At 52.6% G+C, this 69,058-nt stretch overlaps 3 protein-coding genes across 6 annotated transcripts; 1 reads left to right on the top strand and 2 right to left on the bottom strand.

Moving 5' to 3' along the window:
- Positions 1-9,011: 9,011 nt before the first annotated feature.
- On the top strand, positions 9,012-52,507 carry STX3 (syntaxin 3). 4 transcript variants are annotated; one of them, XM_069553255.1, is made up of 11 exons: positions 9,012-9,239; positions 27,072-27,155; positions 38,613-38,712; positions 39,440-39,514; positions 40,582-40,649; positions 43,438-43,546; positions 44,576-44,649; positions 44,752-44,886; positions 46,556-46,666; positions 48,119-48,220; positions 50,757-52,507. In XM_069553255.1, exons 1-10 carry the CDS (start codon positions 9,210-9,212, stop codon positions 48,200-48,202), a joined length of 870 nt encoding a protein of 289 aa, XP_069409356.1. In that variant the 5' UTR covers positions 9,012-9,209; the 3' UTR covers positions 48,203-48,220; positions 50,757-52,507. The 4 variants fall into 4 exon arrangements, with proteins under 4 accessions (XP_069409356.1, XP_069409355.1, XP_069409359.1 ...); XM_069553254.1 differs by lacking the exon at positions 9,012-9,239 and adding an exon at positions 11,185-11,241; XM_069553258.1 differs by lacking the exon at positions 9,012-9,239 and adding an exon at positions 14,004-14,190.
- Positions 52,508-55,251: 2,744 nt separating this feature from the next.
- Positions 55,252-60,076, bottom strand: MRPL16 (mitochondrial ribosomal protein L16). The gene is made up of 4 exons (XM_069553259.1): positions 59,718-60,076; positions 59,332-59,397; positions 57,418-57,566; positions 55,252-56,376 (listed from the first exon to the last, which is right to left on the bottom strand). The coding sequence occupies exons 1-4, from the start codon at positions 59,770-59,772 to the stop codon at positions 55,891-55,893; spliced, it is 756 nt and encodes a 251-aa protein (XP_069409360.1). The 5' UTR covers positions 59,773-60,076; the 3' UTR covers positions 55,252-55,890.
- A 6,511-nt stretch (positions 60,077-66,587) lies between these two features.
- LOC138420444 (thymosin beta-4) lies at positions 66,588-66,812 on the bottom strand. The gene has a single exon (XM_069553660.1). It carries the CDS (start codon positions 66,755-66,757, stop codon positions 66,623-66,625), a length of 135 nt encoding a protein of 44 aa, XP_069409761.1. The 5' UTR covers positions 66,758-66,812; the 3' UTR covers positions 66,588-66,622.
- Positions 66,813-69,058: the final 2,246 nt, after the last annotated feature.

Below are 69,058 nucleotides of genomic sequence, written 5' to 3' on the forward strand. Positions count from 1 at the left end.
AGCCATGGGTACACATATATCCTCTCCCTTTTGAACCTCCCTCCCATCTCCCTCGCCATCCCACCCCTCTAGGTAGATACAGAGCCCCGTCTGAGTTTCCTGAGCCGTACAGCAAATCCCCGTTGGCTGTCTATTTCACACGTGGTAATGCAAGTTTCCTTGGTGCTCTTTCCGTCCCTCTCACCCTCTCCTCCCCTCCCTTTTCCTTCAGTCTGTTCTCTTTGTCTGCTTCTCCACTGCTGCCCTGCAGCTAAATCTACCCTTCTAGATTCCCCATACATGCATTAGTATACAATATCTACCCTTCCCTTTCTGACTCACTTCACTCCGTATAATAGGTTCCAGATTCGTCCGCCTCATCAGAACTGACTCAAACGCCTTCCTTCTGATGGTCGGGTAACACTCCACTGCATATCTGTACCGCAGCTTCTCTCTCCCTTCATCTGTCGATGGACGTCTAGGCTGCGTCCAAGCTCTAGCTGTTGTAAACGGTGCTGCAATGAACAATGGGGCACACGTGTCTTTTTCAATTTGGTTTCCTCAGGGTATATGCCTAGGAATGGGATTGCTGGGTCATATGGTGGTTTTATTCCTAATTTTTAAAGGAATCTCCACACTGTCTTCCATAGTGGCTGTATCAGTTTACATTCCCACCAACAGTGCAAGAGCGTTCCCTTTTCTCCACACCCTCTCCAGCATGTATCGTTTCTAAACTCTTTGATGATGGCCATTCTGACCGGTGTGAGGTGATATCTCACTGTAGTTCTCATTTTTATTTCTCTAGTAATGAGTGATGTTGAGCATCTTTGCAGGTGTTTGTTAGCCATCTGTATGTCTTCTCTGGAGAAATGTCTGTTTAGGTCTTTTCCCCACCTTTTGATTGGGTTGTTGTTTTTCTGGTATTGAGTTATATGAGCCGCTTGTATATTTTGGAAATCAATCCTTTGTCAGTTTTTTCATTTGCTATTATTTTCTCCCATTCTGAGGGTTGTGTTTTTAGCCTTGATGATAGTTTCCTTTGCTGGCAAAATCTAAGTTTAGTCAGGTCCTGCTTGTTTACTCTTGTTTTTATTTCCACTACTCTGGGAGGTGGGACTCACTTTTAATCAATGGAATGCAGCTAAAGCGACGTCACAGTGAGGTTAGGTTCTAAACACGTTTTGGTTTCTCTCTCTCCCTCTCACCTGCTTGACCTGATGGGCTTGAGCTGCCCTAGGAAGGGGCCCATGGGTTAGGAACAGCCCTGATGAACTGGATCCTGCCAGCAACCATGTGAGTGACTTCAGAAGCAGGTTCTTTCCCTGAGATAAGGCACGGCCCCCAGGCAACACCTTGACTGCAGTCTTGAGGCAGAGGCACCCAGCTAAACTGCACCTGGACTCCTGACTCACAGAAACCATGGAGATAATGCTGTTTCACTCTGTTTTAGGGCAACTCGTTACGCGGCAATAGATAACTCGTGCAAAGGGTAAGGAGGTGAAAAGCACGACTCAGGAAGCGTATTCTCCACCCTCCCTGCGGTGGGGAAGAGCTGCCATGAGGGAGCAGAGAGGATCTTCCCCTTCAGTTCTCTGCTTCCCGTGTCTCCTCTGACCGCACGACACAGCCCGGCCGGCTGCCTCCAGGTCCCAGGGTCACAGCAGCCCTGAGGGCTAGGACGGGCTGCGCCTCAGGTCTTTCCTCCTGTGGGGAAGAGAGAGGGGAGCGGAGACCCAGGCCCCAGGGTCCTCTTCTTGGTTTGTTTGCAAAAATGAAATTAACTATTGGTCATCTACAGCCAAAATGAAACACTTCAATTAATCTTATTACACTCGTCTGTCACCCGAGTCACAAACTGGACTATAGCCCGCCAGGCTTCTCAGGTCATGGGATTTCCCAAGCAAGAATACTGGAGTGATCACAACTTCCTCCTCCATCCCTGACCCAGGGATCGAACCCGCATCTCCCGCATACCACGGCACCACCTGGGAAGACCTACTGGGTGAAGTGAGTGAATGAGCGTCAGTCGCTCAGTCGTGTCCGGCTCTCTGCGACCCCACAGAGTAAAGAGCCTCTTGATGAAAGTGAAAGAAGAGAGCGAAAAAGTTGGTTTAAAGCTCAGCATTCAGAAAACTAAGATCATGGCATCCGGTCCCATCACTTCATGGCAAGTAGATGGGGAGACAGTGGAAACCATGGCTGACTTTATTTTTCTAGGCTCCAAAATCACTGCAGATGGTGATTGCCGCCATGAAATTAAAAGATGCTTACTCCTTGGAAGCAAAGTTATGACCAACCTAGACAGCATATTTAAAAGCAGAGACATTACTTTGCCAACAAAGGTCCGTCTAGTCAAGGCTATAGTTTTTCTAGTAGTCATATATGGATGTGAGAGTTGGGCTATAAAGAAGCTGAGCGCTGAAGAATTGATGCTTTTGAATTGTGGTACTGGAGAAGACTCTTGAGAGTCCCTTGGACTGCAAGGAGATCCAACCAGTCCATCCTAAAGGAAATCAGTCCTGGGTGTTCGTTGGAAGTACTGATGTTGAAACTGAAACTCCAGTCCTTTGGCCACCTGATGGGAAGAACTGACTCATTTGAAAAGACTGTGATGCTGGGAAAGATTGAGGGCAGGAGGAGAAGGGGACGACAGAGGATGAGATGGCTGGATGACATCAACAACTCGATGGACATGTGTTTGGGTAAACTCCGGGAGTTGGTGATGGACAGGGAGGCCTGGTGTGCTGTGGTCCATGGGGTCACAAAGAGTTGGACATGACTCGGCAGTTGAACTGAACTGAACTGAGAGTGTAGCCTGCCAGGCTCCTCTGTCTGTGGGATTCTCCAGGCTAGAATATTGGAGTGGATTGCCATTCCCTTCTCCAGGGGATCTTCTCAGCCCAGGGATTGAACCCAGGTGTCCCGCATTGCAGGCAGATTCTTTACCATCTGAGCCACCAGGGAAACCAGACAGTGAATGAGCCACACTCAGTGTTTTGAGGAGGGCATGGCAACCCACTCCAGTATTCTTGCTGGGAGGATCCCAGGGACAGAGGAGCCTGGTGGGCTGTGGACCATGGGGTCTCAAAGAGTCGGACATGCTGAGGTGAAACTGAACACTGCTTCTTTAGTGCGGAAGCAGCCACGCGCTAGACACGGCGGGAAACCCAGCGCCAGGGCAGAGCAGGAAAATGAAATGCATCAGCCAGAAGGGGCGCCTGCAAAGCCTCAAGCCAAGGCGCTCTGCATCTGCCCGGAGACGCTGCAGCCCACTGGGCTGTGCTAGAGTCTTCCTCACCGGCCTTTGCACTCCCCTCGCCTGGGTCCCGTGTCCCTCGGTAACTTGCCTTTCTTCAGCTTATTTTACACAACTAGCTTCTGGAAGTCAGACTTCCGCCTGTCATGGAAGAGCAAATATTAATAGAAGATGAACAAAATTGGGTTCACACCTAACAGGCGCTTTAAGAAAGGCTTGAAGTCTGTACTAGCGACCTTTAAATAGAATGTCATAAGATCTCTGATGATGCTTTCCTTCATGGGTTCCTGGACTCCCAAGTGCAGTTAAGAAGGCTTTAAAAAACTGTAATAAAAATTTTTAATAATTTTTTTGTTTGTTTTGGCCATGCTGTGCACCACATAGTCCCCAAACCAGGGATCGATTCTGTGCCCTGAATTGGGGGTGTGGAGTCTTAACCACCAGTCCACCAGGGAAGTCTGAAGGGGGCACTTTATTCTGGCTTTCATGTGTTAAAAGTTTAAAGAAAATCAAATAGTCATTTCTGTTATGGCCTCATAGGATAACCAAAAGGTCATTTCATTTTTCTTCACAGAAATATCCTTCCACAGGAAACCCGATTCCTTTCTGTTTCCTAGTTCTATTGAAATACAGGTGACACATGCGTTGCGCTAGTTTAAGGGGAACCACATGAGTTTAAAGAAAATCCCTGGCGTGCAGTTGATTTACAATGTTGTGTTAGTTTCAGGCGTAAAGTGATTCAGTTATCCGCATACTCATTCTTCTCCAGATTCTTTTCTCATATGGGCTATTACACAAATCTGAGTAGAGTTCCCTACGCTATTCTTGTTGGTTATCTATTTTATATACAGTAGGGTGTGTATGCTAATCCCAAATTCCTAATTTCTCTGTCCCTGCCATTTTGCCCCTTTGGTAACTATAAATTTGTTTTCAAAACCTGTTAGTGTTTCTTTTTTGTAAATAAGTTCATTTACATCAAATGACTGGATAAATGCATATTCTGCAAGATGATTGCCACAAAATATCCATCACCTCACACAGTTACAATCTGATTTTTATTATGATGAGAACTTTCAAGGTCTATTCTCTTGGCAACTCTAAACGCATAACACAGCATTGTTAACTACATGCATGCTGTGCATTACGTCCCCCAGGGCTTACGCACTTTATAACTGTACTTTTCGGCCCACTTCACCCATTTTGCTCCCCAGCACCCACTCCTGGCAGTCATCTGTTCTCTGTATCTATGAGTTTGCAGAAATCAAATGTCTGATTATCCAGTAAGTGTATTTTCTAAGTGTTATAGAATCATTCAAGCACAATAGCCACAAATAAAAATAAACAATGTGTGGTGTGCTGCATCTTTGACTTAGTAAGAATAGAATGCTAGATTTCTAATTTAAAAAAAAAAAGATATGCAACAAACAGCAGAGGTTTACTGTAGAGCGCAGGGAACTATAGTCAATATAATAACCTGCAATGGAAAATCATCTGAAAAAACAATATACGTTCAACCAAATCATGCCGCTGTGCACCTGAACTATTGTAAGTCAACTATACCTAAATAAAGTATATACATTAAGAAAAAAAAAACTTAAAAAAAGAGAAAAGGTTGAGAAGCACCAGTTTTGATCAACTCCTTGTCTCACAGATAACAACACAGGTTGTGTGATGTCAGGTGACAGCTGTTTTGTGGCGGAAACTGTCTAGAATGCAGGCCTCCCGGCCCTGTGTCAGCAATTGCTCCGTGGCCCCAGAGCTGCCCTCCCCGCGTGGAAAAGCCATCTGGTGACAGGAAAACTTCCTTAACTATTCAGACAAAGGTAAGGAGTAAGAAAGAGTGGTGGAAGTTATAGGGAGGGAAATTTTTTGTTCTGCATAACAAGAAACTGTTAAACATCAGGTGGAATTGTTCAACCAGATAAAGTGTTTGGGAGTGTTTGGAATAATAGTTAAAAAAAAAATTACAGTACGTTGAGGCAGAGGCTGAATGGCTACCCTTGATCATCTCCTAGGTCCTTTTCAGACTTCTAATGTAGAGAGCTGCTCACGTGTCCGCGTCCTCAGAAGACTGTTCGAGAGCGTTGAGCTAAGCCGTCAAAGTTAACAAACGTGTGTTAAGGAGAGAAGCTGGAACGCGATTTCTGACTTGTTCGCCTTTCCCATTGCTGACCACCTGGGGGCGCACGAGCCTTCCTCGGACCCGAGACGGGACGGCGACCCCGGATCGCCGGGTGCAGGGACGCGGACCGAGGCGAAGACCGGGGCGGGGCGAGCGTGCAAACCGTCCTCCCGCCGCAGACCGCCTCCATGGGAGGCCAGCACGCGGGCATGGATGGCGCATCGAGATCGCACCGGAGGCCGAATTCTGCTAGGGTTATGGAAAAAACCAATTTTTAAAATATGGATAATTTTAAAAGTCTCTACTGAACTTGTTATAATACTGTTCCTGTTTCATGATTTGGTCGCTCGGTTCCTGAGCAGGGATGGAACCCACACTGCACGCCCCCAACCCCGTGCAAAGGGGAAGTCTTAACCACGGGAGGGAAACCACAGAGCCAGGGAAATATTCACAGCATTTAATCTGCATGGATAGCGCAGATTCTTTCCCTGAAGCGAGGACTGACCCTTCGCCACCGCCGGTCCCAGTTTTTGAGCGCCACTCCTTATCTGCGGGACATGGCGTTTGTTCCCGAGCAGGAAGACGGACAGGGAAGAGGAAACAAAGCGGAGGTGCGGGGGCGCGGGGGTGGGGGTGGGGAGCCGGAGGGGCAGGGGGAAAACGCGCCCAGCTCTCGGAAGGGAGCCCGGCCGGCAAGACTGATGGCAGGGGCAGCCGGGGGCGGCGGGGGACGAGACGGCTGGACGGCATCACCGAGGCGGTGCCACGAGTTTGAGCAAGCTCTGGGAGTTGGTGATGGTTAGGGACGCCTGGCGTGCTGCAGTCCATGGGGTCCAAAGAGTCGGACACGACTGAGCGACTGAACTGAACTGGCCCACCTGGAGAAATCAGATAGGAAATAACAGCTTAAGGTTTCCAATACAAACATCTTCCTTTTACACCTCTGCCCCGCAGGAGACGAATCAGCCGCTCCTCCTCTGGCAACAGGCCTCGAAGCAAACGGGGAAGCTGTACTATCTCTGATTCACCCCCTAGAGAAGCAGTAACTTTGCAAAGGCGTCCACACGGTGAGTGGCAGCTGTTCTGACTGCATCACTGAACTGCGTACATTTCTCTGACGGATGCCCATGGCCGACATCATAAAATCCAAATTCTTCGTCCCAGCCCACCCCACCCTGCCTCACCTCCAGTAATTTTCACGAAGTAGAGTTTTTCAGCTCCAACCCGCAGTTCCCAGACCTTACACATTCCTTTACTTGGAAGGCCCTTCCTCCAGGCAGAATTAGTAGCTCTCTCTCCCATCTAGTGGGAGGCTTCCCAGTTGGCGCTAGTGGTAAAGAACCTGCTTGCCGATGCAGAAAGAAGACGCAAGAGACGCAGGTTCAATCGCTGTGTCGGGAAGGTCTCCCAGAGGAGGGCATGGCAACCCACACCAGTATTCTTGCCTGGAGAATGCCAAGAACAGACGAGCCTGGTGGGCTACAGTCCATGGGGTCGCAAAGGATTGGAAGAGGGGTGTTTGCTATGACCAGTGGGTTCTCTTGGCAAAACTCTGTTAGCCTTTGCCCTACTTCATTCTGTACTCCAAGGGCAAATTTGCCTGTTACCGCAGGTATTTCTTGATTTCCTATTTTTGCATTCCAGTCCCCTATAATGAAAAGGACATCTTTTGGGGGTGTTAGCCCTAGAAGGCCTTGTAGGTCTTCATAGAATCATTCAACTTCAGCTTCTCCAGCGTTACTGGTTTCGGCATAGGCTTGGATTACTGTGATATTGAATGGCTTGCCTTGGAGATGAACAGAGATCATTCTGTCGTTTTTCAGATTGCATCCAAGTACTGCATTTTGGACTCTTTTGTGGACTGTGATGGCTACTCCATTTCTTCTAAGGGATTCTTGCCCGCAGTAGTAGATATAATGGTCATCTGAGTTAAATTCACCCATTCCAGTCCACTTTAGTTCTCTGATTCCTGAAATGTCAATGTTCACTCTTGCCATCACCTGTTTGACCACTTCCAATTTGCCTTGATTCATGGACCTGACATTCCAGGTTCCTATGCAGTATTGGTTTTTACAGCATCGGAATTTACTTCCTTCACCAGTCACATCCACAACTGGGTGTTGTTTTTGCTTTGGCTCTGTCTCTTCATTCTTTCTGGAGTTATTTCTCCGCTGATATGAACAAAGCTAGTGGACATAATGGAATTCCAGTTAAGCTATTTAAAATCCTAAAAGATGATGCCGTGAAAGTGCTGCACTCAATATGCCAGCAAACTTGGAAAACTCAGCAGTGGCCATAGGATTGGATAAGGTCACTTTTCATTCCAATCCCAAAGAAAGGCAATGCCAAAGAATGCTCAAACTACCACACAATTGCACTCATCTCACATGCTAGCAAAGAAATGCTCAAAATTCTCCGAGCCAGGCTTCAGCAGTATGCGAACGGTGAACTTCCAGATGTTCAAATTGGAGGAACCAGAAATCAAATTGCCAACATCCGTTGGATCACTGAGAAAGCAAGAGAGTTCCAGAGAAACATCTACTTCTGCTTTATTGATAATGCCAAAGCCTTTCACTCTGTGTATCACAACAAAATGTGGAAAATTCTGGAAGAGATGGGAATACCAGACCACCTGACCTGTCTGACCTGACCTGACCTGTCTCTTGAGAAATCTGTATGCAGGTCAGGAAGCAACAGTTAGAACTGGACATGGAACAACAGGCTGGTTCCAAATTGGGAAAGGAGTAAGTCAAGGCTGTATATTGTCACCCTGCTTATTTAACTTATATGCAGAGTACATCATGAGAAACGCTGGGCTGGATGAAGCACAAGCTGGAATCAGGGTTGCCAGGAGAAATATCAATCACCTCAGATATGTAGATGACACCACCCTTATGGCAAAAAGTGAAGAGGAACTAAAAAGCCTGTTGATGAAAGTGAAAGAGGAGAGTGAAAAAATTGGCTTGAAACTCAACATTCAGAAAACGAAGATCATGGCATCTGGTCACATCACTTTATGGCAAAGAGGGGAAAACAACGGAAACAGTGAGAGACTTTATTTTTTGGGGCTCCCAAATCCCTGCAGATGGTGACTGCAGCCATGAAATTAAAAGGCGCTTACTCCTTGGAAGGAAAGTTATGACCAACCTAGACAGTATATTACAAAGCAGAGATTTTACTTTGCCAACAAAGGTCCGTCTAGTCAAGGCTATGGTTTTTCCAGTGGTCATGTATGGATGTGAGAGTTGGACTGTGAAGAAAGCTGAGCACTGAAGGACTGATGCTTTTGAACTGTGGTGTTGGAGAAGACTCTAGAGAGTCCCTTGGACTGCAAGGAGATCCAACCAGTCCATCCTAAAGGAAATCAGTCTTGAATATTCATTGGAAGGATGATGTTGAAGCTGAAATTCCGTACTTTGGTCACGAAGAGCTGACTCATTTGAAAAGACCCTGCTGCTGGGAAGGATTGAAGCCGGGAGGCGAAGGGGCCAGCAGAGGTTGAGATGGCTGGATGGCATCACCGACTTAACGGACATGAGTTTGAACAAGCTCTGGGAGTTGGTGACGGACAGGGATGGCGTGCTGCAGTCCTGGGGTCGCAGAGACTCGCACACGGCCGAGCGCCCGCACCCAGGCGGGACCGCCCCTCGGCCCGGGCGCGGGCCCTTTAAGGGCGGGGCGCGGGCCCTTTAAGGGCGGGGCGCGGCCCAGGTGAGGGCGGGCCGCCGCCGGAGCCGCGCCCCCGGAGCCGCGCCGGGAGCGCGGGCGGGCCTCGCGGGGCCGCGGACGCTGCTTCTCGCCCGGCCGCCGCCTCTTCCGGCCGCGCACCTGGGCCCCGGCCCCGGCGCCAGGATGAAGGACCGGCTGGAGCAGCTGAAGGCCGTGAGTGCGGGGGCGGGCGGCGGCTTCCTCCGGCGCCGGGCGCAGGCCTGCTCTCCCCGGGCCGGGCGCGCGCGGCGCCCGCCCTGGACGCCCGCGCCCCGCCCGGCTGGACGGCGTCTGTCGGGGGCTGGGGTCCGCGGGGGCGTCGGGAGGGGCTCCCCGTGAAGGTCGGGGGCGCCGCGCCCGGCCCCGCCGCCGCCGGGCGCCCCGGGTCCCTCTCCCCTTGGGGGGCGCTGAGCCCGCTGCCCTCGCCCCCGCGAGAGCCGCTCCCGTGCGCGACCGCCTGACCGTGAGCTGATCTGGGCCAGCGGGTGTTCAGCGCCCCGGCACCCCCAGCTGTCTGTAATTATTAATCCCCCCGCCTGCGACCCGCATCCGAGGGACGGCTGTGATCAGAGCCAAGGGTCTGAAGGGAGTCGGCTTCCAGCCCTGCTGCGTAAAAGCGGTGAAACCTTAGGCAGCCTACTCTTTTGAACTTGTTTCCTTGTCTGTCGAAGGAAGGTTAATGGTACCCTAGAGATTTGTGTTGAGATCGGATGATGTAATCGGGCTTAGTATAGAGAGAGGGTAAAGCATGGGTTTTTACGCGCAATATTCATTGACTCGTTGAAAAAGTAATTACTGAGTGTTCTCTATGGGCAAACCCAGTGCTAAGCCCTGGGGATTGGGTGACTCAGGCTCTATCTTAGGGGAATTTAAGATCTAGCCTTTGATGCAATGTCGTCCCATCTACTTGGGAGCTTGTGGGAGGCGCGGCCGCTTAGGCCTGCCTCCACAGTGAGGGAATCAGAATCTGATTATCCATAAATCTCTCCAGGTAATCATGCGCACACTGAACGAAGTCTGAGCAACAGGGGTCTGGATAGAGGGGTTGCCTCCCCGCTCCACTGCCTACCAGCTCTGCCCGTGACCTTGGAGCCTAAGTTTTGTCATCTGTGAAATGGGTATTCCTGAGGACTAAAACCGAGAGAGCTCGCACAGCCTTTTACGGTGCGTGGGGCACCCAGGACTAAGCACTGGTGAACCTCACGCCGGTCACTGAAAATCTCGGAAAAGTGGAGCCTTGAGCAAGCGTGAGGGAGTGCTGGGCTGAGGTCCCAGCTGTTTCCTTTCCCTGCCCTCGCCCGAGCTGAGACCTTCCTGACCCTTTCACCTCTCGTAGTAGGACTGCGTTGGAGGCAGGGGAGAGGGGATGGTCACTGGTGGTGGGTGTCAGCCGCCGTGCCGCCTCCTTGCCCTTTGTCGTCTGAGTCTCGCGACGTCCCTGAAATGACAGAGCAGCAGTGGCTGCCTCTGTGTGTAAAGAGTGGAAGACTAGAGCTCGGCCTGGGGAGGACGGGTCACAGGGCGGACGGGAGCCCGATCCAGGGAGGAGCCAGGCTCCTGACCTCTCCCCGAGCCTTTGCCCCAGAGGCAGAGAGCAAAGCAGAGCGTGGCGTTGAAGCTCACCGGTCCAGCGCAATCTGCAGTCACGGGGTGGTGCAGAGCTGGTCGGCGGGAGAGGCAGTGCCCTTCCTTAAGTGAGGAAGTCCATTTCCAGGGCAAGATGCCCTTTCAACAGACAGCAGAGAGCCTCAGTGAGCTCTGAGTCCCAAGTATAAATTCAGCTTGTTGGGAGGAACCCAAGCAAGTCCCTTTTTTTCTCCGAGCCTCAGTGTTACCGTCTGTAAAATGGCGGCAATGCTGCGTCTCTCCCTTTTCCTCCCGGGAGCGCGGCGGGAGTGAGATTGTAGACTGTAGACGGAGCTGTGAGGCTGGCGGTGCGGCCTCGTGGAGCAGGGGGATGGATGACGGCGCCGTGCAAAGAGGACGGGGCTCGCACGGGGCTCGGGTTCAGGAGATTCTGACCGTGGCTTTGCCGCCGAGCGCCTGCTCCTCGCTGCCGCTGCGCCTCACTGCTGCTCTCACGCCACTTTGTAACACAGGTGGAGTTCGGTGGATCTCCGAGGCCCTTCCAGCAATGTTAACGTTTTCCTTGAAGACTGATAATGTTAAGGTTTCGGTGGGTTTTGGCTTCTAGCTCACCTCCCCTAGCCAGCCCCTCCTTACTCCCGGGGAGAGCGTGCGCCCCTTCACGGCAACACCGTTGCCATCTTCCCTCTCTGATTCCTTTTGTCAGGGTTTGCTAACCTGCTCAAAGCCAGTTTCACCCTGAGCGGCAGTGCGATCTCTGTGAGCCGGGATCTTTCTAAACCCTGGGGCCCGCGGAGAGTGACCTGCCCCGATAGCTGAAGAGCCGCCCTGTGCGGGGCGTCAGTGCTGCTCCACGTGGATAGGAGGAGAATAGTGAAGCCAGGAGGCTGATGACTCTAGAAAGCATTTTTTTATTTTTTAGTTGCTTATTTACTGACTGTGCTGGGCCTTTGTTGCTGCCCGAGCTCTCCTGGAGCTGCCGTGAGCGGCGGCCCCTCTCCCGCTGTGGTGCGCCGGCTTCTCTCCGCAGCGGCTTCTTTCTTGCAGACCGTGGGCTCCAGTATCTGAAGCGTGTGCGTTCAGTATCGCGACTCCGCGGCTTCTGGAGCACAGGCTCAGTAGATGCAGCGCCCGGGCCTCGTTGCTCCGAGGCCTGTGGGATCTTCCTGGGCCAGGGATCGAACCTGTGTCTCCTGCATTGGCAGGTGGATTCTTTACCCCGGAGCCACCCAGGGAAGCCCTGGCGGAGGCGTTTGTGATACTCAGAGCTGCCCAAGGCGGGGCCAGGCTGGTGGGACCTGGGAGGCTTGGTGGGATGTTGACTATTGTAGGAATCTGCGCCTTCTTGGAAAGGGGGGCAGCCCGTGAGGAGGTTCAAAGTCTCCATCAACCCTGAGGGTGTGTGTTTCTAAAAGGGCTTCACTGGGAGCCTGTTCCAAGGCTCAGAGGATCACCGCACCCTCCCCTCAGGTCACTGAGGGTGAAATGAGATAATCCCTGATAATCACCCAGGGCAGGCAACTCAAGTTCCCCAGACGGACGGGCTGGGAGCAGCACCTTCCCCGAAGGGTGCCCCTTCCTGCCGCAGTCACAGGCTGCGACTTACCCGGCTCTTGCCCTTCTCCTCCTGGCGGGCCGGCCCAGAAGCCTGCGCTTGGTGACGTCAGGCTGGCCGGGAGCTGTGGTGCCCACGCCCAGCCTGTCTCAGCAGGCAGTTCCTGCCGAGGTCTCAGCCGCTGAACTTTGGATCCGCTGAGTCCAGACCCTTCCGGTCCCGGAGCCTCTTGCCCGGCCCTGGTTTCATTCAGCCAGTGTTCAGCCAGCACCTTCTATGTCCCTGCCCTCCCAGAGGCTCCCGAGTGAGGGTGGGAATTGATGCTGAGGGACACAAGTCGCTGGGCCTTGGGGATCACAGTCAGCGATGGAGGCATATGAGGAACAGACCTATGATCCCATCCTTGAGATGGAAATAGCTCCTTGAAGACCCCGTGGGCTGGTCCCTGGCGCTGGGGCTTTAGGGCCCGAGGGCTCTTCCCAGCAGTGGTGCTTCCGCTTGAGTCCTTGTTGAGACTGAAATCTACTCTGTTCAGAGGCTGGAGAGGCTCCTTAAAAGAAGCACAAAGATCCTGGAACTTCTCACCCATTCTCCCTTTGGGCTTCACGGAGACACCACTGTTGGTGCTTTTTAACCTCTGCCTGCCTCTGCTGGGCATCTTGATATGTAGTTTTTTTATTTTTGGCAATTCTACAAGGCGTGTGGAATCTTATTAATAATAGTTCCCCAACCAGGGATTGAACCCAGGTCACAGCAGTGAAAGAGCCAGTTCTTAACCCCTGGACCACCAGGGAATTCTAGGCAGAGTGCTTATACAAAGCCCTGGTCTGAAAGAACACATGGTTGTATAGGGAAAACAAAGGGATATGGTCCATAAAAGCAGACCCCCAGCATCAAATGGAAACAGTGTCAGACTTTATTTTCTTGGCTCCAGAATCACCATGGACAGTGACTGCAGCCATGAAATTAAAAGACGTTTACTCCTTGGAAGAAAAGTTATGACCAAACTAGACAGCATATTAAACAGCAGGCATCACTTTGCCGACAAAGGTTTTTTTAGTCGAAGCTATGGTTTTTCCAGTAGTCATGTGTGGATGTGAGGCTTAGACCATATGGAAGGCTGAGCACCGAAGAACTGATGCTTTCGAACTGTGGTGTTGTAGAAGACTCTTGAGAGCCCCTAGGACTGCAAGGAGATCAAACCTGTCAATCCTAAAGGAAATCAACCCTGAATATTCATTGGAAGGACTGACGCTGAAGCTGAAACTCTAGTACTTTGGCCACCTGCTGTGAGGAGCTGACTCATTGGAAAAGCCCCTGATGCTGGGAAAGATTGAAGGCAGGAGAAGGGGATGACAGGGGATGAGATGGTTGGATGGCATCACCGACTGGATGGACATGAGTTTGGGTAAACTTCGGGAGTTGGTGATGGACAGGGAGGCCTGGCGTGCTGCAGTCCACAGGGTCACAAAGAGTTGGACACGACTGAGCCACTGAACAACAGCAACTTCAAGGTTGATCCTGCTCACAGAGTGGCAGCAATGTGTGGAATGGAGGTCATGGACTTGGGATGCGTGTCCAGAGAGCTGGAAACATCTCGGGGTTACCGGGTCCTCCACAGAGAGCCGATCAGGACGCGTGAATGACATCGCCACCTGAGGCACTGAAGACCAGACTGACTTTTCGCTCTCTGTTCGGTCTTGTGTCCTGCAGGGCTTGTCCGTGGCCTCCTTCCCATTTTGAAGTTCCCCATATGAGTGCCCCAGGAGCACGGTCACATCGGTCGTACAACCGTCAGAGCAGGGGCCGTGCTTCCCCTTTGAAGGCTTCTGGGCCTTCCTGCCTCCCCTGTCTCCCCGGCCGGATTCGCTCCCTGGGAGAGCTGCCCCGGGGCTGGGAGAGCTGCCTCGGGTGAGCAGACGGCGGTGCAGCTGAGACGGGAGTGACAGGGATTGCGAGGGATTACAGACCCAGCAGCCAGAGGTCAGAGAGAGAATGTGGGGCTGGGGGAAGGCGATTAGTTCTATTTTTACTCCCGTGGTTGCGGGGGGAGGGGGGAGACATGCTCGAGCGTGCTGTCTTCCCTCCCTTTAGGGTCCCTTCCCCGTTTGGCAAAATTCCTGCCCGTCTTCCCAGGCTTGCTCCTTGCAGGTAACACTCCTGAAACACAGCCTGGGACCTGCCCCCTGCCTGCCAGCAGCCCTGGTGGGTTGCACGTTGCTTCAGAGCAGAATATTTCTCTTCTATTGTCAGTGGGTTTTTTCTTTTCTTTTTCTTACCGCGGTGTGGGCTTGAAAGCACCTTCCGTCCGTCTTTTATGAGTTGGACTCTAGTCCCCTAAGACCTGTTATCTCTCAGACCCATGGGTCTAAGACTGGTTGGAGTCACCTCACCACATCAACTCTGGTAACGATGGTCATTGATTGAGCTGCCGCTTCCTGTTGGAAAGGGTGTGTGCGTGTCTAATCCTCTCCGCCCTGCAAGGCACGGTGGTGTTGTAGTATCCCCATCTCACAGGTGAGGGAACTGAGGCCCAGATGGGCCCGAGGTTCGAGTGGTGAGATCAGGAGCTCAGCGAGCCCCTCTTGCTCATCTGTTGCTGTCGCTGGCTGCCTCCCCGGCTGCCCGGTGTGCCCCTTGGCGTGGTGGCAGACGGGACCCGCGCCCTTCCGCGTGGCAAACTGCCTGTCGACTGATCACTAACGTCTTGGCCCTTACTCACCTTATTCTTCACCGGGACTTACCCTTCTGGGTCCATCCCCTCTGGGTTAGTGAAACTTGACCCGCTTGAAGTGCAGCATTTACTCTGGAACCCGTAGACTTGCTAATGAAGCCAGAGGTCGCTGGTTCCACCTCCTTAAGGATGAGGATGGGTGAGTTCCAGGGCTCCTCCCTGTACCTGAACTTCCAGCCCTCCTCCTCGTGGATGGTTGTCCCCTTTCAGGAAGACCGCAAAGGAGACCGTGTGGGTATCACGGTGAGAACCCAGCCACCTCGGCGCTCCCCTGGAAGATCTCATGCATCACGGTGAGAACCCAGCCACCTCGGCGCTCCCCTGGAAGATCTCACGCATCACGGTGAGAACCCAGCCACCTCGGCGCTCCCCTGGAAGATCTCACGCATCACGGTGAGAACCCAGCCACCTCGGCGCTCCCCTGGAAGGTCTCACGCATCACGGTGAGAACCCAGCCACCTCGGCGCTCCCCTGGAAGATCTCACGCATCACGGTGAGAACCCAGCCACCTCGGCGCTCCCCTGGAAGGTCTCACGCGTCCCTGAAGGCTCGCTACCAGTGTCACCGCTGCAGGGAAGGTTCCCGATCTGAGCTGACGGCGTTCAGCAGGCCTTCCCGGAGCCTCCACAAACTCCGTATTTTTGTTGATATGTAGAAGCAGCCACGTACTGTTACGGTTTTAGAAGCCGCCTGCCAGTGAAGCCCTCTGTGAGAGTCCAGACCACACTCCCACAGCCCAGGAAGCTGTAAGCCTATGGCCTTTCCAGTGGTCATGTACGAATATGAGAGTTAGACCACAAGGAAGGCTGAGCATCGAAGAATTGATGCTTTCAAACTGTTCTGCTGGATGAGACTCTTGAGAGTCCCTTGGACTGCAAGGAGATCCAACCAGTCCATCCTAAAGGAAATCAACCCTGAATATTCACTGGAAGGACTGATGTTGAAGCTGAAACTCTGATACTTTGGCCACCTGATGCGAAGAGCTGACTCATTGGAAAAGCTCCTGATGCTGGGAAAGACTGAAGGCGGGAGGAGAAGGGGACGACAGAGGATGAGATGGTTGGATGGCATCACTGACTCGATGGACACGAGTTTGAGTAAACTGCGAGAGTCAGTGGTGGACAGGGAGGCCTGGCGTGTGCTGCAGTCCATGGGGTCGCAGAGTCAGACACGATTGAGCAGCTGAGCTGCAACAGCAGATGGACTTGCTGGGAGGTTCAGCAGTCCCGAGGGGGCCTTATCTCCAGCGTTTTATGTCAGGCCTCTCTGCAACTTCCTCCCCTCTCTGCTGTTGGGTCAGCCTGTTTCCTGGCTGGGCCATTTCCATGGCAACGCTCCCCTGTCTGCATGTGGAAATGAGAGAGGCTCACCCCCACCTAAAGAGATCAGTGCAGCGTATGCTGTCTGGGTTTGTTTGGCTGCTTGGGTCAGGGAACCCGCAGGAAGGCAGCGAGCTTGCTTTTTGTAGGAATATGTGTTTTATGCTGGACTAATTTTAGACTGGCAGAAGGGTTAGAAGATAGTACAGAGAGTTCCTGCCTACAGGTTTCTCCCATTGTCAACGTCCCACGCTGTGATGGGACGCGTGTCTAAACTGGGAAACTGACCTCGGTGCGTTGCTCACCGCTCAACTCCAGGCTTTTTGTGGGTTCCACTCGTTTTCCCACGGATGGTCCTCCCTCTGGCCTGCGGTCCCACCCAGGGCACCACACTGCGTTGAGTCGTCCTGTTCCCTCAGCGTCCTCTGAGCTGGGATGGTCTCAGTCTTCTCATCACGACCTCTTTGGCACAGCCTCTGTGTGTTAGCGCTTTGGACGTGTATTTCTGGGGGACCAGGGCTGTGGTTGGGTGGCGGCAGTTGCTGTTAAGACACATCTCTCCAGGGTGATGGACCTCAGGGATCTGTGTCCAGTGGCCCACCCTCCTCCCGGCTCTGGTGCTCAGTCTTCAGGATCTGGGGAGGTTGCTTGGCGCCTTTATGCTTTGGTTTTCTCAGCTGTAAGGTGGGGAGGGTCCCCAGAAGATTCTTGCAGAGATTAAATGCCTTGGTAAATTTGAGACCCATGTCTTAGGCTCTGGTCTCATCTTTAGTTATTTCTTAACCACACGCTGGCATGCGGGATCTTACTTCCCTGACCAGGGATCAAATCTGAAGCCCCTGGGCTGGAACTGCGGAGTCTTATCTACTGGACCGCTAGGGAAGTCCCAGGCCCGTGTCTTAGAGTCCTCCTCGCAGGTGGGCTGCTCAGTGACTGCCAGCACTCCTGGGCCTCCCTGGTGGCTCAGCCGGTAAAGAATCTGCCTGCAGTGTGGGGGACCTGGATTTGGTCCCTGGGTGGGGGAGACCCCCTGGAGAAGCGATAGGCTGTGCACTCCAGCATTCTGGCCTGGAGAATTCTGTGGGCTGTATAGTCCATGGGGTCTCAAAGAGTCGGATGTAACTGAGGGACTTTCACTTTTACAACCATTGGTGTGCAGTGCTCTCGGAGCCTCCTGGGGGGGTGGTGGGGCTTGGGGGACAGAGGCTGAGAGCAGGTTGGGGAGGAGGCTGCAGCTGAGGGAGGCAGACAGCGCAGGTCCCTTCCTCTTTCCTGGGTCCTTGGCAGCGGGATGCTGAGGGGTGTGGGGTGTTGATGGGGTTGGGGGAGGGGAGGAAGCCAGGGAAGTGTGGAGAAACCTAGGAGGGGAGAGGAAGCGAAGGGCCCACCTTTGAATCTCCCTGAACGCTCCTGGGGTGAGAGGGACAGCAGGGAGGAGGTGTGGCCTTCCTTCCCCAGATGCCTTCCTGCAGGCATCCTCTGCCGTTTCCCCAGGAGTCACCTCGCCATCCGTTCTCTGATGCCCCGTCCTCGCCTGGGCGTTGGCCCCTGGGACTGAGGGCGGTCATCTCCCTCCACATGGTGACGGAGTGGCCTGAGTGCCTCGCATCTGAGACCGTGAGGCTGCGGGGAGAGCAGGGTGCCCAGTCCGGTCTGTGCTATTGGAGACGAGAGACGATGTGTCAGTGCCGCTGGCTGAGCGAGTGGACAGACGGGTCTGTGACTCTGGATGGGACCTTGTGAACGAGAAGAACATTGTGGGCGAGGCCCTTGGTTTTGAGACCCCAGCTCTTTGTCTGAAATAACCCACTGTGACCCAGGGGTTGGGCCGCACAGGGGCCCATTTGTTCCTTATTGGCCGCGTGGTTCTGGGTGAATTAACTTCCCTGATCACAGATTGCTCGTCAGTGTGGATGGCGTCTCCCCGCTCGGTGCTTCTGCCTTTTCCTCCTTCCTCTCTTTAGATGACCTTCCATCTCTCTTCACCACTCCTTCCCTGGATCTTGCTCAAGGCCTGGCGGACAAAAGCAGCAGAGTGAACGCGGCACGCGGGGGTGCGGCTTCGGTGAGCTCTGTGTCCAGCAAAGGGCGTGCAGGATCTTCGCAGGCTTCACAGACGATTAACGCATTCTGACCGTGGGCTAACACAGAGATGAAACGCTGAATTCCACAGAATATAAGTCACATAGGACTTGTTCCCTGATGACGATGTAGTAAAGTTAGAAATTAACTGTACAGTAATAGCTCTCCTTAGGTCTACCCACTTTGAAGATTTTAATTCTTAATGTGTTTAGAAAGAACTGACTCATTGGAAAAGACCCTGATGCTGGGAAAGATTGAAGGTGGGAGGAGAAAGGGACAACAGAGGATGAGATGGTTGGATGGCATCACCGACTCGATGGACGTGAGTTTGGGTAGATTCCGGGAGTCGGTGGTGGACAGGGAGGCCTGGCGTGCTGTGGTCCACGGGGCTGCAGAATCGGCCGTGATTGAGTAACTGAACTGAACTGATTTAGAGAGTTTGCCTACTTTTCTAAATAACTCGTGGGCTCAGAAGAAACCAAAACGGAAACGACAAACTGTTTAGAAATGAATGATGAGGAGTAAAGGTCTACATTTTTGAGAATTGGCAGAAGCAAAGGTTACAGAGAGCCCTGTTTCTATAAATGCATGTGTAGAGAGATGGCTTCATTCACATAAACGAGCCACATGTCAGTCCGTTCTAGGGGACCTGCTGTCACCCAAGAACTGGCATCAGAGTTGCGTCTTTAACAGAAACTCATTTTCGTGAAGGCCGGTAGCATGGCACGGTCTTGGGAGTTCACTCTGCACCTGCGTTGCTCGAAACGCTTCACACACATTCACTCATTCGACCCGCACGACAGCTCCAGGGGCAGCTACTCAGGCTGCACGTAGGGCGCTGAGTCTCAGAGAGGCCGAGCCACTCGCTTAAGGTCGCACGGCTGGGGCTCCAACGCAGGCAGTCATGGGTGTCTCTGCAAACCCGCACATCTGTGAGCTTATGCGCACCGGTATGTTTCTTTAAAAGGTTAGAAACACTACTTATTCGGCTGCCCCAGGCCCTAGCTGTGGCAGGTGGGATCTTTTAACATGGTGTGCGAATTCTTAGTTGCAGCTTGTGGGGTCTGGCTCCCTGGCCAGGGATCGAACCCAAGCCCTTGCACTGAGAGTTCAGAGCCTTAGCCACTGGACCACCAGGAAAGTCCCTGCACAGGAATCTCTTTCAGTCCTGCACGTAGACGAGTCCAGTTCAGTTTCACCGACATTGCAGCCTCCCTGAAATAAGTGTGGGTGTGTTTCTGAGCCGGGCTGGGGAGGGCGTCTGCAGACAGTGTGTGGAGGGTAGGAGCTGGGAGGCCCGGCTCCCGCAGCCCTGCATTTGAGCCCTGACACTGCTCCTCATTAGCGGGGTCACCCGGGGTGAGCCATCTAACCGAATGGAGTGGGAGTCTCCGCTGTGAGTGGGGTGTCACACGTGTCCCTCCTGGGGTTGCCATAAGAAGCAAAGGTGACTTTTGAAACCACAAGAGTACCTGCAACAAAGTACCCTCACTATCGTCGTGACAGTGGAAGGCCTGGGGCTCCGTCAGCTGGGACTTTGGCTCTTGCCCAGTTGTCCAGGGACTCGGTGGCCTTGGGCTTATTTGGTAATGAGTTTGTTCCTCAGCGTCTTTATTTCAGATGGGGCCAGCTCTTGCCTCAGATTGTTCAGCCAGAAGCAGTCTTGAAGGTGAGCGCCTGCGGCTCACCGAGGAAGCCGCTCTCGCGTGGTTGTTTCCTCTTGGTTCAGCGGGAGGGTGTTAGGAAGAGGCAGAAAGGGGAACGTCTGCCCCAGGAGGGTTTCGGTTTAGGAGGGCAAAGGGGCGTTGACGGAGGTCCCTTGGACCCTGAGATGGGGAACAGAGAGCCCTGAGTGCCTGCTGCGTGCTGACACTCACTCAGACTTTCTGGCTCTCTTCATTGGAGGAGAGAGACTGGAGGAGCCAGACGCTGGGCCCAGGCAGGGGTGTGTGTGTGTTTGGAGTCCTTGGATGTGCTGGTATTTGTCCTTGGGAATCCACAACCCCTCATCCTGGAAGGGAGGCTCGGGGGGTGGGGGAGGTAGGCCGTAGGGACGGGGAGAATCACACGTCCTTGTCTCTCTGAACCAGATTTAGTGGGTGAGGATCTGGGTCTGTGAACAGGAGTCTCCCAAGCACAGAGCTCTTTCCATGTGGGAGGAGGAAGCAATTGGAGGGCCGACGGGATCAGACGCGCCTCCCCAGGCCGGACTGCTGGTCCCCCCTTTCTGTTATCATCTCCTTCACCCCGAAACTTTCCCGAGCACTCCTGAGTCTCCCTCTCTCTGTCACCCACTGTGGGAGGGGCATCAGAGAGCCCGTAAACAGAGACCTCCGCATTTGGGGCGGCCTTTTCCTCTGTCCGTTTCTTTGTCCCTCCCACCTGGACGCTGATCGGAAGGATCCTTCAGGAGTTGCTGGTGACTCGGGTGAACGCCGCAGCCATGCCTGACCTTGGAAAGGAGGGAGGGGACTCCATCTTCTTTCCCTTTTCTTTAGAAAGCGCCATTCGTGTGCTCTGGTGGGGTTCCTGCTGGCTAAGCGTGTCTCTTTCTTTCTCTCGTTCTCTCTCTCTCTTCTTCCTTTTTCTCTCTTGGCAAGAGGCCTGGTTCTGAAAGTGAAATCGTGGTTTCAGCCTCAGTGTAAGAAGCAGATGAAGGTGGAGCTCTGCAGGTGGGAGGGGTGCAGGCTTGACTCCCCCACCAAATTCCCGGGGGGGTGGTTTCTGAGGCTTCCCCGAGGTCTCCTGAGGGTCCACAGAGTCGCGTTGGAAAGCTAAGCTACTTACTTGGTGAGAAAACCAAGGCTTAGTGGGGACCAGTGCCGGCCCGAGGCCCCCACAGCCCCTGTCTCAGCCCCGCTTTCAGCCAGAGGGTGGTGGCCACCTAGCACCTCCCCGGGGCTCCTCAGGCGGCAGACCCGCCAAGCAGGAGACGAGGGTTCGATCCCTGCATCGGGAAGAGCCCCGAAGAAGGCCACAGCAAACCTCTCCAGTATCCTTGCCTGAGAACCCTGTGGACAGAGGAGCCCGGCGGGCTGCGGTCCAGTCCACGGCGGGGGCAGGGACGGACACGCCCGAGCAACTGAAACGGCAAGGGCCCTGCGGGCGGCAGAGGTTCCTCTGAAAGGAGCCCACGAAGGGGGCCCACAGGCTGAGCCGACAGAGGAGGGCCGGGGCGCGGCCAGGCTGGGTGGCGGGGTCGCGGGTGGCGCCGAGCCCTGGGTCTGCATCCTCCTCCCGCCGTTTCCAGAGAGGGGCCCGGGCCGGGAGGGGGCGGAGGGGTGGGGGACAGAGGTGAGCTCAGTGCGGCCGAGTCACGGCCGTGCCTCCTGGCAGGCGAGGAGCAGGGGTCAGGGAGGAGGAAGCGGGTGGCGGGCGCGTGGCGTGGCAGGCGTTTTCAGCTGCGGCCGCTGGTGCGGCTGCTGCAACGTTCCTGTTGCCACACGCCTCGATAAAGATGCCCCAGCGCCCTTCCAGGCGGTGCGAAGTCCCGCCGGCCCGAGATAAGGCGCCTCACGTGCTTTGCTGGCCCTGGGGCTCCCGAGGCCCCCTGGCCCCTGTGAGAGCATGGATGTGTCTGGAGAGAAGGACCGCCGCCCAGCACCTGGTGGGTCTGTTCCCAGGGAAACCCTGGCCCGGTGTCATGTGGCTCAGACGACCTGGGCTGACGGCCGCTTCCTGGAATTGTCTCATCTGGACTGCTCTTTGTTGCTGTAGCTGTCATTTCTGGGGGCAGCTCGCTGCAGTGGGAAAAACTGTAGGAAGAGCTTCCCATCCTGGGAAGATGGGAGTCAAGGAACCTGGGTTCTGTTCCCGGCTCTTCCGATAACTCGTGATTCGGTCTTGGGCTGTGGTGAGAGAATCTCTTAAGTAAGAGAATTTGCCGATAGAATCTGCAGGGTTACTTTCGGCTCTAACGTTCTGTATCTTGTTTTGGTTCTTTCCTGTTTAAGAGCACTTAGACCCAGATAAAAGCTGTAGAGACGACTTTGCTGGATCTTGCGTGTGGTGGTTTTATTGAGATGTTACCACGTGCCAGTATTTTGGTCATCGGAGGCAGACAGCTGACTCATTGGAAAAGTCCCCGATGTTGGAAAAGATTGAGGGCAGGAGGAGAAGAGGGCATCAGAGGTTGAGATGGCTGGATGGCATCACCGATGCAAGGGACATGAACCTGGCAAACTTCGGGAGATGGTGAGGGACAGGGAGGCCTGGCGTGCTGCAGTCCACGGGGTCGCAAAGAGCCAGACACGACTGAGCGACTTAACAACAGCCACAGCCGTGTGCTGTTCATCGTGTAAGGAACTTAAAGTGATTATCTCATTTAATCCTCACGAAAGCCCTGGTGGACACTGTTGCTCCTGTTTTGTGGGTAAGGAAATTGAGGCTCAGAGATGTTGAGCCAAGTAAATAAAGAGGCATTGAGCCTCAGTGACTAGCATGAAGCGGGGTTTCCTAGGTGGCTCAGTGGTGAAGATTCCAACCCTGCCAGTGTGGGAGATGCGGGTTTGATCCCTGGGTTGGAAGGATCCCTTGGAGAAGAGCGTGCAGCCCACTCCAGTATTCTTGCCTGGGAAGTTGCATGGACAGAGGAGCCTGGAGGGCTACAGTCCACGGGCTTGCCAGGTCAGACATGACTGAGCGCGCAGGCACGGTGAACATGCGGGGAGTCACTGACCGAGCTCTGGTGGTCCTGCTGCTGCGGAATTGACCGTGACGAAGCCTTTATGTGAGCACTTCTGTGCGTTTAGACTGCACGTCCTTACAGTTAGGTGGTGGGGAAAGAGACACTTACTAGGCACTCCTGTGTGCTGTGCGAAGCTTCCCACCGGTGAGCCTCTTAGGAGTCCCAGGGTCTGTGGTGTTGTGGCCACTTAGCAGCAGAAACCTGCAGGGCAGTCAGAACTTGTTGCAGGCCTCACAGCAGGCAAGTGATAACGACAGGCCTTGAGCCGCAGCTCCGGGTGACCCAAGGCTGCTTTTTCCCCAGTTTGGGCACCCTCTCACTGGAGGTGCCTGCTCAAAGCCGGCAGGTGGGGAGTCCCTGTCTGAAGGCCAGGGCTCTCGTGCGTATCATGATGGAGGGCTCAGCCTGCCTCCCGTGCTCCGGGACACAGTCGTTCCCAGCTTCCAGAAACGTCTCTGAGTCCACCCCACGGTGCAGCCTCATCTCACTTCCTTAGCACATTTGCCCGTTTGAATGAAACTGAGTGGGCACACCCGTGTGTCTTGTGTATGAGTTACGTGTGTATCACAAGCCTGAGGTGTTTCCCCTCAGCGGGGGTCTCCATCAGACGCTCATCAGGGCTGTGCCGAGTCACGTTCCTGCGGGAAGGTCGGGCTCCTGTTTTCTAGCGAGGGCCTTGGAGATCCTTCTTGGGAGACGGAGCCCTCTGGAGTCCACTGAGATGCCCAGGTATTGATGATAGTTGGTAAAAGCAGCATTTTATCTCAAACTTTAGAGACTGCTAGGTGGATCCAGGCCGCTGGTCTCAGTGGTAGTTAGTTATTAAACTAAGTTGATTCAGTTTTCGTTACATCTACAGCGTATGGTACGCGCTCGGTATACATTCAGAATAGGTTAATTAATGACAAGTACAAGTAATTTCAGGGCCTCCCTGGTGGCTCAGCAGTAAAGAACCTGCCTGCAACCTGGGAGCCAAGGGCTCGATCCCAGGGTTGGGCAGATCCCCTGGAGAAGGAAATGGCAACCGGCTCCAGTATCCTTGCCTGGAGAATCCCATGGACAGAGGAGCCTGGCGGGCCACAGTCCATGGGATTGCCAGAGTTGGACACAACTTAGCGATTAAACCACTGCCACAATTGACTTCATTTCATACTTTTTTTCCTTTGGCCTTGCCATGTGGCCTGCGAGATCTCTGACTGAACGCATGCCCGCCGTGCTGGGAGCGTAGAGTCTTACCCACTGGGCCACCAGGGAGGTCCAAGCAGGAGCAACTTTAATTGGAAGTGACAGAAGCTTCTGGCTGAACAAGTGAGAAGCAGTATTGCAAGAACACTGTTGAAAGAGGACTGGGAGCTCTGTGGAGCTTGCTCTGAGCCCAGGAGTGGCTTTGGAGGGTGGAGATGAGGGTAGTGTCTCTGTTGGGTGTTGCTAGAGGGCGATTTGGTTCTGTTCATTTCACGATTCACAATCCTCAGGGAGCCTGGGTGGGCACCGGTAACTTTCCCAGAATCATGTGGGGAAGGTAGACGAGGTTAGGTACCTTCCCGAAGGAAGGTGTTCTGGGCAGGCACACACTCCAAGTCTCCCGGCGAAGCCCAAAGCAGCCCCGGGCCTCCGGGAGTTCAGGTCGGTGGGGAAGGGTCGATAGGTGAAGGGGTGATTAATATGGGCGGGGTGGGACTGAAGAGGGTTTGCACAGAATGCATTGGGAGCTCAGGGAGGTTTTAAATGTTGCAGGGGGTTGGGGTGGGGGAGTGTCAGATCAGGGGGACAGAAGTTTGTTCGAGATTGAATTTTAAAGGCTCAGTGAAATTTTGCCAGCTGGACACATGCGTTTCAGGAAGAAGTCCTCCTCCGACGGTCCGGCAAGATGAGAGCATGGCGTGTCCAGAAACGTGTTAGGGGCTCCAAGCGCCTGCCCAGAGACGCACCACAGAGAAGACAGCATGTACGCCTGTGGCTGGTGGATGCAGAGGGCTCCCAGAAAACAACACGATTCTGTAAAACAGTCGCCCTTCAATTAAACAAACAAAAGAGTTGTGAGTGGGAGCCAGATCTTAGGGGGCCCGTGAGCTCTGTTAGGCTTCGGGACTTTTTTTTTTCCCCCTTAGACCATTTTGGGGGCATTTCCCCCTCTTTTATTTTCCTTTTCTTGAACACAAAATCTTAAAGACTACTGAAGGAGGTGACAGTACCTGATCAAACAATATCTAAGTACCTAACAGTACTTAACTGAATTCTTAAGGAGTGAATTTGGTTTCAGGAAAGGGCCTGGGATTTTCTAGGTAGGAAACATCCTACCTGGGCACAGGGCCACTAGGCTTTGGGACTTTTAATCCTGGGAAACGGCAGGAAGGCGCTCGCGGGGCCGGAGCGGCGTTCTCGACGTCCAAGTCCTTGCACGAGACTGTGACCCTCGGGTTGTTGAGGGCTGCAGACACGCCAGAGAACGAGGTGGAGGGCGCTCAGTTCTCACCTGTGTCCGCCTCTCTGCGACCCCAGGGACTGCAGCCCACCAGGCTCCTCTGTCCACGGGGTTTTTCAGGCAGGAATACTGGAGTGGGTTGCTGTTTCCTTTTCCAGGGGAATCTTCCCCACCCAGGAATCGAACCCAGGTCTCTTTCATTGCAGGCAGATTCTTTACCCACCGAGCTCGGGGAAACCCGAGATGAAGGGGGCGGCAGTCAAAGGCGGCTCCTCAGGGCTGAGAGCCCCACCTCTCGGGGAGTTCCAGGAGCTCCATCAGGCGTAGACCATCCCGGGTTGGTGGCCGGGGAGGGAACGGGGGCCTGGTGGCCTCGCTTGCTCCTGGAGTCCTGTGTTGAGAGTGGCGCGTCTTGGCTTAGGAGGCCACGGGCCCCTGAAGCAGGTGGAGAGCCAGGATCGAGGTTCACCCCCCTCGCCACCTCCACCCCCGGCACCCGTCTCCCTCGTGCCTAGAGGTGGGGCGCTGTGTGCGCTGCAGCAGTCCTGGGGGCGTCTGGGGAGAACGCAGAAGCAGCTCGGGCCCTCTGGCGGGTGGGAATGGGGGCACTTCCTTTTGCTGCCAGTTCGTGGTCCTGCAGAAGTGGCTGAATGAGACTGAGAAAGCTGGGGGTCACTGGGGTCACTGGAGGCTGCAGGAGGGCTCCCTGTTTCCTATGAACACGAGCTCTGACCGGGAGCTCTCGCGGTGCCGTTTCCTTTACAGCAGGTAGTTGCTGAAAACAGGAAAAGGTTTGCTCCCACTGTGAGGATTTGAAGCTGGTGCTTTGGAGGAATCGGCACTGTTCTGATACATATATCCCTGGTGGGGTAGTTCGTGCACCCGAACGTTGTGGAGAATAGGTTAGAAACACGGGATCCAGACCCGAAGGGCGGGCTGGGATCTCTTGTCTCCAACACTAGCTGTGTGGTTTTGGCCGAGTTACTTAGCCTCTCTGTTTTAGTCTCCAACCGGAGTAAGTGACAATAACAGCACCAATCCCGTCATCACCAGCCCACGAAACATGGTGTTTACTGGGTGCTGGCGGTATGCCAGGCACCAGGCAGAAGCGTCTCGTATTCATCATGTCACTTACTTTATAAACAAACCTGTGATTTAAGTGGTGTTACGATTAGCACTTTATAGACGAGGAAAGCTGGGGTCGATCAACTGATTGGTGTTTTTCTTTTTTCTCTCTCTCGCTATAGTTAATTGAAAGCTGCTCAGTCATGTCTGACTTTCTGTGATATAGTCCATAGGCCAGAACATTAGGGTGGGTAGTCTTTCCCTTCTCCAGCGGATCTTCCCAACCCGGGCAGATCCTTCACCAGCCGAGCTCCCCGTAGTTGGCTTACAATGTTGCATTAAGTTCCGGTGCGATTCAGCAGCACGCATATGCACATTCTTTGGGAGCTAGGGCTTAAACTCCCGTATGAGAGGCTGATGCGCCGCAGAGCTGTTCTGCGGTCTGCAGGCCGTGTGTGAGGCGCGCACTGCAGATGCAGCCCCCGGTGCTTGGCGCGCAGTCAGTGCTTTCTGGAAGTTTTGGTCTCACCTCGTCCTTTTCGTCCTTCACAGAAGCAGCTGACGCAGGATGACGACACCGACGAGGTCGAGATCGCTGTTGACAACACAGCTTTCATGGACGAGTTCTTCTCCGAGGTGGGTGCCTTCCGGTGTGTTTCTTCTGAATGGACGTAAGGAACCACAGCTTCCTTAGGCAAGAATAAAGCCCGTAGGTCTTTCAGGGGCAGCAGAGGAAAGCCAGTCTTCTGCTGGAGGGGAGCCAGGCCGAGAGGCTGCAAGGAGGGCCTCCTGTTACCGGGGAGGGCGTGGGCTTCTAATCTCACTGAGAAACCCAGCAGAAGGCAAACCATGTGCAGCAGAGAGACGCTGTTAGAGTCTTATGCTCCTGATGACGTTTTCATGATGCCCTTTCTTCCTACAGTACAGAATTTAAATAGGGAACCAAGCCAGGGCACCCAGCCACGAATGTAAGGAAACGAAAAGAAAAATGCGTTTCATGGAATTTTTAGGCCTGTAATTGAGATAGATCAGAATTGTTGTTACCAAAAATTCAATCCCTTTGACTTAATTCTGGTAACAACTCACAAACCAAGAAACCGCCAGTTTGAAATTCGGCAGAGGCAGAAATGGGTGGCCCGTGTGCACAGACTCCCGCGGCCTTTGAGGGAGAGGCTCCTGTGGAAGGTGCTGTGGGAGACGTGAGTGATGGAGAGCTTGGGGAAGGGGTGCATGCATCACGGACAAAAACGCAGGCTGTGGGCCAGGGAAGCTTGGGTTCGCAGCTCAGCCCTGGGGACGTCCCCTGGCAGTCTGGTGGCTGAGACTTTACCTTCCAGCTCAGTGGAGGTGGGTTTCCTCCCCAGTCGGCGGGGACCTAAGATCCCTCGTGCCCCATGACTCAAAAACCAAAGCATGAAACAGAAGCAGTATTGGAACAAATTCAGTTAAGGCTTTAAAAACGAATGACCTGTAAGAAAACATCTCAGCCCTGCTTCTGACAGCTGCTGTTCTGTGAGCATTCCTTCCAGGCTTGCTTTCTTCACCTGTACACTGGGACTGCAATGTAATTCCCTAAGGACTATCAGGAGGATCGCGCGGGCTCCTGCCTCTGAAACGTGCATGGGCGCCTGCCATGCGCCAAAGCGCCCCAGCGCGCACTGCCACCAACTGCGGCCCCCTTAGGCTTCTAATTGCTGTATCTGGAGAGGTGCCTGCTCTCTCTGCGGGGCAGGCGTGGGTTCCTCTCGGCCCCCGGGCTGTGGGTGTGGGAAAGCCACCCTCTGGTCCGCCTCTCAGTGGAGCGGGGCTCGGTGGCTCCCGCCACTCATCTGTGAGGGTCACAGTGGGCTCAGGGTGAGTGTGAGCGTGTGCACGCCTGATTGGGAAGTTAGCCCGGACTGCGCCCCACCCTCCCTGAGGAGGGGCCCGTCCCTTTGCTGGAGGAGTCATAATGAGATCAGACAATGCTGGAGTTATTTATGGGTCCAGTGTTGTTCTAGGTGTGGACCCTGGAAGGAAAAGCTCTTTCAGTTCAGTGCTGGGGGTGGGTGTGAGGAGCTGTGTGACGTCACTGCAGCTCATCGCCCTGGTCTTGCCTTGGAGAACCAGTTACATTGACTTCTTTCCTAAGATCAGGACTTTCTGCAATAACGGTGTCCTCCCTTTTCTCTTAACCCAGTAAGAGGGGACCCGAGAGGCAGTGTTCCTTGGGAGGTGGGCAGATGGGTGGGCCTTGGTTTCCATGACCTGGTCTTAGTCTACCCTCAAGCCGTAAATAGCAGTTGACCTTGGGCCGGTTCCTGAACCCAGCTGGGCTTTAATCCCTGCTCTGGAAATCAGGAACAGCAGAACTTACCTTTCAAGCCTGGCCTGAGGATTCCCTTGAGATCACATGAGGATCGTACATCTGGAAAGCATTATCTGAGCCGGAAAGCGCCAGATGGAGGGCAGTTATTTCTGGAGACTTAACAAGGTCTTGGGGGCTGCTGCTTTTCTTCTTGCTTTCTCTTTGTTAAATGCTTTTTTATCATTAAAAAAAAGAAAGCCCCATCATATTTAAGGTAGAGAAGGGGACAGCAAGCTTGGCTGGAAAGAGCATGATTCTTTTGGACTTAATTCCTTATCTGCCACTCTGCCACTAACTGTGTGACCTTGGGCACATGTCTTTTTTTTTTTTTTTCAACATTTTATTTTGTATTGGGGTATAGCTAATTAATGGGCTTCCCTGGTGGCTCAGAGGGCAAAGAATCTGCCTGGAGTGCAGGAAGATCCCCTGGAGAAGGGAATGGCTGCCCATGCCAGTATTCTTGCCTGCGAATTCTGTGGACACAGGCTGCAGTCCAAGGGTTAGAAAGAGCTGGACCTGACTAGGCGTCACTTCGCACTCATAGCTGATCAACAATGTTGCGAGAGTTTGGGGTGAATAGCAAGGGATTCAACCATACACATACACGTAACCATTCTCCCCCAAACTCCCCTCGGATGCAGGCCTCCGCGTAACACTGAGCGGAGTTTTATGTGCTGCACAGTAGGTCCTTGCTGGTCATTGTTTTAAATGTGTACACCACAGTATACATGACCGTCCCAAACTCCCTAACTCTCCCTTACCCCCATTTTCCCCGGCAGCCATAAGCATGGTCTCAGAGCCTGTGAATCTCTTTCTGTTTTGTGGGTCAGTTCATCTGTATCGTCTCCTTTTAGACTCCACATGTAAGGGATGCCATGCAGTATTTCTCCTTCTCTGTCTGACTTACTTCACTCAGTGTGACGCTCTCTAGGTCCATCCACGTGGCTGCAGATTTTCCCCTTCTTTTTCACGGCTGAGTAATATCCCGTCGCTTGTACGTACCGCATCTTTTTATCCATTCCTCTGCTGATGGGCGTGTAGGGTGCTTTTGTGACTTGGCTGTTGCAAACAGTGCTGCTGTGGACACTGGGGTGCATGTATCCTTTCGAGTCATATTCTCCAGAGGTACGTCCGGGAGTGGGATTGCAGGGTCACATGTTAGCTCTATTTTTAGTTTTTCAAGGAGCTTCCATATTGTTCTGCTAGTGGCTTTACCAATTGATATTCCCACCAGCAGTGTAGGAGGGCTCCCTTCTCTCCGCATCCTTTCCAGCACTTATTTGAGGATTGTCTGGTGATGGCCGCTCTGGCTGGTGTGAGATGATATTTCACTGTTGCTTTGATTTGCACACCTCTGGTCACTAGTGATGCAGATCTCTGCACATGCCTACTTGGCCATCTGCCTGTCTTCTTTGGAGAAATGTCTGTTTAGATGCTCTTCTATCGGGCACATGTCTTAACCGCTCTAAGTGTCTGTGGGTTTAGCTGTGAAGTGGGGAGAAAAACATTCATCTCCTAGATAAGTTGGGGGTGAAAGGAGCCAACACAGAGAAAGTGCTCACAAGAGACGTCGGAGAAGGTTAATTCCCTCCCTTCACATCTAATGGGGTGCAGAGAGGGTCCGTACTGGAGGCTCTGTCTCAGGCAGAGACAGGAGGGGGCCGGTGCACGGGTCTTGGTCTGCATCTCAGCTCGGCTCGTGGCAGTGGTGTAGCTTTGAAAAGTTGTGTAACTGCTCTCAGCCCCACTTTCCTCTAGAACAGGCCTAGCAGTGTAGTTGTTGAGTCACTAAGTCGTGTCTGACTCTCTGTGACCCCAAGGACTGCAGCACACCAGCTCTTCTGTCCTCCACTGTCTTTCTGAGTTTGCTCAGACTCATATCCGTTGAATTGATGATGCTATCCAACCATCTCATCCTCTGTTGTCCCCTTCTCCTCCTGCCTTCAATCTTTCCCAAAATCAGGGTCTTTTTCAGTGAGTCAGCTCTTCACATCAGGTGGCCAAAGTTTTGGAGCTTCAGCTTTAGCATCGTTCCTTCCAACAAATATTCAGGACTGATTTCCTTCAGGATGGACTGGTTGGATCTCCTTGCAGTCCAAGGGATTCTCAAGAGTCTTCTCCAACACCACGGTTCAAATGCATCAATTCTTCAGCGCTCAGCTTTCTTTGTAGTCCAGCTCTCACATCTGTACCCGACCACTGGAAAAACCATAGCTTTGACTAGACTGATCTATGTTGGCAAAGTAATGTCTCTGCTTTTTAATAATCTGTCTAGGTTGGTTATAACTTTCCTTTCAAGGAGCAAGCATTTTCATGGCTGCAGGCACCATCCGCAGTGATTTTGATTTTTATAATAACTTTGATTTTGACTGTATAATAATCAGAGTTTTTTTGATTATTATATTCATAATAACCAGCAGTATTTCCTGCTGGTTGTTATAAAATGAGAAAGTAATGGATATACCTGCACAGTGTGTGACCTATGGTAAGTTTGTCTTCAGTAAATTTAAGCTTTTTCACCATTCTGTTCCCCAGTATATTTGTTAATGTGTATATATATATATACACACACAAACACACACACACACACACACACACAAACACACACACACACATACTGGAGAAGGAAACGGCAACCTACCCCAGTGTTCTTGCCTAGAAGATCCTGTGGACGGAGGAGCCTGGTGGGTTGCTGTCCATAGGGTCCCACAGAGTTGGACATGACTGAAGTGACTTAGCTCGCACGTATATATCACAGAGTCTACTTTAGAGAATGTGGCCTGGAAATATCCTCGAAGGTGGATTACAGTGTATTCCAGATAATGGGGGTTGGGGTATGAAAAGGTTTCCCTCTTCACGTGTCTGAGGAACACACCCAGTGCCTCCTGCAGAATGGGGCAGAGTGGCTTGCTTGTGAGTGTGCTCTTGTGATAAGAGCACACAAGACGTTCATCTCTCGGACTTTTGGACTGCTTCCAGCAAGTATGTCACCCCTGGTTATTTGCAAGGCCTGACGGTGTGAGTCACAGATGGTCAGGGAGGTATTTGCGAGGTGCAGATACAGTCACAAGACCAGGAGGTTTTCAAATTGTACTCTGCCCTGTGAAACTCAAATGATTTCTCTCGCCTCCCAGTTACTACAGAAAAGGATTGGCCCTGGGGTGTTGAGGCCTCACAGGCTGATTAAGCCAGGGTCTAGCAAATGATAAACCTCAGATTTCCGTCTACTTTGCAGTTGTCTGCATGTTTGCCCTGGTCTTTTTGTTCAGCTGGCGGAGAGGACAACGTTTTAGAGGAAACAGGACCTACCTGAGAGATGGCGTCTGTTCTGATTGTATCTGCTTATATAATAAACCCCTCTACCAGTTAGTGGGGTAGAATAGCCCTTCTGTAATACTGATGGAGTCTGTGGATTAGGGATTTAGGGTTCAGACAAGGGCCCAGTGGAGGTTTTTGTTTTTTTTACTTTGTGGCCCTGAGGTGTGACTTATGGGATCTCAGTTCCCTGACAGGGATTGAACCTGGGCTCCAGCAGTGAAAGCACTGAATCTTAACCACTAGAATCACCGGGGAACCCCCAGAGGCGGGTTATTTTTGCTGCAGTTTCTGGCGCCTTGACTAGCTGGAGTCTGGAGTCTCAGAGACTTTTGACTCAGGCGTCTGGTGCCTGAAGGAGGCCCAGGGAGTCTCAGAGGAGACCTGTGCTTCACCACTTTCTGTGGCCTGGGCTTCTCAGGGTCATTGGTTTGGGGGGCAGCTCAGGGCTCCAAGGCAGGCCCGGCAGCTGTGGCAGTCACACCGCCCATCGCTTGTGCTGTGCGCTGTTGCTGAAGCAGTCAGAAGCCTGCCTGGTCCAAGAGAGGACTGCACGGACAGCCCTCTCCCTGAGCAGAGGGACGGCGCTGTGCCGTGGCCGTGTGGCCCGTCACCCGCTGTTCTCTTTCTCCGGCCGCACTGGGTCTTGGCTGCAGCACGCAGAGTCCTTCCCTGCGGTGCGTGGGCTCTTCGTTACGGTGTGCAGACTTCTCAGTAGCTGCAGCACAACAGGCTGAGTTTCCTTGTGGTGTGTGGGATCTTAGTTCCCCGACCAGGGATCAAACCCATGTCCTCAGCGTTGGAAGGCAGATCCTTAACCACTGGGCCAGCAAGCAAGTCCCCATGCCATGTTTTAAAACCACCAGAGTCACAGCTCCATGTGGCATCACCCTACACCAGCATCACTTCACGGGAGGCCTGGGATCGATCGCTAGGTCGGGAAGACCCCCTGGAGGAGGACATGGCAACCCACTCCAGCATTGCTGCCCTGGGGTCTCCCACGAGCGGAGGAACCTGGTGAGCTCCAGTCTCTAGGGTTGCAAAGAGCCGAACACGGCTGAGTGAGTGAACACACACACCAGCATCATAGGCAGGGAGCACGTTCAGAAACCCTCTTCTCAGGGAGGAAAGCTACCCAGGTCCTTCGCACTGCCCTCCTTGTGGCCCTTTGGCTGGCGACGGGTCCCACAGTCGTGCCCACCCTTCGCTCGGAGTGGAGATCAGAAAAGTGAGAAATGGCTAAGGGGCAGGACTGTCAGGATTACCACAGGGCCAGCCACAATCCAGCCTCTAGGCCTGGCAACCTCGCTGCCCAGAACAAAAAAGGGGGATATGCTGGGGGCCAGCGTGAGGAACTCCGCCCATGGCAAAGGTCTTGAGGAAGGAGGCTTGGGATAGGCAAAGACGTGATCAAGCCTCCTTCCTCATGACCTTTGCCACGGGCGGAGTTCCTCATGCTGGAACGGCGGGGCCAGGTGGGGTGGCTGTTTGGATTGCGGTATGAGATGCCCAAAGACTTCAGTTACGTTTGAGAAACACTCCATGCTCTTTTCCTCCCGTGGAGACTGGAAGTGCACATGAGCTTGTTACAGGCTCTAAGGATCCCTGCAGTGAAGAAACCTGGGCAATTTACCTGTCTCAACAGTTATTTTTTCATGGAGCCCTTTCTGACGTGTAACTTCTGCTAATGAGAGAAATGAACTCATTGACGAGAATGCTGTCATAAACTTTTCTCTTTCGCAGTGGTTTATGGAGCAAGCTTGTCTCTAGAGTTCAGTTCAGTTCAGTTCAGCCACTCAGTCGTGTCAGACTCTTTGCGACCCCATGAATTGCAGCACGCCAGGCCTCCCTGTCCATCACCAACTCCCGGAGTTCACCCAGACTCGTGCATCGAGTCGGTTATGCCATCCAGCCATCTCATCCTCTGTCGTCCCCTTCTCCTCCTGCCCCCAGTCCCTCCCAGCATCAGAGTCTTCTCCAGTGAGTCAGCGCTTCGCATGAGGTGGCCAGAGTATGGCCTTGGCTGGCGCCCTCGGTTGCGTTGAGCTGCAGTGTTCTTGCCCATGAACAGGGCAGTGACGGGGACATCACAGCCGTCCAGGGAAGAGCCTGGTTTCTGGGACAGGTGTGAGTTAAATCAGGTTTAGTTCTCAAATACATTATTGTGCGGGGTAATGTCAGAACACAGACAAACAGCACTTGAGTGTTTCGCTCCAGCACGTGTATCTCCTGCTCGCCCTGCCCTTCCCCGGCTTTGGTTCTCTGGCACATGCATGGAAAGGAAGTTGATTGCCTGCGTCTGCTGCCATGAAGCACTCAGAAAGGCACCTTTGAGAAAAACCAACGCTTCCGAGAAAAGACAGACAAAGTTAGGAGAAGGAAGAGACAAGCTCTGCGGTTGGCCGCTTGCCCATCCTGAAGTCCTGGAGGGGTTCTGCGATTCCTTGGTGCGCCGACTAAATCGCTGGATTACTCAGAGGCCCCGAAGCAGCTCCAGATGGGGAGCCTACTGAGGCCAGAGGGAGGGGCAGCTTCTGTGAGTGGAGGATGAGTGAGGCGGCATTGGAGGCCCCTGACCTGGGAAGCTCTGTGGACAGGCTGAGGACGGAGCCTGGGGTCCAGTTCTCCCATCTGCTGGGCCGTCTAGTCAAGTGTCTAGAGTGACTCTGAGCTTGGGGTCCAACAGTCTCATCCTACCGACTTCCTACCTTGTCTTCCTGCCACTGAACAGACTTTGAGTCAGGATACTCTTCACGTTATGGAATAATAATATTCTGGGAGATATTTTTCGAGTCATCCAGTCCTTAGGAGTCATCAAAACCTTGCGCTTGTGACTTCTTTTTTTAAAAGTCGGAGTATAATTGCTCTGTGACGTTGTGATAGTCCCTGCTGTGATCAGCTGCCTGGGCCCATGTGTCCCCTGCCTGCTGGGCCTCCTTCCCCCCAACAGCGCAGCCCAGCCCTCTCGGCCGTCACAGAGCGCTGGGCTGGCCCCCGTGCGGCGCAGCGGCTTCCCGCCCACAGTCTGTCACGCATGTCGTGCCTCCACGTCAGCGCTGCTTACCCAGTCCGTCTCGCCCGCTCCTTCCCCCGCCGTGTCTGCCTGTCCATGCTGTGTGTCTGTGTCTCTGTTCCTGCAAATAGGTTCATCCAGACCGGTTTTCAGATTGCACATGTATGCATAGACCTGGATTACTGTGACATTGAATGGTTTGCCTTGAAAACGAAGAGAGATCATTCTGTCGTTTTTGAGATTGCATCCAAGTACTGCATTTCGGACTCTTTTGTTGACCATGATGCCTACTCCATTTCTTCTGAGGGATTCCTGCCCTCAGTAGTAGATACAATGGTCATCTGAGTTAAATTCACCCATTCCAGGCTATCTTAGTTCGCTGATTCCTAGAATGTTGACATTCAGTCTCACCATCTCCTGTTTGACCACTTCCAATTTGCCTTGATTCGTGGACCTGACATTCCAGGTTCCTATGCAATATTGCTCTTTACAGCATTGGACCTTGCTTCTATCACCAGTCACATCCACAGCTGGGTATTGTTTTTGCTTTGGCTCCATCCCTTCATTCTTTCTGGAGTTATTTCTCCACTGATCTCCAGTAGTGTGTTGGACACCTACTGACCTGGGGAGTTCCTCTTTCAGTGTCATATCTTTTTGCCTTTTCATACTGTTCCTGGGGTTCTCAAGGCAAGAATACTGAAATGGTTTGCCATTCCCTTCTCCAGTGGACCACATTGTGTCAGACCTCTCCACCATGACCCGCCCGTCTTGGGTGGCCCTACACGCCATGGCTCATAGTTTCATTGAGTTAGACACGGCTGTGGTCCGTGTGATCAGATTGGTTAGTTTTCTGTGATTGTGGTTTTCAGCCTGTCTGCCCTCTGATGGAGAAGGATAAGAGGCTTATGGAAGCTTCCTGATGGGAGAGACTGAGGGGGAAACTGGGTCTTGTTCTGACAGGCAGGGCCGAGCTCAGTAAATCTTTAACCCAATTTTCTGATGATGGCTGGGGCTCTTTCCCTCCGTTATTTACCTGGGGCCAAACTATGGTGGAGGTAATGAGGATAATGGCACCTCCGTCAAAAGGTCCCATGATGCACTGCTACACTCAGTGCCCCCGGCCCTGCAGCAGGCCACCGCCGGCCCACGCCTCCGCCGAGACTCCTGGACACTGAGGCAGGTCTGAATCAGTCTCTTGTGGGGTCACAGCTCCTGTCACCTGGGTCCTTTTTGGGCTGGACTGGATGAAGCACAAGCTGGAATCAAGATTGCAGGGAGAAATGTCAGTAACCTCAGGCATGCAGATGACACCGCCCTTAGGGCACCCTTATGGTGAAGAACAACTAAAGAGCCTCGTGATGAAGGTGAAAGAGGAGAGAGAGAAGTTGTCTTAGAGCCCAGCGTTCAGAAAACTAAGATCATGTCATCCGGTTCCATCACTTCTTGGCAGACAGATGGGGAAACAATGGAAACAGTGAGAGACTTGATTTTTGGCTCCAAAATCACTGCAGATGGTGACTGAGCCATGAGATTCAAAGACGCTTGCTCCTTGGAAGGAAAGCTATGGCCAACCCAGACAGCATATTAAAAAGCAGAGACGTTACTTTGCCAACAAAGTCCATCTAGTCGAAGCTATGATTTTTCCAGTAGTCATGTATGGATGTGAAAGCTGGACCATAAAGAAGGCTGAGCAGTGAAGAATAGATGCTTTTGAACTGTGGTGTTGGAGAAGACTCTTGAGAGTCCCTTGGACTGCAAGGAGATCCAACCAGTCCATCCTAAAGGAGATCAGTCCTGGGTATTCATTGGAAGGACTGATGCTGAAGCTGAAACTCCAGTACTTTGGCACCTGGTGGGAAGAACTGACTAACTGGAAAAGACCCTGATGCTGGGAAAGATTGAGGGCAGGAGGAGAAGGGGCCGACAGAGGATGAGAGGGCTGGACGCCGGCTCGACCCCTGGTCTGGGAGACCCCACGTGCTGCGGGGCGGCTGACCCACTTGCTACACTCCTGAGCCTGTGCCTCGAGCCTGGGGCCGCGGCTGCTGAGCCCCGGGCGCGGCTGCTGATGCCCCTGCGTCTAGAGCCGGTTCTCCGCAGCGAGAGACGCCCTGCCTTGCGGAGCTTGCACACCACAGCGAAGACCCAGTGCAAGCAGAAATACGAGTGAATATAAACGAGGACTCGAGTTCCTTCCCCCGCTTGCTTTGCCAGTTGCAGAGCTGTGATCAGGTTTTCTTTTCCTTTTTTTAAAGAAGTGGATTGTTCATTGGAGGAAAGGGCTGCTGGAAGCTGCATCGTGAGTTGTCTTTCCGTTGCATCTCAGGGGCTAAGACCCTCCTGTGTGGCATCTTACGAGGTTTCTGTTTGTTGACTGTGGCCGTGTTGGCATGCCCCTCACTGTGGAGGGCAGGCAGGTGGCTGTGGAGGCTTCGAGACCTCTTCCAAGCCAGCTGTGCCCTGCTCACTGCAGCCACCCCCGGAGGGGCTGTGGGGCCGGGGCACCTGGTGCCTGTGAAGACAGAGCTGAGGCTGAACTTCACACGCGGGCAGCAGGGTCCATGCAGGTCAAGGCACGCCTCCCGGTGCTTTCTTTATATTCAGTTGGCTGCACCGGGTCTTAGCCGCAGCGTGCAGGAGCTTCCTCAGCTGTGGTGTGGACGCTCTTGGTTTCAGCCCGTGGGCTCTGGTTCCCCAACCAGGGATTGAACCCAGGCCTCCCGCACTGGGAGCGGGGTGTCCTAGCCGCTGGGGCTCCAGGGAGGCCCCGGGACTTCCCCACGCGCACCTGGAGCTGAGGAGCCTCTGCACGGGCGGGCACGCTCCCGGGTCCCGACGGTCGTCCAGGGCGGTCAGCTGGTCGGAGGCGTGTCCAGGGGCGCTGGGCAGTCCCGCCGGGCAGCCGGGCTTCGGCGCTCTCCTGCCTCTCCTGGGCGGCTCTCCTGCCTCTCCTCTCTCTCTCTCTCTCTCTCTCTCTCTCTCTCTCTCTCTCTTCCCCCTTCACCGCGTCTCACTCCGCCCGTTCTCTCCCTTTCGCTGTCTGCCTCTCTGCTGTCTCCCTCCCTCTCCCTCTTGCTCACGGTGGCTCTCGCTTCTGGAGCAGCGGAGGCCCTGCCGGTGTCCTGAGCCTTCCCTCTGATGCTTCCTTGGGTTTTCCTGGCTCTTCTAGACTCCAGCCGCGACCCCCCTCCGAGGTGGGCGGCCGGTGTCTCCTCAGGGAGCGGTGAGGCCGGAGCCTCGTGGACGGCTGCCGGCGCGCCCCTCCCTGGCTGGATGGGGTGGGCCGGGCGCGCCCTGGGGCCGTGGGCCTCGGGAGGCTTGCCCGGGGCCACCGCCTCCCTCCACGAGCGCCACGCTGGGCGCGGAGCTCTGCTGGTCTGGGGCCAGGCTCCCCCTCCTGACGCCTCTCTGCTTACAGATCGAGGAGACGCGCGTCAACATTGACAAGATCTCCGAGCACTTGGAGGAAGTGAAGAGGCTCCACAGTGTCATCCTGTCTGCGCCCATCCCCGAGCCAAGTGAGTGCCGCGCGGGGCTCAGGCGCCCGCCGGGTCCCCCTGGGGGTCGCAGGGGAGGGCGTGTTCCCTCAGGCCCGCGTGCCCACGTGTCACCGCCGCCCTCCTCCCCCTCCCCTGCTCTCACCGCCCTGTTGGCGCCTGTCTGTTCCGAGGCCGCGCCGGCTCTCCGCCGCAGCGCGCGGGATCTTTGCTCTCTGTTGCAGCATGCAGACTCTTTAGTTGGGGCGTGTAGGATCTGGTTCCCTGACCAGGGGTCGAACCCGGGCCCCCTGCATTGGGAACGCGGAGTCTTAGCCACTGGACTCCAGGGACGCCCCCGTCCCCTCTGCTTTTCGTGGCTCCACTGGGCCAGACTCTCGTCTCCTTCCCAGCGAGCCCAGCCCCGTGGCTGGCGGGGACTCTTGCTGCTGCCGGCGTGCCTTGCCTCTGCCCCCGCCTTGGGTTTCTGGAAGGCACACCTGGGCTGTTTTCTCTGCTTGAAATGCTTCCCCAGACCCTCCTTTTCTTCCACGAGGTGTTTTTATTCTGCGGGTCGAGGGCAGGGTGCCTGGAAAAATGCCTTTAAAAGCTAAGCTCACTGCGTTCTGATGATGGGTGTCTGGGGAGCCCCTGGGGATGCGTACTGCCCTGGACGCCTGAGAAAGCACTACGCCTCCTCTGCTGATTGTTGTCGCTGACAAAGCGTTCAGTCTCTGCTAACTGATTCTGCCGGCCTTTGTTTACCCAGAAACCAAGGACGACCTGGAGCAGCTCACGACCGAGATCAAGAAGAAGGCCAACAATGTGCGGAACAAACTGAAGAGTAAGGGGCTAAGGGAGCAGCCAGCCCCCCAGCCGCCCCGCGTCTGGGGTCCAGCCCTCCTGCAGCAGAACGCGTCCTCATGGGGGTGACGTCGCGCATGGCCTCTTTGCTCGTGATCTGGGCTCCGTCTTGGCGTGACGGATGATAGCCCCAGAGCTTTGTCTGTGGTTGAGTGAGGCGAGAACTGAAGCCTGGGGACGGGAGCGGTGTGTGCTTTCAGCTGGTGGATGTCTGGTGGCTCGGGTCCCTAAACTCAGTCCCTCGCCTTTTCCTGGTCCCGTTTCCTCCCCCGGCAGCTGCACACGTGTGAGCAGTGCTGTCAGTGATGCGAGGATGCCGGGCAGATCGTCTGCAGGCGTCTCCTGGGGGCCAGGTGTGTCACCTCCCCCCACGCCCCCTCCCACCCCTCAGCTGGGGCAGCGTTCTGTGAAGCCGCTGTCGCAGATTCAGTTCCTCTGGGAGCCCAGAAGCCTCCTCAGGTCCGAGGCTGTCGTCTGCATTCTTGCCCCACTTACTGTCTTTGGTGATGAGTGCGCGCCGTTGGTCAGGGAGAGAAAGTGGCGTTGCTGAGCCTGAGGTATCATTTCTTCGCCCGCTTTGGACCGTACTGCTTGTTTCCATGGGGATGGAGTGGAGGTTTCCGGTGGCCGCTTCCAGTCCGGCAGTGAGCCTGTGCCCCTGTCTGCGTGTTCGTGTTTGATTTCCATGTTAGCATTGCGAGGGGGGCCCTGCAGTGTGCCCATTGTACAGAGCGGAGACCAGGAAGGCTGAGTGCTCGCGGCTTTTCCAGGTGGCGTGCCGGGATGTGGCTGGGAAGGGACTTGAGCCCGGGTCTCTCGGTGATGGGGACTCGTGCTGTTAACTGCTGCGCTGGGGCGTGGCCGAGTGAGACCCTGCAGTGAAGGTGTCCTGGGGCTCAGACGTGAGCCGGGTGTCGAGACAGGACCTGCCTGCCGTTGGTCTCCTGGGCCGGTGTGTGTGTTTGAGAGAGGAGGCTGCATCGCACGGTGAGTTTCTTGGAGGAGAGCAGGGGCTGCGTTGCTAGAATAAGCTTCTCTCCCATCCAGGCATGGAGAGGCATATTGAGGAAGACGAGGTGCGGTCGTCGGCAGACCTTCGGATTCGGAAATCCCAGGTGAGATTCTTGGCCTAGCAACCGTCTATCCCAGTCTTTAAAAATTTTTTTTCCCTTAGCTGTGGAGTCTTTTTAAATTTTAAAAAATATTTACTGAAGTAGAATTGATCACAGTGTGGTGCTTCAGATGCGGCAAAGTGATTCGGTCAGGATATACACACACGCACATGTGTCTTGCTCTTTCAGACCCTTTTCCGTTGTAAGTTATCACAGGATATCGAACATCGTTCCTCGTGCTACGCAGTGACCCTGTTCCATATATGGCAGTGTGTATGTGTTAGCCCCATACTCGTAATTTATTCCCCCACCTCCCCTTTGGCAACTATGAGTTTGCTGTCTCTGTTTTGTAAATAAGTTCATTTGTGTTGGTTTTTAGACTCCACATGCCTCATACCAGTGATGTCGTATGACATCTGTCTGTGCCTTGCCGCGTGTAAGTGAGATACTCTCTGGCGCGTGCACGTCGCTGTGAGTGGCCGTATTTCATTCTTTTCTCGCGGCAGTGTTGCGCCACGTCTTCTTTATCCACTCATCTCCTGATGGACACAGATTGCTCCCATCTCTTGGCTCTTGTGACTAGTACTGCGGTGAACACTGGGGTCTGTGTATCTTTTCTAATTAAGAGTTTTCATCTTCTCTGGATCTGTGCCCAGGACGGGGGATTGCCGGATCGTATGGTGGCTCTGTTTTTAGTTTCTTAAGGACCCTCCCTCCTGTTCTCCATGACACCATTTACGCTCCCACCGACAATGTAGGAGAGTTCCCTTTTCTAGCTGTGGATCTCTAAAAACAGACAGACAAACAGACCTTATTTGGAACTCAGTGTGAAGAGCTGGTAGCGGGGAGCTGCCCAGGTCAGAGTGGGGGACAGGGCTGAGACCAGCCCTGGTGGCCCCTCTCGCACCGTCCTCTCAGGAGGCGCCTGAGGTTCCCAGAGCACAGAGGAAGGTGTAGTGAGCCTCCTTGGTTTACAGGAGAGGAAACTGAAGTCTGCTCTCTGGAGACTGTTGGTCGTCGGTTGTCCAGCTTGGAGTCAGGCTGCTTGGCGGTCATGAAAGATACGACCCTTGTCACTGAGGAACGGGCATGACGTTCCAGTGCCACAAGGAAGCTCTGACATAGGACCGCAGGAGAGAGGGTAGGAAGATAGGACCAAGTCCTGTGCTCCCAGCATCGGGAGAGCCTGGAAGGACTGAGGTCCCAGAGGAGGCTGGGCCCTGGGTGGGCAGGGTGTCAGCGCGGGCAGGCTCAGGGAAAGGTTGTCCTTGGAGGCATGTGGGCAGGAGTGGTGTGTGTAGAGTAGGGGTGGTGTAGGGTGGGTAGGGGCAGACGTGAAGAGAACAGTCTGTCTAGAGACAAAAGTTTGTCACAGGATAGTGGGGGTTGCGTTTTTGGTAGAGAACCCAGTGCCATATTCCAGGGGCCTTCGACTGCGGTCTCGGGAGTTTGGATCTGATCAACTAGCTGGTGTGCATTTACTTTGGGTTGCAGTCTGTTAGGAGGATAATCTGCTAGCCATTTGAAAACTGGCTCAGCGTGGGGCACGTGGGTCTCTCATTGGGTTTTTGCAGTGATTTTGGTCTGAATTTGCCTGGTGATGGTGGGTTTAAAAAAAGTATAGATATTGGTGATTTGGCAAAGGAAAAACCTTTGTTGGGTCTTGATGCTGAGAAGTGGGCAAGGAATAAAAATGATGATGATTTGAGTTTAGGCACCAGGGCTGTTGATGGAAGCATTGAGTCAGAAGCAAGAAGATTTGAAGCAGGAAAAGCTGGGTGATCCGTTTGAGTAAGAACGCAAGGGTCTTTGGATGTGGAGGGGAGTCGGGCAGGGCCTCTGGGATTCCCAGAGTACCTCCTTTGGCCTCAATTACTCTGTGAGTTCAGCAAGACAGGTTAACAGACAACTGAAAACATGCTTTGAAAAGGTGAGCTGGCTTTCCCCGTGGTGTGAAGTCAGGAAGCCAGAAACACCGAGTCTTGCCCCTGGCCTTTGGGTTTCTGTTTTCATTTCTTTCACACTTTTGAAAGATCACTTTCCAGTTATAGTTCTCACACAATCTTGGGTGTATCCCCTGCTGTAGAATGCATCCTCGAACCTGTCTGACACCAGGACTTCGTGCCTCCCCTCCCGCACGCGTCTGCCCCCTCTCCGCCTCCCCGCTGGCCGCCGCCAGCTCACTCCCCGTGTCTGAGTCTGCTTCCTCTCTGTTACGGCCATAGTTCGTTGTGTTCTTTAGGTTCCACGTATCAGGTGATGTTATACAGTACTTGTCTTCCTCTGACTTGTTTCGCTTGGCATGATACCGTCTAGACCAGCCGAGGCTGTCACCAATGGCAGGGTTTCACACCTGACTGCTGGGTAGCATTCCCTGTGCGTGCGTGTGTACGTGTGTGTGCACCTTCTTTATCCAGTCCACTGTTGATGGACGCCTGGGGGGCTTCCGTCTCGCGGCAGCTGTGAGTGATGCTGCTGTGAACACTGGGGTGCCCGTATCGTTCTGAATTAGTACTTTTTACACAGATATATACGCACATATTTTACACATGCATATATTTACACACACACGCACACCCAGGAGTGGAGTTGTTGGGCCACATTGTAGCTCCATCCTCAGTTTCTGGAGGAATCTCAGTCCCCAGTGGCTGCACAGTCTGCCTTCCTGCCAAGAGCTGCCCTAGGCCTCGCGGTCCCGGGTCTGGTGCTGCTGTGGGCGAGGCTGGGGCCGGGGCGCTGAGCCTGTGCCCCTCGCTCCTGGGGGCTCACAGCCTTGACCTTGTCCCCGCAGCACTCCGTCCTGTCCCGGAAGTTTGTGGAGGTGATGACCAAGTACAACGAGGCCCAGGTGGACTTCCGTGAGCGCAGCAAAGGGCGGATCCAGCGGCAGCTCGAGATCAGTGCGTGTCTGCAGCGCGTTCTGTGCCCCCTCCTGGCCTGTCGGGCGCTGGTCTGTCCGGTCGTCAGGGCCAGGGAGACGGGGCCTCCAGGTGGCTTCTGCCTTCCCTTTTGTGCCCCAGCCAAGGACGGGGCTCACGGCACTGCCGCCGCCTGGATGTCGTGTCTTAGGCTGAAAGAGGGTGGCTCCGTGCTACCAGGTCCAAGTGTTGGTTGCCATGGGAACCAGCATTTCCACATCCATGGAGGGAAATACCTGCTTCCTGGGGCTCATGGCATCTTTGCTGCCTCTTTGACAGCAGGGAGTGGTGCAGGTTGCCCCGTTTGTGTAAAGGAGTTAATACAGCCTTACCCTTTAGGAATCGGTAACTTTAGGAGTAACTTTAGGAATCAGTAGCAGTCAGGGCTCCGCAGCGCAGAACATGCTCTGAGTGCAGGAATTAAATGGACATGGTCGCAGGCAGGGAGGGCAGGCCGGCCAGGGCCTGGGGACAGGGTGCGCTTGGGCAGAGCAGGGTGGGGTAAGTCGGTTGGAGGGAGGGCTCACCTGGGAACTGGCCCTTTGTCCTGAGGACTTTGGACCCGGTGGCAGAGTGAAGGGGGCCAGGAGATGTTCCAAGCTGGAAAGGAATATAATCTGACACAGACTTCAGGAGGGTAACTGCTGATAAGGTTGAGGCTGGATGGGGTTAGGGGAGACATCGGAGAAAGGCGAGCAGGCTTTAGAGGCCACTGTGCTCCCACTGGGATTTCCAGGTGGTTCAGTGATAAAGAATTGTCTGCCCATGCAGGAAACACACGAGGCATGGGTTCGATCCCTGGGTTGGGGAGATCCACCAGAGGAGGAAATGGAAACCCACTCCAATATTCTTGCCTGGAAAGTCCCACGGGCAGAAGCCTGGTGGGCTGCAGTCCACGGGGTCGCAAAGAGTTGGACACAACTGAGCGACGGAACATGGCCGTCTTCAGGAAGCTTTTGAAATGATGAGCTTTGATCTTCTATCTGATGCTCTCCTTCTTTTGTTATAAAGCCGGCAAAAAGACTACCGACGAGGAGCTGGAGGAGATGCTGGAGAGCGGGAACTCTGCCCTCTTCACCTCGGGGGTGAGTGATGGTGCGGGGCTGGGGGGTGGGAGGCCCGCAGGGGTCCTGGGGGCCGTGGCGGGCCTGGGGGCCGACGGTCCATCTCTCTGCGGCCCACTGTAGATCATCGACTCTCAGATTTCCAAGCAAGCCCTCAGCGAGATCGAGGGCCGGCACAAGGACATCGTGAGGCTGGAGAGCAGCATCAAGGAGCTTCACGACATGTTCATCGACATCGCCATGTTGGTGGAGAACCAGGTGAGGCGCTGGGTTCCGCGGGGGTGGGGAGGGGGCTTCCTGAGGAGGGCGGGGGGGTCCGAGAAAGCCACGGGGGGGGTCGAGTCGGGAGGGAGAAGCATCGGGAATTGGTGTAGCGGAGTCCCAGAATCCCAGTACCCCAGTAGAGGAAGGCACCTGGGATGCTGACGCTTGGGGGGTTGCCTCCTTGTTATTCCTGCTGGTTACTCTGGCCTGGAAGTCATGTCTATGTAACGTGAGGTGTGAAGTGCTCTGTAATGTACCTGTTCCCTCCGGCCTTGGGATCATCATCATTGTTAATTTTTATTAGTGACGCGGGTTCTTAATGGTGATGCCTTAAAACACTCTTCTGATAGGAACTATCAGCGTTTCACTGGTGACGCTGAAAACATGGGGTCTTTCCCCCAGTTTATGGTGGAAAGTTAGGTGTCACAGAGATTTTTGTGTTTTCCCACTTTTGCTTTTTCTTCTGTATGAGTTTTTCCAAAAATGTTGACTGTTTTTTTTTGCTGAGGAACAACAAAAGCAATGAAGGGACAGCAAAAATAATATCAACGGGAAAACTCGAGTCCCTCACGGAGCCTGCTCCGTTCTGGGCCAGCTTGCCCAGGGACGGACGGCCCTGCTCCCTGCCTGTGGGGTCAGTGTCTCGGGTCCCCTGGCCCCTGCTTCTTAGGGTGCAGTTAAATTCACCGCCAGGCAACGGTGTGGAGCCACCCTCACCGTGAGCTCCCAGTGGCTCTGCCACCTGGAAAGGATCAGAACCTGCTTCCCGTGTAGCAGGAATCCTAATGGCACCTGAGCGCCACGTGGCTGGTTTTGACACGTTTCCTGCTCTGGGCTCGGGCACCTCTGCTCCATCCCCTTTCGCCCTTGGAGACCGTTCCTCCCGTCCCTCCATCTGCACTCTTGTTTTTCTCCCCACACTGCCTTGCCGAGGAACTGGTTTGAGATTCAAGTGATGGTAAGTGCCGTTCTCTCTGCAGAAAGCCAGGGGTTGCGTGGAATGAAGGTCTAGGTGGGTGGAGGGAATTCCCATCTTAAGATGCACAGAAGTCAATTGGGAAGACTGAACTTCAGGTCAGGAAGTAACAGCTGGGGAAAGGTTGGGAATCTTGCTGAGTGACCATGATCTCTTAACCAGATAACTCAGGTAAAACCAACGTCTTGTTACTTACAGGGCCTGGGGATACCTTAGAGAAAGCAAGCGTCCCCACCTCAGCTGTTTACTGAGCACCTGCCGTGCACCAGGCACTTTCTGTAGTAGCGGGCACTTGGTCCAGACTGAGCGAGCTTGGCTCAGATCTGAGTGACCAGGAAGAGGCCAGCCTTCCTGGCAGCGCGAGAGATGCGTTCTGGCTTCTCTTCTCACGTTTCATTTTTAAAAAAAAAGGGGCCCGGGGCACCCTTCAGGATATTCCAGGTGTCTAGACCACGTGCTCCTGGTGTGCAGGGTGCTGTCTCGCACGAAGTAACTGAGTGGATATTTTGAGGCCGGGTGGCCACCGCCTCGGCCTGGGAAAGCACCTGCCATCACGGGGAGGTGTGCAGGGTTACCCCGTGGAAGGCCGCATGGGCAGGTTTCCAGGCGCTCCCCGTGGCCTCGCACGCGAGCTGGGACCGTCCCGGGGTGCGTGTCCAGGGTGTGACCGGACTCTGTCCTCCGCAGGGGGAGATGTTAGATAACATAGAGCTGAATGTCATGCACACGGTGGACCACGTGGAGAAGGCTCAGGAGGAGACCAAAAGAGCCGTCAAGTACCAGGGTCAGGCCCGGAAGGTGAGCCCCCCGCCACCCCCAGAGGACAGGTCCATCGTGTGCGCTCTCTCGCTGTCTCCTCCCTCTCCCCGTCTCTGTCTCTGCTGCCGCCACCTCTTGCATCCGGGGAAAGGGTGCCATGATTGACCGTATTGAGAACAACATGGACCAGTCCGTGGGCTTCGTGGAGCGGGCCGTGGCAGACACCAAAAAGGCGGTCAAGTATCAGAGTGAAGCTCGCAGGGTGAGCCCCGTGTCTCGGCGGGACCAGCCGGCTTCTCCTCTCCCTGGTCGCCCCCCTCCATGTCCCTGAGATCCCCCTGCCTTCCCTCTGTCCAGCCTCCTCCTCCATCAGCTCTCCCTAGGGAATAGCTCCCCTTCCCTCCCTGGCGTGTCCCGCATGGATCTGGCTCCCACCATCTCCACCCGGGAGCCCACACTGGCAGGCAGCTCTGCAGGATGGACCCGTCACTGCCCAGCGTTGCTGCTGCTCTGCTAGACAGAGCTCTTGGCCCATCCGGCATCACGCGGCTCCTCTGCCCTTTAGGAGCTTCCTCTGCGCTGCCTTCCACTCGGCCCACACCTGTCCTCTTTGGTCTCTTTTCCCTGCTGTGAACCCGGCTGTGTGCTGATGGCTGTGTCAACGCTCAGGGCACACCTGTGTTTTCTACTTGCTAGATCAAACAGTTGAGAATCACTTTAGTCCCTGGCCACCTAGGAAGCGTAGGAACCTGGGATTCAAATTCGGGTTCCAGCCCGGCTCTTCCCATCACCTCATCCTGCTCCACTGCCTGCCCCCACCTTTAGTTCTGGTGTCCCTGTTGCTTGGAGCATCTCTGCCCAGTCACCGCAGTAGCCAGCTCTGGTGGGGTTTGCTTTTTAGCCTGCTCTTTTCTGACTTTGTGCTCTGATATTTCCATTCTTCAGTTCTTTTTCTTCCAACTTGTTGCTTGGGCAGGTGTCTAGGGAGCTGGGAAGTTATTTCACATGATGAATCCTGTCCTGTTCACAACAGGACCTGTACTTTCAGGCCCTCAGTCACTGTCCTGGGTTTGACAGGTGGGAGTGTTCTTTGGGGGAGAGATGGATGGGAATTTGCATTTAGGACTGTGTCAAATACATCTTCATACTCCCCTTGAAAAGGAAAAGCTCAGTCCCGTTATACCTTGGTTGACTGCTGCTTAGAGACCCCGTGACGGTTGCGGCTACGTCTGTCCACACGTGAGGGCTGCAGTGTGAGCTCGGAGCTGAAAGAGGCTCCGTATTTACACCTGCTGGCACTGCTAGTGCAGAGGCAACTTAAACAGGAGGTCCCAGCAGAGCGTCTTTACGTCGGGATGTCAGCTTTCCATTTCACTCTATCTGGGTCGAGAAGATGCTTCCGGTGCAGAGGTGGGTTTTGGATGGCTGACTGCGGCTTTTTGGTGGTTTGTAATAATGACTTGTTTTTATTTCTCTTGTCCCTCTCTCCAGAAATTGGTAATTATCATTGTGATAGTAGTTGTGTTGCTGGGCCTTTTAGCGTTGATTATCGGACTTTCCGTTGGGCTGAAGTAAGGGCGGCCGTGCTGACATGTAAGTAAAGGGAAGGCTCTCGGGACTCTGGACCGGCTCGCTCTTGAGAACCTAGCCTGGGATTTCCGGTTCTGCGTCTCCTCTCCCGGCTGTCCGCAGACACGCCGAGTGCTCACACTGTCAGTCCTGTGCCTGCTCTGACCTCCGTCTGGTCCTCTTCTTGGGTCCTGGCTGCAGCTGGGCTCGGTCTCTCGTTGGTTTCTACCCCGAGGGGTCTGGCTCTGGTCTTGTCGATGTGTTCCTCGTTTCCCGAGCACCTTGCCTTCACTCCCGGTCCCGAGCAAGCCTGCTCCTCAGCTGGGTGCAGTCTCCAGCCGGGATCCGGGGTGTGTCCTCCAAGCTCTCGCTGTCTTTCAGGGCTCTTGGGCTTTGCCTTCCCTTCCTTTCCTTGTAAACGGAGCTTTGAGTCAGGGTTCATGGCTGTAGGGCTGTGTTAGTGGCTGACTGGCTGGATCTCCAATCGCTAAGGTGTTTTGAGTGTGCAGTTGTGCCAACACCTAATACAGGCATCATTGGCTCCTCACACCACCTTCAGGAGACAGGCGCTGTTATCATCTCTGTTTTATAGGTGAAGATGCTCAGGCTTAGAGAAGTTAAGTAACAGGGCCAAGTTTGAGCACACAGCTAATAGTGGACCTAGGGGAATTCTGTCAGAGCTACTCTTCGTAAAACAAGGTGGCCATTTATCATCGTCTGTAAAGTCTAGAGAGCCTCAGAGGATGGCGACTTTAAAATTTAGGATATTAATTTGTAAAAAATCTGGTAAAAACAATAGAGCTGGCCACTGACTCAGGGCTTCATGTATGTAGCCACAGCATGGCACAAGAGACCTGTTATTGGGACTGCGAAGACTTCCGAGGCTTCTCAAGTGTTTTTCTGACTAAAACATAGCATTATGTATGGTTAAGGACAGACTGGTAAACGCTGAAAAGGTGAGCGGAATTAACTTTTAATATTATTGCCAATAATCTTATGGCACGTTCACACACTCAGATGAGGTTTTACATCATTCAGACTATGTTATCAACAGTTTGGTACCCAGTCACAAGGTCACAAGCATCATTTCTCAACACTCAGATCTCTTTGGGAATCTCATGTTCAACAAGATTGTGAATATACTCTCAATTATTCAACATGTTCCCAATGTTGGAGGTTTGCTATTATTGTTTTGCTATGACTAACAGTATGATTAACTTTTATAATGTTTTCCTCTTTCTTACAAATTCATAGAAGGTGGGTTACTGCGGTAATAGATACATAGACGTGATAGCAGAGCTGACCCTTCACTTCTTGCCTGTTTGCCTTTTTTTCCTTCCTCCTCCTCCCATGTGACTAGAGGATCTCAAAGTCAGATTATTTTTAACCCTAAACATTCAACTTCTTGATACATACATCCACTAGGTGACTGATCTCGCATAAGTAATTAACTGATTTACTTTTTTTCCCTCCTGGTACTGGGACTCTAGTCCTTGACATTTTTTTGTTTGTAGAATTTTGTTCTGACGCTTCACAATCCCCCTGGAAAGGATATTAACATTAAGAAAAGGTATAATAGTCAGTGTCTCTCCAAATCCATGGATGAAAGATGCCTTCCAAATTCACAGGGCCCCTCACCATCCCTAATTCCAGGAATTCAAAATGTAAATCATTTTGTAAAATGAGGAGGCAGATCAGTCCATTGTTTTTAGCTGACTTACCCGACGTCTAAGATGCTAAGTTGCTGAGCCCTTGCTGGATCGCTTCCCCGTTCCCTGACTGAGTCCAGGCCGACCGGCACACAGGCTTGGACTCGGGAGTCAGACCTCAGAACAGAAACACCCGACGTCCGTGCTCCCCACCTGTGCTCTAGGATAACAGTATCCCCCCCATTTTCGTTGGGGAAGCTCGGTGGAGCTCAGCCCGCAAGGCAGAACTGCCGTGACAGGCCTCCTGGACATTTCCGTGTCCTGTTCGCTGTGCCTTTCTGCTTCTAAGACAGGCTGGGTGGGCGCTGAGGGAGTGAGAAGACTCCAGTGCCAGCAGGCCTCGGAGCCGCATTCGGAAGGAGCTGATGGGGGCCCTGCGCACAGCACGGGTGTCTTTCTCCAGCAACCGTGCCTCGCCACCCACACGTCCCCCCTCAGAGCTGACAGCCCCTGGGAAGGGTTCTAAGAGGCCCAGGGGTTTCCCTTTTTTCCCCTTCTGTCTCTTGTAACAGGGCTTTTGGATCTTCCCAGGTGGCTCAGTGGTGACGAATCCGCCTGCCAAGCAGATGTGGGTTCGATCCCTGGGTCAGGAAGATCCCCTGGAGAAGGAAATGGTAACTCACTCCAGTATTCCAGCCTGGGAAACCCCATGGACAGAGGAGCCTGGCGGGCTGTAGTTCGTGGGGTCACAAAGAGTTGCGTACACCTGAGCATCTCAATCAGACCAGGACGTTGGGCTCTTGCATGCTGGGTGCTTCCTTCAGGCCCCGTGGCGGATGCCTGTCGGCTGTCGGGTGTGTGTTGACTCTTCCACGACTGTGTGCAGCTCATCTCTCCTCTCCGTCTTCCAGGTGTGTGGCTGAGTCTTACTGTCACTCTTCACCGTCACCCGGGGTGCTGACCCGACCAGCATCTCCCCCCGCCCCGCCTGGCGTAGAGCCCGGTTTCACCCCAGCCTGGTGTGGCCGCCACCCCTGCCTTCAGATGGGAGCAGAGTGTGAATGGCCTTCCTGAGAGGGAGCCCCGTTCCTTTGTTTCCCTGTAACCACCCCGGGCCTGACCCGGCAAAGGGTCTCGCCCGGGAGGAGCCTGAGCGCCTCCCCACCTTTCCCACCCCACCGGCTCTGAAGCGCCTCCTCCGGGACTGTGGGAACCGCACCGGCTTCCGTCTCCCCTCCGACGTGTCAGACTGTGTCCTGTGCCTTGGGGGCCCACCCGAGGCCTCCCCAGGTGCTGCACTGTCTACCTCACGGAGTGTCCTCCCCAGCACTGTAATGGTTTGTTTTAAAGTGGGATATCTTTAACAAAGCAAGGGGATTCTTCCAAGTTTGGCAACAGTAAGACCTGGGCCGGAGTCTCCTGCTTGGCAGGATCCCAGTCCTCCCAGCTTATGGTCCTTGTCTGAAAGCAGGAGGCGCGGGCAGAGGTCGCTGTGGTCTCGGAAGCTGCCTTCTCTGAAGTGCAGCTTTGAAACGACGCTCCCAGTGTGCTGAGCTCCGTGGCCACCTTCCACCTCTGTCTCTGCTGTCCTTCCTCGTGTGGACTCAGGGACGCACCGCCTGAGACCGTCATCTGAGGTTACTGTCTGTCTAGGCTGGGCTGTGGCGTCACCGTTCCCGTATCTGGGTCTGGGGAGCTGCTGTTCACTGTGGGGAGGTCCAGAATAACCAGGCCTGTAAAATCAGCCGGGGCTCAGGTCCTTGAGGGTCAGGCTCTGGGAGCTTTCAGACGGAGGCAGCTGTGAGTATTTCGTGTGTTCCAGATGTATTTTTATAATTGTGTGTGTGACATGTATCTACATATATGCATGCGTCTCTCAGGAAGTAGGGAACTGGAAATGAGGATATTCTAACCTCAAAAGAGTAACTTGAACTAGGCTAAAAATCAGGAATCATAGTAGAAACGTGATCTTCTCCTGTCATTGGGAAACTTGCTGTTTTCTGCACAAGCGCTCAGACCACCCAGATGGCTGGGGTGGGCACCAGGCAGGTCCCCGCTAGCAGACGCGAGAAGGGACGAGCTCACCACCGCTCCCCGCTTGCTGCCCAGGCTGGGCTTGTCCTGAGAACACCCCATCGCAGTCTGGTTTTGTTCGCATGACCGTGGGGCTGTCCTGTGTCCAGGACTAAGCCAGCTCGGGAAGCCAAGGCCCACTCAGCAGTTCTTCCTGCTCCCAGGTCAGTGGACTTGGTAGAGTGCGTGTCGCCCCCACTCGTCATGGAGGAAACAACAGCCGGGAAATTTTTAAGCTCCCGGCTGCCCTGGCCAGCCTCCCGTTCAGCTTTGACTTGAGTGCCTTCTAGGATAGGGGAGCAGCCTGACCCAGGCATCCCGCCTTCCTGTGCCAGGGCCACTCACCCAGCCAGTGCCCAGCACTCGGACGGAGCCGAGGGGGCCCCGTCGCCTGTGGCTGTGATGTCCGACTCAGACCTGGCTCCAGCAAGGCAGGCAGCCAAGCTCCAATCGGACCTTTGCTCTCCTGAGACTCAGGCCTGGGGCTTATCATTTGGATACAAGTGAAGGGTTTTTTTGTTCTTTTTTAAAAATGTAAACTGGATAATTTTAATTGCTAATTTAAAAATAAATGACTCTATATACTGACTGTGAAGTGGTTCTGGCTCCAGGTCCCTGCGAAACACTTGCTGATGGGCTGCCCCACGTGGTGACTTGCGTTTGTTTTGGAAAGGGGTGAAAAAAATTTTTAACCGTGTGCTAGAGCAGGTGGATCCAAAGTTCTAATTTTTGAAAATGGTTTAACTCCCAAAGAATGCACTGTAAAGATCCATGTATTTGGATCTTAGATTTCAAGGGATTCCCCCCAAAAGACTTTGGCTTACTCACTGAGAATATCTGTGGCTCTGGGGTGAGTGGGGTGAGCCTGATGTGGTGTAGCCGCAAGGCAGAACGATCCTCTGAGCTTGCTGTAGACTGTGACTCTTCACGGAGGGGTGATGTGTCTCTTAGCATCCTGGGTTCTGGAAGCCAGATCCATATTCCTTGCCCTTCACGTCCGCTTCCGCACGCAGACCCATCCCTGCCTGCCTTCCTCTGAAACCCTCTCTGCAGTGCCGTTGTTCCTCACGTGCTTTTTCTTTCCTCGTCTGGACGAACAGAAGAAGATCATGATCATGATCTGCTGTGTCATCCTTGCGATCATCTTAGCTTCTACTATTGGGGGCATATTTGCCTGAAAAAACACCAACAGGTGAGCCATCTCTGGGGGCCGGGGGTGGGGAGGGGGTCAGACCTGTTTTCACCTGAGATGCTTGTGTCCTGAAGGCTTGTCACCCGGTGCCTTAATCTGCGTGGGATTGGGTGCTGCAGTAACGGCTGGAGAAAACCCGGAAACAGGGACATGAGTGAAGGGGGCGCTGGTAGAGCATGGGTGGACCAGGAGGCAGAAGGAGGCGGTCTGTCCTGTAAGCAGGTCTGGCAGCAGAGGGTTTTGTTGGGAATCCTTTGCCTAAGGGTGTTGGCTTCCTGTAGCGAAGGCCCTCCCACAGCGAGGGCTTTGGCACAGGGGAATGGTGGAGAACAAATTCGTTATTGACTAGAAGCACCCTGAAAACTCTGGAAGAGGGCCACAGGGTGAACCCAGAGTAAGTAACGTCCTTCCCTTCGGAGGTCAGGAAGGTTTTGCAGCCCTGAGCGCGGCCGCGGCCACGGCCACCCTGCCGTATGCTCTGATCTCCCCTCCGTTTCTGTCGTCCTTTCAGCCCTCACAGATGGACCCTCACCTGCTTTCTCAGTGCTTCTTCCACCTCTGTGGGGCCGCTGCTTCGCCACCGCAGACTCCTCCCGAGTTGTTCTTCCCATTGTGAAACCTCATATGAAACAGGACTTCAACCTTCTCCCCATTCAGAGTGACGCAAAGGGAGACAGGAGAATACGGCCTCGGGCGGCAGGCAGGGTGACTGGCTGGGGGTATGGCGCTTTGTGGCGGGTTAGGAAGGCGGTACATGGACGCGAATGCGTAGGAAGGAGACCCTTTAGGAAACGGGCTTGGAGCAGGAGCCCCCTGACTTCAGCTGTTGGGGGCGGGACTTCACCGCAGGGGGTCATCCATCCGCTGCTGCTTCTGCACTTCTGGTTCCAGGTCTCACCTTTGACCCACCCTCCGTCCCTTCCTTCTTCAGAGCCTCCGTCTCTGAGGCGATTGTACAGTGATAGAGCCCGAGCATGGCTCCTCACTGCTGTGTCCACAGTGCTTAGCACAGCGCCTGTCACTTAGAGCTGCTGTCTGTCCACTTTACTATGCTGATTTCTGCTATGGACGAATCCTTGGATTTGATTCAACACTTTAAGGCATCAGTGGGAAATGATCTATATCACAAGTCTATAAAAATGCCAGAGTGGGTTGATCCACTTATGCAAAAGTACAGGAGTGCCCCCTCACCCCCCATTTCCACAACATACACTTTGAAGTCCTTTATCTACGGGAGGTGGGGATAGGAGTTGTGCATAGCCTGTTACTTTGTAGAGAGGGCTGGCCCAAGGATTGTGGTTCTGTAATTAAACGTGGACCCCGAAAGAAACAGGTTTATGCTGTGACTGAATGCCCCACAGTCATCAACACCACTGCTCCGTGAGCCCTAAGAGGTGACGATGTTAGGTTAGAAGGCCAAATGAACCCGTCATTATTACTTCTGATTCATGCTGCCAGCTAAGACGGGCTGCAGTGGCCAGCAACGCGTGTACAACAAACTGTTCCAAACACTGTCCTCTATCCAAGGTTCGGGTGTGTTCTAATGCAGCTTGGTGATTATTGTACAAGATTCACTAAAAATACATTAAAATCACAGTATACGATTCTTGAGCATCACTCAACTGCTTAGATGAATCTGTACTTTGGAAAGTAGATTATTTTGCTGTCAAGTCTAACTTTTTAAGAACGGGGGGTAAAAAAATGGACACTTCAGTGTGCTGTTTTCTGCCCACTTTCAAAGGAAATATTTCTATCAATCTGTATCTCCTTTGGTTTGCATACAGGATAGCAACCACTGCTAGCTAGCTCTGAAAAACAGATGAACTTTGTTCAAGGCAAACACGGAGCTGGAATCACGGGCTTTTGAATGACCCAGGCCCTTGCTCATTCAGCAGTAGGGATCTGAGTGCCGGGCAGCCCCTGCCCTGTGCTAGGACCTATAGGGACACAGACGCAGAGCCAAGCACCCTCCATCCTCAGAGGGTTTCAGGCCTAGGAAGGACCACAGCATTCAGCTTTTCCGTCAGTTTCTTTTGCTAAAAGGCAAGGGTATATCTCTTGCCACTGTCCCAACACCCCCCCACCCCCCTTCCACAACTGAGAGAAGATGGGTAGCTGGGTATAAATAAATATGTTGTCAATTATTTTGTGTACTGCTGTCTTCTCTTTGTTTTTCTAGAAACAGTAGAAGTTTGTAACTAGTAAAGTGGCATAAGCTTCCCGGTGGCTCAGAGGGTAAAGCACCTGCCTGCAATGTGGGAGACCCGGGTTCGATTCCTGGGTCAGGAAGTTCCCCTGGAGAAGGAAATGGCAACCCACTCCAGTATTCTTGCCTGGAGAATCCCGTGGATGGAAGAGCCTGGTGGGCTACAGTCCATGGGGTCGCAAAGAGTCGGACACGACTGAGCGAGCTCACTTCTAAAGTGGCATAAAAACTAGCTCCTGAAGTGTGTATATATAAAAGGTTGACTTGTATCAGAGGTGGGAAAGGAAATGTGATTTAGCCTTGAAGACATTCTTCTTTCCGTTGAGAACCAGTCAATTAGGTCTGTTCTGGTTCTTAATCCTTTAAGGCACTGAGCAACCAGTGAGAAGTCACATCATCTTGAGCTGACGCTCACACTTTAATATAACGCATTTAAAAGAATCTGACAGGCGATGTACAGTTTTTCAGAGCGTCTGTTCATATGCTGCTCCTCGGTTGTGACATCAAAGGTGCCCAAAGACCCGAAGGACTGGCTTAGGGGCGCGAAGGCGTGGATTCCCACTCCTGAGCCTCACTACACACGCTCAGGCATGTAGAACTTGCCCCAGTACCGCCCCCGGTGGGTCAGGTCGTAGGGGCTCAGTACCTTCCGTATCCCCAGCATGTTGGCGGTGGTGATGCGCTCAAAGGTCCAGGGGTTCTGGTTGTTCCGTTCTCGCTCCTCTTGGTCTTTCTGCATCTTCTCTAGAGTCTCACGGCTCACGGCCTTGGCAGGGAAAGGCAACTTGTGGGCAACTTGGTTAAGGATGCCTTGTACCTCCTGGAATTCGCAGCGCCCACCCACCTCGACTATGAGGCGGCCCGCCTTCACAGGAGTCACATAGTGGTCGATGGCACCCTTGCCGCCCCCCATGCGCTGCCCCATACTCTTGCGGGTGATGGCCTTGAACGGGGCTGGTACTCGCCATAAGGCAAACATGTTCTTGGGGTCCATGAAGCGGTTGATTGTCAGGCGCATCATTTCAAAATGCCCCCAATGGAGGTAACCGCCACCCAGTGCCTAGAAGTGAATGGAAGCATTAGAAACACATAGAAATTTGGATATCCTTCATTTGTGCTTTAAAATAGGTGGCGCTAGTGGTAAAGAACCCTCCTGCCAATGCAGGAGACAGACAGACAGGTTCGATCCCTGGGTTCGGAATATCCCCTGGGGGAGGCCATGGCAACCCACTCCAATATTCTTGCCTTGAGAATTCCATGCAGAGGAGCCTGGCAGGTTAGAGACCATAGCATCGCAAAGAGTTGGATGCAAGTGAACTGATTTAGCACGGCTGGGTGCTGTTCTTACGTCTCTCATGCTAATTGTGGCTTCAATGATACACATGAAAGTAAAAATATAAATTCTAATAAGCACAGTGGAGGGAAAGCCTAGGGTATGATGGTAACAGAACAAGTGCGGACCCACTGCAATGGACAGCCAGGGAAGACCTCTTTGAGGAGGTGAGGTTTGTAGCTAACGCCAGAAGTGAACGAACCAGCCAAGGGAAAACAGATGAGCGTTCCAGGCAGAGGAATGGCACACGCGAAGCCCACAGTGAGCCTGAGCAGAAGCCAGTGTGGCTGGGGCGGAGAGAGGAACGCGGAGCACACCGAGGTGCTGAAAGGCTGGCAGGGGCTGGTTGGCCAGGCTTTGGGAAGCAGACTTGAAAACCTCTGGCTGCCTGGTGGGAACTAAACCGCCGTCCACAGCCATTAGTGTAGATAACGACGTCAAGTTTTCACAGACGCTACCTGATGAGCAGGATATGTCTAGACATCCCACATACTGACTCATGGATAATCTTGATCAGAGGTTTGAGTAGATCTCACGGTCTGACTATGGGATAAATGAGGTAACTTTTTCCGTCTCCTGCTTTTACATTATTTTCACTCCAGATTAAAAAACATTTATGACTCAATGCTTACTGGGTGTTGCACATCAGTTTAAAGAGCTGCTGGTGGCAGTTCTAGTGAAAGCTGTGGAGGAAGAGACCAGAAGGAACCCAAGGAGTCTGTTTTAGTCCCTGGCTTCCGTCCTGTAGCCGTCTGACGCTGAACTCACCAAGATTGCAAAGCTGCCTTCTGTGAACTCAGTGGCTTCAGTGGAAGGACCTCGTATGTCACGCAGGTTTTTAGGCTCTCTTCTCACTTTTGGCACAAGCGGTGCCCTTTCAACAAATCTCAGCTTGGGCTTTTCAGGAATGGAGACATCTAAAAGGAGCCATAGACAAGCAAGAATAAATCAAACCAAAGGATTTTGACTTCGGTCAATGTTGAAGGAGTCATTTTTTTCTTAGACAGATTCATAACAACCAGGTCAAAGCCTTAAAGTTACCACTCAACAACAATTCCAAAAGTGTATTAGATTTACCTTGTGGATGCTTTCATTGACACTGGAATCTTTTGACTATGACAGTTGTTGATAGAAATGTTTTTGAACCTTTTAAGATAGCAAAGTTTTAAATTGCCAACCAAAATGCCTTTTTAAAATGCCTACCCTACAGGGACTGTTAGGGAAGGTATAGAGATATGAGACAGTCACAAAATAACACGTTAACATTTTTTTGTGTATGTGAATGTTTCACGTGCTGCAATTAAGCTGAATTCTTTACATGCATTATCTTTTTTAATCTTCAAAACAACTTTATAGCCCTGTTTTTTTTAGGGCTTCCTTTTTAGATTTTTTAAACTTTTAAAAATTTAACACACATATATTAAAGGGTCCAATAAAAAATGTGAATTACCACAAAGTGAACACACAAACGTACACACATAACTATCATCCAGATAAAGAAATGGAAGGCAGTAATTTTAATCTCCATTTTATAGAAGAGGAACCTCAGGCCTGGAGACATTTTATAATTTGATCTGGGCCATCCAAAACAGCAAAGCCAGACAGTATGATACTATATTGTACATAAAAGCAGTTAAGTTCTCCTGCTTGCCACATTCTTACTGGGAGACTTACAACCTAGCACTTCTTTGATTTATGCTCTTTGCTTTATCTGTTCAAGGGCATTTCACACTGAGAGCTGTATATATCCTACCATGTGCTTGCCTGGTGAAGGTAGGTGGGCAGAAACCCAGGCCACACACACTATGTCTTTATCAGGTCTGACACTTTGACAATATGGAAAAAAATTAACTTGTCATTTACAGTTATTTCCATAGTAAAATAAGCATGGGTCTGTGATGGAGTCAAATATAAAACAGGAGACTTTAAGGACTACAAAAACTTCCCCCTGCCATTTCTATGTGTCTTGGGCTTCCCTGGCAGTTCAGCAGTAAAGAATCTGCCTGCCAATGCAGATGTGTGTTTGATTCCTGGGTCAAGAAGATCCCCTGGGGAAGGAAAGGGCAACCCACTCCAGTATTCTTGCCTGGAAAATCCCATTGTCAGAGGAGCCTGGCAGGCTATAGTCCAAGGGGTTGCAAAAGAGTCAGACACCACAAGCACACAACAGAGAAACCTAGTAACATTTTCTCCCGTCTCCACGGCTGTATGCACTCCAGTGGGTGTAGTAGTTTCACAGCTATTTGTACAAGATGAGGCAGCTTCAGAAGTCCAGGCATCTTTCATATTTTTGAGATTTCCAATATATTTTCAAAAGTGTAAGATTTATCAAATTGTGGCTTACCTTGCTGTTTATATTAATAAACTAATGCTTTTCACACAGTAGGTACATGCACTTATGTGACCTCATCTGGAGCAAACACCAGAAGTCTAAATTGGAGGCCGATTAGCTGCAGCTGAGAAGGGGGCTGCGGGTCTCGCACCAGTTGCAGGGCATAGGGGAGGTAATCCACTGATGATTTTAGCATTTAGAACACTGCCTGGCGTAGAGTGCCTTCAATACACGACTACTGAATGGATGAATGGGAACAGGGGCACAAAAAAACGCCTGCTCTTCACCCACCCCCCGCTAGGTTCCATCACAGAAAAGGCCTATAAACCAGAAGACAGATAAGCTCTCACCTTCAAACGTTGGCACCGGGAGCAGCGTCTTCAGGCCGGCACGGGCGGGCGGCGCTGCCCACGAATCTACAAAGAAAGGTCAGATTAAACCCCGAAGGCGACAGGGCCAGGGCCTGACGCGCTCTGTGCCTGACGCTCCTGACGGAGCTGTCCTGTGGGCCGCGGGCTCCACTCTGGGAGACCCGAGGCTCTCGGCCCCCGAGAAGGACCGGTCGGGGACTCGGAGGCGACCCCACGTCGCGCGGACGGTTCTGCACGAGTCTCTCCGCGTGAGGAACGGAGGGCGCTGCAGGCCCGCCCGCGCTTCAGCACTCGCGAGGGCCTCCGGCGATGCGAGCGCCCGACGGGGCGTGGGAGTGAAGCCTGGGGGACAGGGGACAGCTGACCTGACAGGGTCGCTCGCAGGAGGGGGGCGCGGGCGCCACTCAGCAGCCGCCACATGGTCCCGCGCGAGCGGCCGCCGAAGGCGACGCCCGGGAGCCTCGTCCCAAGCTGTTCCAGCCGCGACTCCGTCGGGCCGGAAATTGCGTTCGCGCCGGTCCAGGCCGCAGAGAGTCCCGGGTGGAAGCGGAGGAAACCGGAGGCTCGGGACCTGGGTTCCGGCCTGGCGCCCGCGCGGGCTGGCGGTCCGTCCCGAGATGGGTCCGGCGGGGACGGGCTCTGTCTCCGCCCGGGACCGCGCGGAGCGGGCCGGGCGCGCGTGGTGAGGTGCTGCCGTGCGGTTCACTGCAACCCACCGCCTCTCGTGCCTCCTCCCTCCCGGGACGTGGGAGAAAGCGACGGACGCACGATTACCTTAACGTTTCCCGGGCGCTGCCCTGACTGCGCCTCGTCCTGGCGTTGAGTCCTCAACAAATCTCTGCAACAAGCGCGTCCTTACACCCACTTCGCAGATTCCATCTCCAAGGCCAAAGGTTTAACTTTGCCCAAGTCCCACACCGGGAAAGTGGTGCAACCCGATTTTGAGCTTAGTCTGCGATTCCGAAACGAAGTGAACGCACAATGTCAAAACCTGGTATCCAGTTAAAATGAAAAACGGTGCGATTATTCTGGGAGAAGATTGGGCAAGTCATCTTTATGGGCCCGAAGCTTTTTCATATTTAGAAAGAGGCTCTTTCCCCAAGCTTCCAGACGGAAAATGGGATTACCAGTCGAGGCTGATATCTAATGTACTTAAGTCCTGCTAAATCCGCGCGTGGTCTTTCTCCAAGGATTAATTTCGTAAATGGCAACAATAAAACCTGTAATCTCGCACAGCTGTTGGGAGAACCCTCCCTGCCCACAGTTTTATGTACTTCTTGACTGCACGTTGAATCTGTATCAGATGAGTTAGTGGGTTTTACTGTAGCCACTCATATCTGTCCCAAGAACGGCTCTGAAAGGGTTAAACTGCCCCCCCACCCCCACCTGCCCGGCCTGGGCCAGATTTTGGGCAGCTCTTCTGTGCTCTCCTTGCCTCTCCACAAAAAGTGGGCGATTCCCACGTGCTCAGGCATTTGAAAGTCGCAAGCGGAACGCTGTATAACATTGTTTGGGGTGAAGAATAAACCCGCAGTACAGACACTCCTTGATTGGACTCTTAAGTCTTTCGGTACCCTGAAACGTCTACCTCATTACTTATTTTAAAAGAACTATACATTAACTCAAATTTCTGCATTTAAGTAACTGTAATGTCTATTTTTTTCTTTGTAAGAGTTAAGTACAATGGAGGCTACAAATATGAAAATCCAGTGGTCCTATCTTTATGAATTTATGTAGAGAGGATATGATGGGAATACAAACAGCTAACACTGAGATATGAGAAGAATAAATAAAGGGTGTGAAAGATGGAAGGATGGACCTGAGGTCTTCCCGGATCACAGAAAATGATTTTTCCCCTCAAATTTTTCACAGCTGTTTATTTACACTTCTCTTCTGATAGTGCAGGGCTAGTTTTTTGTAGGAAAATGAAGTTCAGGGATTACATGAATTGCTGTACAGCTAATATGGTGCAAAATAGTGAATCTTGACAGACTGAGTTTTATTGGAATGTTTGCTAGCATCTCCAAAAAGCTGATTTTCAGACTTTCCTCACACCTTCGTTAAACATGTAAATATCTGGTTACTACTTATTCAGTTGAGTTCAGTTCAGTTCAGTCGCTCAGTCGGGTCCAACTCTTTGTGACCCCGTGAATTGCAGCACGCCAGGCCTCCCTGTCCATCACCAACTCCCGGAGTTCGCTCAGACTCACGTCCATCAAGTCGGTGATGCCATCCAGCCATCTCATCCTCGGTCGTCCCCTTCTCCTCCTGCCCCCAATCCCTCCCAGCATCAGAGTCTTTTCCAATGAGTCAACTCTTTGCATGAGATGGCCAAAGTACTGGAGCTTCAGCTTTAGCATCATTCCTTCCAAAGAAACCCCAGGGTTGATCTCCTTCAGAATGGACTGGTTGGATCTCCCTGCAGTCCAAGGGACTCTCAAGAGTCTTCTCCAACACCACAGTTCAAAAGCATCAATTGTTCGGCACTCAGCCTTCTTCATAGTCCAACTCTCACACCCATACATGACCACAGGAAAAACCATAGCCTTGACTAGACGGACCTTAGTCGGCAAAGTAATGCCTCTACTTTTGAATATACTATCTAGGTGGGTCATAACTTTTCTTCCAGGGAGTAAGCGTCTTTCAATTTCATGGCTGCAGTCACCATCTGCAGTGATTTGGGAGCCCCCCAAAATAAAGTCTGACACTGTTTCCACTGTTTCCCCATCTATTTCCCATGAAGTGATGGGACCAGATGCCATGATCTTCGTTTTCTGAATGTTGAGTTTTAAGCCAACTTTTTTGCTCTCCTCTTTCACTTTCATCAAGAGGCTTTTTAGCTCCTCTTCACTTTCTGCCATAAGGGTGGTGTCATCTGCATATCTGAGGTGATTGATATTTCTCCCGGCAATCTTGATTCCAGCTTGTGTTTCTTCCAGTCCAGCGTTTCTCATGATGTACTCTGCATAGAAGTTAAATAAGCAGGGTGACAATATACAGCCGTGACGCACTCCTTTTCCTATTTGGAACCAGTCTGTTGTTCCATGTCCAGTTCTAACTGCTGCTTCCTGACCTGCATACAGACTTCTCAAGAGGCAGGTCAGGTGGTCTGGTATTCCCATGTCTTTCAGAATTTTCCACAGTTTATTGTAATCCACACAGTCAAAGGCTTTGGCATAGTCAATAAAGCAGAAATAGATGTTTTTCTGGAACTCTCTTGCTTTTTCCATGATCCAGCGGATGTTGGCAATGTGATCTCTGGTTCCTCTGCCTTTTCTAAAACCAGCTTGAACATTGGGGATTTCATGGTTCATGTATTGCTGAAGCCTGGCTTGGAGAATTTTGAGCACTACTTTACTAGTGTGTGAGATGGGTGCAATTGTTCGGTAGTTTGAGCATTCTTTGGCATTGCCTTTCTTTGGGATTGGAATGAAAACTGACCTTTTCCAGTCCTGTGGCCACTGCTGAGTTTTCCAAACTTGCTGGCATATTGAGTGCAGCACTTTCACAGCATCATCTTTCAGGATTTGAAACAGCTCAACTGGAATTCCATCACCTCCACTAGCTTTGTTCGTAGTGATGCTTTCTAAGGCTCACTTGACTTCCCATTCCAAGATGTCTGGCTCTAGATTAGTGATCACATCATCATGATTATCTGGGTCGTGAAGATCTTTTATGTATAGTTCTTCTGTGTATTCTTGCCACCTCTTCTTACTATCTTCTGCTTCTGTTAGGTCCATACCATTTCTGTCTTTATCGAGCCCATCTTTGCATGAAATGTTCCCTTGGTATCTCTAATTTTTTTGAAGAGATCTCTAATCTTTCCCATTCTGTTTTTTCCTCTATTTCTTTGCATTGATCACTGAAGAAGGCTTTCTTATTTCTTCTTGCTATTCTTTGGAACTCTGCATTCAGATGCTTATATCTTTCCTTTTCTCCTTTGCTTTTCACCTCTCTTTTTTTCACAGCTATTTGTAAGCCCTCCCGAGACAGCCATTTTGCTTTTTTGCATGTCTTTTTCTTGGGGATGGTCTTGATCCCTGTCTCCTGTACAATGTCACGAACCTCATTCCATAGTTCATCAGGCACTCTATCTATCAGATCTAGTCCCTTAAATCTATTTCTAACTTCCGCTGTATAATCATAAGGGATTTGATTTAGGTCATACCTGAATGGTCTAGCGGTTTTCCCTACTTTCTTCAATTTGAGTCTGAATTTGGTAATAAGGAGTTCATGATCTGAGCCACAGTCAGCTCCTGGTCTTGTTTTTGTTGACTGTATAGAGTTTCTCCATCTTTGGCTGCAAAGAACATAATCAGCTGATTTCGGTGTTGACCATCTGGTGATGTCCGTGTGTAGAGTCTTCTCTTGTGTTGTTGGAAGAGGGTGTTTGCTATGACCAGTGCATTTTCTTGGCAAAACTCTATTAGTCCTTGCCCTGCTTCATTCCGCATTCCAAGACCAAATTTGCCTGTTACTCCAGGTGTTTCTTAACTTCCTACTTTTGCATTCCAGCCCCCTATAATGAAAAGGACATCTTTTGGGGGGTGTTAGCTCTAAAAGGTCTTGTAGGTTTTCATAAAACTGTTCAACTTCATTTTCTTCAGTGTTACTGATTGGGGCATAGACTTGGATAACTGTGATATTGAATGGTACCTTGGAGATGAACAGAGATCATTCTGTCGTTTTTGAGATTGCATCCAAGTACTTTATTTTGGACTCTTTTGTTGACCATGATGGCTACTCCATTTCTTCTGAGGGATTCCAGCCTGCAGTAGTAGATATAATGGTCACCTGAGTTAAATTCACCCATTCCAGTCCATCTTAGTTCGCTGATTCCTAGAATGTCAACATTCACCCTTGCCATCTCCTGTTTGACCACTTCCAATTTGCCTTGATTCACGGACCTGACATTCCAGGTTCCTGTGCAATATTGCTCTTTACAGCATCAGATCTTGCTTCGATCACCAGTCACATCCACAGCTGGGTATTGTTTTTGCTTTGGCTCCATCTCTTCATTCTTTCTGGAGTTATTTCTCCACTGATCTCCAGTAGCATATTGGGCACCTAATGACCTGGGGAGATTCTCTTTTGGTATCCTATCATTTTGCCTTTTCATACTGTTCCTGGGGTTCTCAAGGCAAGAATACTGAAGTGGCTTGCCATTCCCTTCTCCAGTGGACCACATTCTGTCAGACCTCTCCACCATGATCCGCCCGTCTTGGGTTGCCCCGCAGGCATGACTTGGTTTCATTGAGTTAGACAAGGCTGTGGTCCTAGTGTGATTAGACTGACTAGTTTTCTGTGAGTATGGTTTCAGTGTGTCTGCCCTCTGATGCCCTCTTGCAACGCCTACCATCTTACTTGGGTTTCTCTTACCTTGGGTGTGGGGTATCTCTTCATGGCTGCTCCAGCAAAGCACAGCCACTGCTCCTTACCTTGAACGAGGGTAATACTACTAGTACTTATTAAGAAACTCTAAAGATGAGGTCCAGGAATTTCTGTCATGAAGTAGCCCTCTCAGTGATTCTAATACCTAATCAAGTTTGGGAATCTGTGCTCTGTGAGCACTTTGAAAGTTTTAAAAAGTAGAGTATAGGCACAAGGCATTGTTTCTGGATTATCGAGGCCGATATCCACTGACATTTATAATTCTCCTATCTGTATAAAAAATATCTAACACCTCAGTTTTTAATTTCTTATTCTAAATTCCAGAGATGAAGATAAAAAATCTGTAGCCCAGTCCCAGGTCCAGGTGTTGACTGAACATAACATGCACACATAACATACATACACACACGTGTGCGTGTGTGCGTGTGTGCGTGTGTGCGTGTGTGTGTGTGTGTATGCTCTCACTTTAATAAAAATATTGCATTCTTGCTTATCAGATTCTAATCAGAATATCATAATGTAATAAATAACCATGCAGGCTCTTCACTTCAGGAAGCCCACAGAACCTTCTCGAGGGGCTAGTTAATATTAGCTTTTTTTTTTTTTTTTAATAAATCCATTTAGCTTCCATATGGTATAGAGCATTTCTGAAAGGGCAATGGTACCATAGTTTTCCACCACAAAAACAACGTGCTGGCGACTTCCCTGGCGATGCGGTAGTTCAGAGTCCGCCTGCCGTTGCGGGGGACACAGGTGTGAGCCCTGGCCTGGGAGAATCCCACGCGCTGCAGAGCAGCTGAGCCCGTTCGCCTCAACTAGCGAGTCTGTGCTCTGGAGCCCGTGAGCGGCAGCTACTGCGCATCACGTCCCGGCTGCAGCCTGAACTTCTAGAGCCCGCGCTCCGCAACCCGAGAACCGCCGCAGTGAGAAGCCTGTGCACACAAGCAGGAGCAGCCCCCGCTCCCCAAGCAGAGAAAGCCCGTGTGCGGCAAGGGAGACCCAGCGCAGCCAAAACCACGCAGGTGAATTAAAGACACGCTGCGCTCTAACGCAGTGTTGGTAATGAACGTACTGCAGACGCGCTGTTTACCGAGCGCTCTCATGCACACGCAGGGTACCGTATTGGAGTCCTTTTTTCTGTAGATGATGGTGGAAACAAGGCTCAGAGAAGTCTCCCGTCATTGCACGTGTATCCACCGAGCGTCTAGCTTACTGCCCCGAGAGGCATGCGTGTCTACACATGTCCCAGAGCTCTCCAGCTAAATTAGAGTCAGTCAGACTCTTGGGGGGTTACTGGAGTTTCACAAGGGAGTTATTTCCAGCATTTCTCATGGAGTGAGTCGACAGGCACGAAGAACGGATCAACCTCTAATTGTTTGACCAACAAGAGGGAACCATGACAACTGCTGGTCTTGCTTTTGTCTTGGAATTTATAGACGAGATCCATGGTGTTTCTTTTTTTTTTTTTCAGGTTTTAAAACTTTTTATTTGCATATTAAAAAACTGTGCATTCCAATAATTAAAATCATTTGAACAACAACAACAACAACAAAGGCACTCTGATTAAACTGCAATTTACAGCCCGCAGAACACCTTGGACCAGCTTTTTACTCTAGATTTCACCGTTGTCCCACCCAGCTTCCTCCTTCACCAACACGCAAGTTCTTGTCCTTCCCTGCCAGCCACACAGGCAGATGGGAGAGGCAGGCGCGGCCTACGTTGTCAGTGGTTCTCCATTCTTTGATGTGAAAAGGGGTAGCACAGTCATTTAAACTCGATCCAGCCTCTTTGCATCTTACAAAGTTAAACAACTGAAAGAAGTAGAATAGGAAGGCAATGCTTGTGGAATGTTCAGTGCGTGCTGGCGGCGCACGCTTCATTACGACTCGCCTGCTTGCTTCTCCTGTTCAATCGTTTCTTTCGAAGGCAGTGGATTTTTCTCTTGCGTTTCCGTTTTCTTCAATTTCGACTTATCGAACTTCTCAATCTCAGCCATATCGGGTTTATCAGACATGGTTGCAGAGGGCGCGGAGCGAGCTGTGAGCGAGTGAAGTCAGGTCTGCGCTGTGGCCGCCGCCGAGAGCCCCATGGTATTTCTATGAATGTTTTCACCATAGTAAATGAATCCCCATTGTGGCTTAGTCAAGTTATTTACAAGTCTGCTATTCTAGACCATGCTGTAATAAACATCCTTATTCATACCCTTTTGGTACTGTTTTGGTATTTCTATTGGGCAAATTCCAAAGAAAAATCACTGGATCAAAGGGATGTTCACTTAAAATCATTTTGCCTCATAAAATTGCATAAAACCAGGTTGCATAAAACCAACAATGTATGAGCATGACTGTTTATACACACCCTTTCTGAGAAAGGATGTGAAGGTTCTTTTAGAGCTTTCCAATTTGACAGGTGGAAAACCACAACCAATGTTATGTTTATAACAGGACTTAACACAGAATTGCCTCTGACTCAGTGTGGCCTGAGGCCCCAAGGTATGTGATAATTCCTGAAATTCAGATTGAGGAGTTGAGCTTCCTAGTCTGGACTTATTAATATAAAGGAGCTGATGGGGACCGGCTTTGCTGTTCTTAGCTACCCACTCTCCTCTAGTGTGCAGTTCATTACTCAGTCGTGTCCAGCTCTTTGGGACCCCATGGACTGTAGTCCGCCAGGCTCCTCTGTCCATGGGATTCTTCAGGCAAGAACACTGGAATGGGTTGCCCTTTTCTTCTCCAGGGGATCTCCCTGACCCCGGTCTCTCTCATTCCAGGCAGGACCTTCACTATCTGAGCCACTAAGGAAGCCGCAGTCTGTAAGAAGCACCGGAAAAATAAAAAAAGGCAGGGGAAACTGGTGATTACAATAAGGGTTTCTCTGGACAGAGCTGATATTCTGTGAGTTTCACTTCCCTCCTGGCTGGTCAGGGATGAAGTGCTCGGTGAGGCTCAGTGAGAGCCAGTTGAAGATCATCTCGTTGACACAGGGCTGGGAAAGTCTGTGTCTGGAGGCTGACCAGAGCAGCCCGCGGCTCCAGAGAAGGAAGTGGCCACGGCTGCACTGATGTCAAGTCAAAGGTGTGGCCGTGCTGTTGGCCGGGAGGGGACCCCCGTGCAGGGTGCAGTTCGCAGCTTTCTCGCATCCTCGCCAGCAGGACCCCCTGGAGAGGCGAGGCGAAAGAAGCCAGGGGAGTGGGACCGACGGATGGCCAGGGCCAGCGAGAGAGTTACAGGCAACAGTCGGCTGTTCAGCAGCGGTGGGTGTGCCGCAAGGCACCTGCGGGGCCCTCCGCAGTCAGTGTGCGTGTCCTCTGAAAACCCCGTGAAGCACCGCGAGGAGAGAGTCCACTTTACAGTGTACCCTGGGTGACTTCCCTGGTGGCCCCGTGGTTAAGACTTTGCCTTCCAGTGCCAGGGGTGTGGGTTTGATTCCTGGCCCGGGGGCGAAGATCCCACATGCAACCCGGGCCAAAAACCCAAAACCCAAAACGGAGGTAATATTGTAACAAATTCAATAAAGACTGGAAATGATCCACATTAAAAAAAAAAAAAAACCCTGAAACAGCTTTCTCCGACCCAGTGGAATTCTGTAACAAAGTATCCCAGACTGGGTGGCAGAAACAGTAGAAGGTTACTGCCCGGAAAATCCCATGGGCGGAGGAGCCTGGTGGGCTGCAGTCCATTGGGTCGCTAACAGTCGGACACGACTGAGCAACTTCACTTTCCCTTTTCACTTTCCTGCATCGGAGAAGGAAGTGGCACCCCACTCCAGTGTTCTTGCCTGGAGAGTCCCAGGGGCGGGGGAGCCTGGTGGGCTGCCGTCTCTGGGGTCGCACAGAGTCGGACACGACTGAAGCGACTCAGCAGCAGCAGCAGCAGCTCGGCTGTTCTGGGGGCCCAAGTGTGCAGTCGACGTGTCAGCCGCCTTGGTCCCTCCTGAGTTGTGGCAAAGGGCCTGCTCTAAGCATCTCTGCTGGGCTGGCAGATGGCCGTCCTCTCCCTGCGGCTCTTCATATCGTTTTCCCTCTGTGTTGGTCTGTCATGCGTCCAAAGCCCCACCTTTTATAAGGACACTAATCGTATTGGATTAGGGCATAACCTTGGTTACCTCACTTTAACTTGATTTCCTCTGTGAAGATCCTTGCTCCAAATAAGGCATTTTTAGGTACTGCTGGTTAGGACTCCAGCTTACCTTTACTAGGGGGAGAGGAGGGTACAGGTCAGCTCCTAGCAGGTGCCATGACTGTAAGCCATCCCAAAGGGGTCAGAGGTGAGGGGTCAGGGGCAGGAAAGGTCTTAAGTGTTGGTACATGTGCAGA

The sequence above is a fragment of the Ovis canadensis genome, chromosome 15 (genome assembly GCF_042477335.2).
Source record: "Ovis canadensis isolate MfBH-ARS-UI-01 breed Bighorn chromosome 15, ARS-UI_OviCan_v2, whole genome shotgun sequence".
NCBI lineage: Eukaryota > Metazoa > Chordata > Mammalia > Artiodactyla > Bovidae > Ovis > Ovis canadensis.

What these genes read in the sequence shown, in the direction of transcription:
- STX3 (XM_069553253.1), top strand. Translation starts at nt 24,900, where the DNA reads ATGAGAGCATGGCGTGTCCAGAAACGTGTTAGGGGCTCCAAGCGCCTG. An exon ending in CACCACAGAGAAGACAGCAT is followed by an intron (nt 24,978 to 27,071) that starts GTACGCCTGTGG and finishes CGTCCTTCACAG; the next exon opens with AAGCAGCTGACGCAGGATGA. An exon ending in TGCGCCCATCCCCGAGCCAA is followed by an intron (nt 38,713 to 39,439) that starts GTGAGTGCCGCG and finishes TTGTTTACCCAG; the next exon opens with AAACCAAGGACGACCTGGAG.
- LOC138420444 (XM_069553660.1), bottom strand. Translation starts at nt 66,757, where the DNA reads ATGTCTGATAAACCCGATATGGCTGAGATTGAGAAGTTCGATAAGTCG.
- MRPL16 (XM_069553259.1), bottom strand. Translation starts at nt 59,772, where the DNA reads ATGTGGCGGCTGCTGAGTGGCGCCCGCGCCCCCCTCCTGCGAGCGACC. An exon ending in CCCGGTGCCAACGTTTGAAG is followed by an intron (nt 57,567 to 59,331) that starts GTGAGAGCTTAT and finishes GGCTCCTTTTAG; the next exon opens with ATGTCTCCATTCCTGAAAAG. An exon ending in AAGGCAGCTTTGCAATCTTG is followed by an intron (nt 56,377 to 57,417) that starts GTGAGTTCAGCG and finishes ATTCACTTCTAG; the next exon opens with GCACTGGGTGGCGGTTACCT.